The sequence below is a fragment of the Falco rusticolus genome, chromosome 15 (assembly GCF_015220075.1).
Source record: "Falco rusticolus isolate bFalRus1 chromosome 15, bFalRus1.pri, whole genome shotgun sequence".
Taxonomy (NCBI): Eukaryota; Metazoa; Chordata; class Aves; order Falconiformes; family Falconidae; genus Falco; species Falco rusticolus.
In genome coordinates this window covers 13,057,511-13,129,599 of record NC_051201.1, presented here as the reverse complement: position 1 = coordinate 13,129,599, position 72,089 = coordinate 13,057,511, and the positions used below count along the sequence as shown (strand labels likewise).

The following is a 72,089-nucleotide window of genomic DNA, read 5'->3' as shown; positions in this document are numbered from 1 at the left end:
GCTAATGCTAGCTAGTCACAGGAAGGAAACATTAAGTTATTATTTTTAATAATGTTTACAAGTATATCCAGCCATTTCCAGCCAGTGAAAAATGTTAGCCTTGGTAAAATGTGGCAGTGCTACTTTTCACTGGTGATGCTGCTCATCTTCTCTCTGATAGCAATCATTAATTTTATTTTTTAACCCAGTCTTCAAATGAAGACGGATGAGTAGGAGAGTTTTAAATGCAAGCTGCTTATGTTCAGAAAAATGGCTGCTAGATTACAGATCACTGTGCCTGAGCTGAGTCCAGTGACTGTTTGGAAAGGGGGAGAAAATACCCCCGAACAGGCATTAGGTGAGCAGCAAGCAGGCAGGTCTGCGAGGAGGCGCTGAAGGCAGAGCCTGGGTGTGGGTGTGTGTATACAGGGGTGCCTGTCCCTGCATGTGCGTTTTGGGATGCAGAGGGAGGGAAAAGGAGGACCAAGACAACGAGTCCTGCACAATGGTACAGCAATCTGATTCATTTCCTAATTGCTATGGAGACCCGCAGATAGTATTATTGTTAGTTGCTCTTTATAATTTTAATGTTACGTTTTAACGTTTATTTCTTACTAGCACGAAGAGGATTGTTGGAGACCAAAACATGTCATATATCACATGGCTGGTAGCATCATCCTGCAGCCTTTTATTTGTTCTTTTAACATCATCAAGGTTGTCTTTTTAGTCAAGTGTCAATGAGCATAATGTAGATGATTTCTACATCTTTTAAGCTGTGACTTTTGGTACGTGACAGCTCTACCTTGATTGTTTCTTACCACAGACACGCCGGATTCATCCTCACACTCCCAACACTCACAAGGCTGAAGTTTTCAAACTTGGTCCTGCCCACAGCGAGCTCATGACAGATGATTTGGATACACCCTTCCCTGGGTATGATTTCTGCAGTGCTTGGAAGGAAGGGACGTGTTGGGCAGTGCCTTAATAACAGCGAGAGGTACTTACAAGGCTCCTCGTTTAGCAGAGTAGAGAGCTGTTTGCTGGCTGACCTGCAGAGCTGGTCCCACAATGCCAATAATGTGTTGCCCTGGGCAGACCTCCCAAGCATCCTCCTTTCTGCATCCCCACCGGCCAGCAAACCCTCCAGGTAGGAGCTGGGGTGTCCCTCTGCTCCAGTGTTGCTCAGGACAAAAGTCCTCTCTCCCGTTCAAGGGGCATTTTTAAAATTAAAGTCAGGAACTGATTAGAGCAAGTCTGAACTTTGCTGTGAAAGGAGGGAAGGGCAGATCTTGGACCCCTAGCTCTGCTGAGATACAAGAGCCTGGTGCCTGCAGTCAGTAGGAGCAGTCCCTCCAGCTCCTCTAATGTGCAATTTTTGATCAGTTCTCATAAGGAGCTTTGCTGGCTCGGAATCTAAGTAAAGACAGCATCGAACATGCCTCCTCTATACTTCAGGGTTTTCTGCCAGCCCAACTGCTCCTGGGGAGTGACCTTGTCTCTGGGAATTAGGCCTTTCGTTACAGTCCCTTGTAAGGAGTTGAGAGAGGATTAATTGGTTCGCTCACTGCAGTTTCTGGAAGTATCTCACATTTTTCAGTGGAAGATGACTCTGGAAGTACTTTCCTATGGTGAAACAAATCCCTGCCAAAATAAAATGATGAATCCTGAGTATTACTGGCAGCATTTCATGCCAATTTTTGAACAGTTCGTTTCTATCTGCACCTCCATCGCACACGTTCAGCGAGTTTAATGCCCAGCTGTCAGTGTTTTCCTCCTTAGCTGACCATCGGTACAGAAAGCACAGGTGCAAGTGTCCTGAGCAACCCCAGGTCCCACATGGCAGACATGACCCAGGCGCAGCAGAAACCCACTCTGCCATCAGGGCAGATGCACGTCTGGCATTTGAAACCTTAAGACTGAGGATGGCTCCTGTTAAAAAATGCTAATAGGGAAGGTACAGCACAGGTGAAATGTTACTTAAGCCTTTTTTCCTCCATAGCCACAGTACCTCTAACTGGATACCACTAAAAAAAATTATGAAGTGAAAAGATTTTTTTTAACATTCACCAGGATAGCCTTGTCCTTGTGGTGGGATAGCATCCCCATCCGCAGCTAGCAGGGTGCGAGCAGACACCCTGCTGACCCATGTGAGCTTTGGCTGTCTGGGTACCTGAAGTGGAAGATGCTCTGCCCTTGGCAGCGAGGAGGGCACGGCTCAGCTGGCCAGGGAGGTTACTGCCCCTCCTAGGGCCAGCAGCAGCCAGAGGACATTTCTTTGGTGCCTGCCCTTGGAAGGCTGCAACAGCCGAGTGGTGCCTGACAGCTCTCAAAATATGTGTTAGCTATAGGATTGAACTAGAGAACCCATGGATATTTAACTCCCGCTCTAACTCTCTTTCCTCACTTAGCTGAAAGGGGGTTGCTTAGTGCAAAACCAGCCTTTGCAAGGTGAAACCATCTTCTGGATGATGGCAGGTCCTGGGTTGCGGCGGCTCACTTGCATTTCTCAGAAGGTGATTGCAGAGGTAGAGAGAAAGTTGGACAGTGGTGGGAGGGGTGCTGGGAGCTAACGAAGGCCTTCAAAGTAAGAATGATGTTAGAGGGTGTCAGAAGGCAGAAGGTGCCAGCTGCCTGACAAAAGAAATATCATTACTCACTATTAAAGAACACTCCAGATGCTTGATATACTCATGGGTGTTATCCTGAAAATTTTTTTAGCAAAGCTCCTAGCCTGCCTAGAATGTTGTTTTCTGGAGTCAGGGCCAAAATCCATGGGCTTTTGTTCAAGCAAATAAACCATGAATCTCATGAGTAAGAGCCAGTCTTACCCGCTGATGCTGCGGAGTGGTGGTTGCTTCTTCAAAGTACTAAAATCCTCTTCACATTGTCTTATTCCTCCGGGACATCATTACTAGCAGGGACAGATTGTGCAGATACTCTCTCAGCAGTCCAGGGTGGGGTGAACATTTGCTCTAGGCACTCTCCAGTGTTTCTGCATCATAGATCTCTCTCCATCTCCGCTCTCTTCCTTGCCTTTATAATGAGCTAATGGGCGACTCTTACTCATGCCTAGAGATGCATTTTTATCAAGAAAAATGGAAGCATGAAAAAATGAAAAAGTTCATCTGTTAACTTTCATTGGCAGAAATCTTATAGCGAATTGCACTCGGACTGTAGGACTCTCCCTAGATTTTACAAGTGCTGGCGTGATTGAAATAGAATAGCAAAAAAATGGTGTAAAGAGAGCACTGCTGAAATTAAACAGGTTGAAAGTTGTCTGGCAGCTCCAAATACAGCAGAGAAGTATAGCCCTGGAGTGCAGCAAATTTAATCTTTGAACAGGTTTATTGTTTTATCAGGTTTTTGTTTAAGAAGGGTTTCATTATATATAACATTGAGATAAATTTTTACATAGCAGATTTATTCAACAGGTTTATTCTTTTAACAACCCTCATTGTATTTCAGCAGTTGGTGTGTGGGGTCTTATACATCAAGCAAGTTTATTACTTTATCAAGTATGAATTTTAAGAAGTTTTCCTAATAATAGAAGATATGTGGAGATTTATAGGCAGTACATTGTTCTATTCGGTGTTTGAGCCGTTTTACCTAATGTAAGCTACATCGTAACTACATGACAATGCTGCTAGAAATGGTGGTAATTGTGCTGTAACTCATACAATCTTCCCACCACTGTAATAGATCTCACTTTGCTGTCCCAGTGTTTTAAAAACCCTTAAAAGTCCAAGTACAACTGCCCTGACTAAATTGTCTCTGTAAATTAGAAGAACAAAGTGAGGTAAAAAGCAGTATTGACATTAGTAAGTAAATGGACTGTGCAAAGTTGTTTTGATAAAAATTCGGTATTTCTGGACTAGAGGAACTGCACAATCTCCTAGAAGGGGTGGAGAACTTGCTTTGGCATCTACAATAGGGACCTAGCAGTGACTGGTGTCATTGCAAGTGTTTGATCCAAAAGTTTTCTTTCAAAAATATCCATTACTGATTATTCAATCCAGAAATCACTTTTGGAAGTTATACCTTCCAGAGGGAATAGCATGAAAATTCAGGAAACTGTCCCTCATTTGTGGCTTTTGCTAAGGAAAATAATTAAAGAATACTTGGGTTTGAATCTTCCTGCTTCTGCTTGGAAGGAGAAAAGTAATATTAAAACAAACCTTTGAGATGTAAAGTCAGTTCCTATAAATGCTATTATTATTTGTAGTTTTACAGCATGCATTTCAAATCAAGCTGAATCTCGCTGATTTGTTCTAATGACAAAAGAAAGATCTGTTGCAAATTTCTTCATGTTGTGAAGTAGCAATTAATTTGTAGAGCTGCTTTAGTGTTTGCTGATGAAATGTTTTTCATCATAAAATGCTGATTCATCAAAACTAGCCTGTTTATAGATAAAAGTTAATTTAAATTTATTTGTCTCAGAAATGTTAGAGGAAATCTTCTGAAATTTGGTTGAGTGACAACCTATATGTCTGTAGTTTAGGTTAAAAGGATTTCCTTTAGAAGCCTAAGCTAATTAAAACAGAATTTAAGTGCTTCAAAATGAATAGTTCACTTGTTTTCTACTGGGTTATTTCTCCTTTTTTTCTCACTTTTGTTTATGCATAGATTTGGGAGTTCAGGTTTCTATCATGGCTTAGGACAAGGCATTTCCTGCATCTCATGTTTGTACAGATGAGGGGAGTTTTCCTCCTGGCACTACTGAGTCACAAGTATAAAAAGCAAGAGTATTCCACAGCAAAATACACAACAGCAGTTTTGTATTATGATGCATATAATCTGTAACTTTACCTATAACAGCTTCTGTCTTCCTGACATCTTTATTCACATGAGTAGTCCTCGCCCAAGGAAGAGTAAAAGCCATTCGTGGTTAAGGGCTACATGCAGTAAGAAGTGCAAAGTTGAAGCCTTTATCGGCATAGTTACTGTAGTATATATTGTCTTGCTGCTCTCTCATATTAAAACTTTTCTAAGCAGTGGGATGCTGCCGTCTTGAATGTGAAAATGGCTGGATTTGTTTATTTGGGAAGGCAACACTAGCCATGCCCTAGTGTACAGCTGATATTTAGACTCATAAAACCATTATTGTGAACATATGAGTTAATAAAATGTGATAGATATAAAAAAATAGGTGGGCCTCTATGTGCTAACCATATAGCTCCTTTCAGTGGTTCTAGTATAAAAGTTCTTATTTTTTAAAGATTAATTTGATTGACATCTACTTGATATTCTGGGATGACTTTGACAAAAGCCTATTTGGTTGAAGGGTGTGTTGGGTGTACTCTACAGATATAGATAAACTTAAAAATATATATTTTCTAAAGGTAATTGTATGGTTTAGATAAAATCTGTAGTTCCTCCCAACATAACTGTTATATCTGGCAGCTCTCAACTGATGAAATACTCTAGCTTAAGACCACTTTAAAAACCCAGACGCTGACACTTTAGATGAAACAGCAGGTCTGATAAATTCAGCGAGAGTTTTGTCATGGCTTTTAGTGTGACCAGGAGCTGTGGCAGATCTCCCGCTTTGAAGGGACTTGCGTAGACAGGGAACTGACACTTTGCCTTGCTCCTGCTTCCTGAACACAGCCAGGCTGTGCCCTGTGCTTTCCTCTTTCCCCTCCCAACTGAGTGTAGTTCACCTTGACGCCAAATGTTTTTCATTTGATAGTTTGGGTCCCAGTGGGCCAAAACTACCTTTCATTTTTGTTGACTTAATTCCATTAGCTTCACTAAGGTTATTTCTGGCTTCAAACCGATGAGTTGGCACAATAATTAGGTCAATTTTCTGAAGCATTTTTAGTCAGGGGGTGGGATGGAGATGTTAAGTATTTCTTTGTGCTTTTAAAAGGTGAAGCTCTTGAAGCCAGGAGTTTGCTATTTGTCATGAATTTGTTCCATACTTCAAGAAGGGCATTGGTAAGTTCATGTTAAATTGTGGTGGGTTTTTCCTGAATCCATGCTTCTCATTTAACAGGCAGGTTTGAGAACAGCAAGCTCTGTCCTCCAGTTTATAAGACTACTAATAACCCAACACTGTTGAGTTCCAACCACGTTGGTGGTGCCTTTCTGCTCACATTGATGTTTCTTACTAATTCTGTGTTCTGCTCCTTCCTGAATCACGACAGCGATTGGTGCCTTCCTTGAAACTATTGACGCATGTAACTTATGTGTGGATCTAGCACGGTGGCCAGAGTATGTAAGGTGTAGTGGTGGTGGCATGCAATGTTACAGCAGCACTGTCACCAGCCTGGTACTGTCTCTTCTCTGTTGCTGCATAACCTTCCCTCTCCAACACTTCTAAATTGCTCTATGGAGATGATCCATTAAGAATCACAATAAAGCCTGAACGTTTGAATAACCTTTGAAATTATTGACAAATCGACCCCAATGGGCTGCCTAAGAGCCTAATGTAGAACAAGAGATCGATGACAATGCTGCAGAGACAGGATCCAGACTGCAGAAGCAAGGGAATATGTCATATTTTTGCATGCTGCCACTGGAGCACAAATATAACAGGAAAGATGCACAGTTTGAGCCGACCCTGCTTTTCTTCTCATGTTCTTTTGGCCGATTAACTTCACCTGGTGCCTTCTCGCAGCAGGCTTAGGCTCATCATGAAGTTTGGAAGTGACAAGCTGAAGCCACCAAAGGCTCTAACCCAGTGAGGACTTGCTTGAAGTTTGTGTTGCACGAACCTGGAAACTTCAAGCACACCTTGTCATCTCAGTGAATTCACTCCCCACGTAAGGAATTCACTCCAAGTCCTTGTGTAATCCCTGCTGCCATCACATAGGAGCATCTGCAGTCTTAAACATCCATTCAGCCAACAAACTAGCCCCACGCTACTTCCATGTCACAACTGGGGAATAAACACTTTGTTCAGAATCGCAAAAGAAATCTGTTTTAAACCCTGGGTACCCAGCGCTGGAGTGAAGGTCAGCTGTTGTTTTTCTTCCTTCCATTCTTGTGAGATCCGAGGTCCTTGAGCGTAGCCGTTTCCATAGGAGCAGGAGACCCTGGCCATCGGCAGCGGTAGGTACACGGGTCACGTTCACCCTTTCCACTCCCTCGGACTTTTCCAGGACATCCAGAGGGCTGAAGCCAATGTGCACACAGTTAAAAGCTGGGTAACAAAACTGTTAATGGCTGTTGCTCCCCATTCTCCAGGAAAAGGGGTATTTAGCAGTGTTTATTAATAAAGCTTAGAACTTTGGCGGACTAATGCTTCTTTAAGCACCACTCTTTTCTTTTACCAGATAAATGTATCCCACCCAGGTCTGTTTGGCACAACAGTGGCCTCTAAAGGCTCGTTAGATTAATGGTATCTCCAGAGACATACCTGGCTTTAATTCTTATTTAAAGGTAGACGTGAGGCTCTGTATCAGGTATTACCCCCTTCATGCTGAGCACATCTCTAGAAAGGTCAGCTCTTGGAAAGATCTGAAAGCCTGCTCCTTTTCCCTTGTGCTGTATAAAGGCACCTGACCTTTCAGTGATCCTAATTTCTCTTCCTTTCCTCCTCCCTCCACCCTCCCTCTAGCCTATTATTTATTGAAGTGGAATGGACCTTCCTTTTTTTACTTTTTTACTTTTTTTTTTTTTTTTTCTAAAATAGGTGAGCAAAGACAGTGATGACGCAAGTTAAAATCCAGGTTAGTTCGACATTTCACCAGGAACCTCCTCTTTCCAGGGCAATCCCATTGGGGAAAATTTGGAGCTGTGTGTACTGTCATGCTCCAGCTTGCACCAGGAGAAGTCAGCTATCGCAATTCACTGAGTGCACTCCCCAGAGCCCATCAGCAGCGTACCAACTGCTGCAGCTTGTGCCTACCGCAGTGCTGGGATCCAGCGAGGTCCACTCATGTACACAGAAGCTCTGCTTTTCTGCAAGAATTGAGATTCATAAGTAATCTTCATGTTTGTGAAGTGGATCTCCTTGCTACCAGCCAGGATGCAGACTGAGTCCGGAGCCTGCTGCAGCAGAGGCTCTGAGCTCACCCTGCTGCCGGTGGGCTGCTGGGATGATGGTGAACCTGAGTTTTCTCCAGCTCGGCAGCGGGTGAGGGTCTGAGCCTGGCTTCCCAAATCCCCGCAGGAGATGGGCAGTGCCTCCATTGCCATAAGCAAGGTGTTGTGGAGAGACACAGCCCACACCTGCTCAAGGAGACATGGGAAGGGGCAGAGGAGACATGGGTGGGCACAGAGAGAGTGGGTGTGAAACCCCATTTGATCTGCTCCCCACTCTGCTCTCAGAACGAGCTGTGTTTGAGCAGCAGTGTCTCCAGTGTTTCCAGTGACCCAGGAACGGATGGGCCCGAGGTCTTCAAACAGGTCAGTGTGCTGGCAGCATGTCGGAACCCATGGCCACTGGATAGAGATCAAGTGGGCATGCTTCCTACGTGATTTTCAGTACATCAGTACATTCAAATGCAATGTATGTACATTTGTGGTTTTCTGCTTTAATTAAAACCTATTTTTCAGGTATTAATGCCAAGAAATGAGTCTGTTAGAGGTGGTTAAAGATGGGAAGAAAGAATAAAATCCAGAGGAAGAGGGTAAGGGAGGATAATGGGTTAGTGGGGGTTAAAATAACACGGAGTGTAAATACAAATAAAGGGGCAAAGAGAGAAAGGGGACAGTGAAGACCTGGGGGAAATAGGAAAGCCTCAAGTAATTGCAGGGTTTTAGAGAGAGCAGCAATGGGTAGGAGACAAAAGTTGAACCAAACCCTGTGACCCCACCTAGACACCTTAATTACCGCTGCAGCTTCCCAGCTGCGGGTTGTGCACATCTTCTGTTCAATTGACTTGCTGTCCCTTTCCCCAAGCCACTTTACCTCTGTTTCTAAAGGGGAAGGTTTCTAGTTTATCAGTTGTATCCTTTTTAATTGAAAAGTGACATGGTTTTGGCAAACTTGTTTTCTGTCAGTGAGAAGCTGGTTAGCTCTTTGGTTGGTTCCACATCCCTGGGAATTAGCACTAATTGATTTTTTGTTCAAATCACTGCACTCCAGGGGCTTGTCTTTCTTGCTAAAATAAGACTAAACCCAACTGCAGCTGGAGTTGGTATCCCTGCCCAGGTTATTCAGTTCATACACTTCTGTCATTAACATCTTTGCCCTTTTTGCGTGGTCCTGATGACACCCTTTTCTTGACAGTTTTCTTCCCAAAGGGTCATTCCCTCCCACTCATCTTAGCAGAGGATTTGCTGCTTGCTTTTCTATGGAGCTGGGTTCAGCTGGGATTAATAAAAAGGTCTTTTCATTCAGTTTGGCCAACTCAGCCATAGCAAGTTTGAGAGAGGCACATTATAGATAAAATTGTATTTCCAGAATTTTGTTTAGGACCTCACAAGAGCACCCTTTTGCCCAGGTTTGGGAGAAGGACTAGACTCAGAACAATGAGATTCTGCTGGAGATTTATCACGTGCCTGGTGACAAGGAGCTGACGAATTATCTAATATTACTCAAAAAGAGCACACGATGCATACAAAGCTGTTCAGAAACAATATTAGCCAGACTCATTATTAAAAACCTTCTAGAATTCAAAGTGTGACTGCAGACAAAAACCTAGCTGGAGAGGATGGGAAGGAAATGAAACACCCTTTGCTTTAAAGTACCCATGCAAAAATGTTGCAGGAGACAACTAGCTCCAGTTTACAGGAATAAAACCAATGGCTGAGAGGTTGGAGGAAGATGATGCTGTTCAAATTGCTTAGCAAAGCGTGTCTGGGGCTGAGGAGCGGGTTCACCCCCCGGCCACCCTTCCAAAGAGAGCCACAAGCCCCCGAGCACACCGCGGGAGCCCTGTGACGGTGGCAGCCGCGCACATCGCCACATGCAGTGTTGCACGGGGTCTGCGGGCTCCACACCAGAGGCGGGCAGAGGGCAGCCCAGGGTGGGGGCGGTGGGGGTTTTGCCTGCGTAAGGAGTTAGGAGGCATGGGGTTTGCCTCTGTGTGATTAGCACTCCCCGTGACCAGGGGCACTTTGGATGTATCTTGCTGTGTTTATGTTTTTGGTTCTTATAATGAAAATGAGATCCCTCGTGTAGCCCTCTGCCATTTTGCACGTCAAACTGAAAGTATATATGCTCGTTGTGGGTATTAGTGTCTCAGCTTAATGACAGAAGCCTCGGACAAATAAATCCATGTGCCATGGAGGATTTTCCTAATGAAACAGAAGTACAATACTGTTTACATAATGTCCTTTAGACTCTATTCAAAACAGCAAATGCTGGACGTCGCTGTTATCCACCGACACGGGCTAATACGGGCAGAAATGAAAATGTAATGCAAAGTGGCAGCTCCTTTTAACTTTTCGCAAAGTCTCTGTGCAGTGGCTCTGAGCATCCCCTCTGAACTTTTCCCCTCGTGGGTGCTGGGGCTTTTTTTTAATTTTTTTATTTAAATATATTGACATTCCAGCCCTTGGAACAAGGTCTTCGCTCCTTTTCTCATTTCGAGATCTTGTTTTGGGAGAGCTCTAACACCTGTCCACTGATCGCCTGCCAGTCTGCATCTGTGCCCAGCTGACAGGGCTGTCTGCTTTGACTAATGATGTGATTGATGGACAAAATAAGGAAGAACACACAAAAAAACATTTCTGTCTGGTCTGGTGTGTCAGCAAGCCTTCATCAAGTGGCTGCTGAAGGTATATTTTGCTGCATGCCTCATTACACAGTAATGGCATTCCCAGGCAAAGCTGTTTCTTTTCATGACACAAGACAGCAGGCAGCTTTATGGACTCTGGGCCTATCGAGCCTGGAGGAGAGAAGCACTAAAGAGTGGTCATTTCCAAAAGTGCCTCAAGTTGCTTTTTTGTTGTCATGAATTTAATATGAATCAACACGATATGAAATGAGCATGAGGAATTTTAGTGACTAGTCATTTTTTAAGACTGCTGTCTAAACAGCCATCAAGAAAAAAAACATTTTCTTCTACCAAACCTGTTGCAAAAAGAAGTCATCTGTCAATTTTATTACATTAAAAAAGTACACAGAGGCGTATAGTCCAAACAAATGCCTGCTTCAGCGCTAAACATGTGGAAGACGCCACATATCTGAAGCAGAAAAAGGCGAGTAACTGGCAGGCTGAATGCAGTATTTAACAACTAAGATGTAAATGGCTCTTTCTGTAGATCTGCGTGAAGAACGCTCTTGTGCAGTTCATACATTATGTTAGGGGGCTGCCTGCTCCACGGAGCACAATAATTATGTGGTAGCCATTAGGCAATGTGGCACGGGGCTGCAAAAGGCTGGCCATGAAACCCCCAGCACGCTGTTTGCTCGCAGCTAGTGGGGAGGGACGAGCAAGGCGAATCTGCAGAGAGAGGGATGCAGGCAGAGGAGAGGTTGGAGGTTCCTCCCCTGCACGTGGCATCCCACCTCCATTTTCCTCCTCTGCTCCAAGATGTGCCATTCTCACCCATCCTCCATCCTTCCTGCCACTTGTTTTCATGCGGTTTCTCCCCTCCTCTGAAGGCTTGTTACTTCCCATAGAGTTTTTGCATATTGAAATACTTAATTTCATCCAGGAAAAGTGGCAGAGGATGAGTTATGCTTCCTCACTAAAAATCTTTGGATTGTTTTTCTGTTCCTGATACAAAAGGTCTTTTACCATGGGTTATTGGGAATAATTTGAGATTTTAATGAGTTGTGATTAGTTAAGAAATCATTCTTCGTGTAATAAATACTACACAATAAATTAGAAAATGAATACGAGTTCTTTATACCCACTTAAAGAGAGAAAAACATTGATGTAAATTCTTGTTATGACAAATGTAAAAGATAATCTTTTAAAGTGCATTTAATTTACTGTAATAGTAAGAACCACTTTATCGATGCCTAAGAGTACAGAAAAAATGAATACAGGATAATTCAAAGCAAATAAATAGCATGATTAAATTCAGTATGGCACTTACTTACAGACACAATCATGTTACCCTTACATACGAGTTAAAAGAATAATAATAGCAATACCATTTTTGATTCAAGAATAAAAGACTTCTGCATAGATGTGAATAACTAAAGGCTGTTAACCTTCTTTCTTTAGTCTTCATACTAAATAAAGCAATTCCAGGCTCAAGGGAAGAAGAAATTCTGTTGATTGAAAAGTTTAAACAAAGTAATTATTCTATCAAGTGCAGTAGGGGAGCTAAGTACCACAAAATATCAAACACCTGCAGGTTTCCAAGAAGTTCTCCGCTGAAAACCAGAAGCAGCTGGGTGGAGGAGAGGCCATTTTATCAGTAACCAATGGGTTTCTGTGCTCCACTGACCTTGAAGTCAATACCAGTGCCAAGAACTCACTGTCTGCTGTTTCTTCTTGCATTATTGGTTTGAGAACCATAAAAATGTCAGAGATTTACTATAAATCACAATTCAGTGGGGTTTTGTTGTCTGGGTTCTTTTTTTTTTTTTTTTTTTTTTTTTTTTTTTTCTCTTTCTTTAGCTGAGCCGAGCTGTATTCATTTGTGAATTGTGGGCAAGTACTTAGCAGAATGTGTCTCATTACCTTTTCCAGGGAGCTTTGCTATCTCTTTAATTGGGAGCTTGGCATTTGTGTGCTAATTTCGGTGATGCTGGTGGATGGGGTTGGGGTAGCTGGTAGGAGTGTGCTGTGATGCTCCCGTGCGGTAGGCTGTGGTGTACGCCCGGAGGGGAAGGATGGCTGTTTTCTTATCTCCCTCGCTGCTTTTTTTAATCACTCGGATTCAGTTTCTGCTTTGGTAAGGGAGACATTCCATTTTTTTGGCCTCTTTTCCCTGAAGTTGTTGTGTGTGTCAAATTTGTCATGGTTTAATGGCTTACTGTATTTCCCTGCACTGGAACCACTAAACACATTTTCATTTAAGTTGGGATCTTTAAAGAATGATCATCTTATCCATCTGTTCAGAAAGCACAAAGACACAAATCTGGGTCAGAAAAGAGACTTGGAAAAATCCCCTGTACTCAATCAGTTTCTGGCAAGTGAATTTGTCTCATGACTTCAGGAGCTGGTGGAAAAAGAGGGAATTTAGCTGCAAAAATATTCTTTTATCAGTCCTTTGCTTGAAGCCATGGCAAACAGGTTTCCAGTTTTGTAGATGGTAGCAGAGGAACTCAAAAGGATATTTAACCTTAGGTTATTTTCTTTAATCTTAGAAGAACCAGCCACCCGTTAACATGCCTATAAATATATATATTTATATATAGGAGCATACAATCTTTTCTTTCCTAATCAGGTTTGTGTATCTCCCTTGATTGATTTTTCTTTTTGCTAAATCTTTAATAACTTTTCTTCATGGTTTCTGCATCCTGTGCAGCCTTTCCTTTCTGTTCTCTATACATGATGCAGTAGTTAAAGCCTATGGCTCTAGAAGAAATCTGCTTATTTCTTCATTGTTTCTGACAGGAGGTGGTGGGGGCGGGGAAGCATCTGAATATCAGATGGCTTAATTATATGGCCTTTGGACTGGAGGATGGGGGTGTGCATTTGAGGTATTGGAACTGTTTTATAAGAGTGTATTTTTATAAGGATCATCTGTATAGAAAGAAAAGCAGGTTTTGTCCTTGCCTACCTTTTTGAATCCAGGTCCTAGGAATGCAATCCATAGTCCACTAAAGTCAATAGACTTTCATAAACCTTTGAACTACAGATTCAAATTTTTCCAGGATGAGTACTTTCTACTCCACTTTTATAAAAGTTCCTATTGATTGAATTGGGAATTTGACGCATACAAGGCTGTCAGATTGTGTGGTGTTGAACTGTGTTGTGGAGGCTGAGTTGTGCTCCTTGCTCCTGCTGGAATCACCAGGAACCCGTGAAAGCAGCCCCAAAGACCTGCCCCCCTTGGCAAAACAGGGGGTTTTGGTTCTGCAAGGCTGGCACCTGTGTTTGCGATGTCTGTGTCTTTTGAAAGGCTTGTGAGGCCTTCTTAACTGATATTTATTGATATTGATTATTATTAATACTATTTTTTGATATGAATTAGTGGAAAGGAGCAGGACTGAAAGGACAAAGGCGATATGCAATGCCCACTTGGAAAGGAGCAGGATGCTCCTGCAAAACCAGGATGAAGTTGTTCTCTGTCAATAGTAAATAACTCCATTTCTGTTGAAGATGTGACAGGCAAAGTCCTGAGGAAGTGTTTGGCGTAAGTCACATTTTCCCCGCTCATTTCTCCCTCTTAACTTTGGATGTGATCCTGTAGTTAAGCTCTCAGAAATGCAGACCAAAGTCTTCTCTTGAAAGAACAAGCCCTGCCCTTGCCTGGCAAACGTTGGTGGCTGGGATACACAGCGATGGCAAGAATCTTGTTCTGGGCAAAAGCTGCAAAAAATATTCAACAAAGCATGGGTCGCAGCATTAAAATGCTGTAGTCATGTCAAACCTTGGAAGGTTTAATGGAAAATGTTACGTACTTGTTGATTATTAGCATAAGGGCTTTTTTCTGCTTAAAAAGAGGAAAAACTAATTATTAGTTCTTGAGCACTCTGTGACCACTGAACTTTATAGAGTGCTATGATGACTAGAGCTGTGTGAATAACGGATGTTTCCATTCCTTGGCAATGCTAAAAGTAGATAAATAGTTCAGAGTCATTTTTTTTTTCTTTTGCTTCCTTGACTTGATTTTTGTTTCTGTTTTTTTAGCTTTCAAAACAGAATGTAATGACAAAGAAAACTTCAGGTTTGGGTCTTTTTTTAATGTTTCAGTATTCTCAGATTTTAATTTTTTAGTGTTGTTTTTACCAATGCAAATGGTGCAGTCAAGTGGAAGGGAATTTGCAAGCTATTTCCCTGTTTTCATATTTGTATTTTTTTTTAACTGGAACGAAGGCTCTTTGTAGAATAATTTTGCTTAGATCTAGTGACAGTACCTTGCATATGGGAATCATTAAGATGTGAGATTAAGAACCTATCAGCTGAAGGCGATAAAATCAATTTTAAACTTCTGGTGTCCACAAGAGGGGAAAAATCCTGCCGTTTGTTAACATGTCCCTTGGGTTGTAACAGTGGGATGCTTAAGCCTGATATGCAGTTTAAGACCCCCATATGGTGACCTCTCAGACCAAGCCACTGAAGGCTGCTGTATGTACTTGTGAGTGTGGAGAGATCCTAAAGCCACCAGAGAAGTTTCCTCTCCTTCTCCATTTTTGTTGCTTTTTGTCTCCCTGGTGTTTTGGGTGTGGGTTTATACCAGCATCCAAAGCAGAGAGCTCTAGTGCATTTATGACCACACCTTTTCTCCTTCAATGAGCACAGCTGAGGAGCTACCTTGTCTATCAGTTCAAAAAATGCTAGCAGAAAATGTACGGTGTATATACCCACTGTTGTATTAAATGTTATATGCATATGCAATACATTAGGAGAATGCCGTGTATAATGCAGCAACCATATGTCATAAAAATGGAGAGGGTGTATGAGCAAATACTGTACAGCATATGGCAATATGAATATTAACCTCGATCTATAAATAGCTTCTGAAATATCTGTTTTAAAATAAAGAAGGAAACCTAACATAATAGCAATTGAGTAGAAATTGTGCGTCTTTTAAAGTTCTTGATGTCAAGGAGGCAAAATATCATTCCAATACTTAGATTTAATATGTACTTCACACAAAAATAAATCATGTAATATTTTCATGGCAGGCATAGAATTTTATGATTTTTATGACGATCATGGAATTGTGATTCATATTTTATAGACAGCACTAATAGCATAAAAAAAAATGCACCAGAAGAAAGATCTTAAGGAAAGAGGAATGGTGGTGAAGTTGTAAGAAGTAATGGAAAACTTAGTGTAATTAAGCATTTTTGATAGGTTTTGGTTTTGTATTCAGAATAGCTGTTGGTACATTCACAAGGCAAGCACATTGATTTTAAATGTTTAAAATAGAGAACAATAAATTTCCCTGTTTCTGACTGCAATCACAGTAACATTGAACTAATTGCTTTTGGAGGTAATTTAATACGTTTGATCGTAAGGCTGTGTTTGTTCATATATGTTGTTTATATATGTTGACTATTAATTGGTGCCTAATTCTCTTACCACCAAATCTCCAGTTGAGATCTTCTGAAAGATGGGGATAGCATAACGTACTTGGGTCGCGACTGTTTGCTCCTTGCATTCACTATCAGTGAATGTACCAAAACCTCATCTCATGTGGAGAGACTATTACTAACGATGTCTTGACAGCCAGCGTTACCCCAAGGAAAACAATATTTTTTTCTATGTGGGATGCTTTGAAGAGGGGCAGAGAGGAGCAGTAAGAATTTATGCCCTGAGCAAAACTTAAAGATGAACCTTGATTATCTTGAGTTTCCCTGGCATATGGGGCAGTTAGGACAGGATCAGCATCACAAAAGATGATGTTTTTACCAAGCAGTTTAATTGGGGTATTCTGCCAGAAGAATGTGGGGACTTGGATTCGATGCCCAGCTTTGTTTATTAAGGGAATCTTAACTCAGCTTTCCTGCTCCCCAGGCTATGCACCACAGGTTTGGTTACACTGGGGAACCAGAAGGGAAATATTCTACATCTTTCCTATGGAAACTGCTCCAGTTTTCACCAGGTGTAAGTTCCAATCTGTTTCCCATATCTTTCTTTCCTTGAGAGCAACACTACCATGTGAATACAAGTCTGGCTGGCTGGTCTGGGTTCACAAAGGGTGGTTCCAGCCCTCACAGGTTCTTTTCAGCTTAATTACTTCTCATTAGAGTGAAGGATCATGGCTAGATGGAGGAAAAACAGGTTGTAAGGAGAAGGGAAAGTGCTTGGGGAAGAAAGGGAAATCCTTTTCTTGTGTAGGAGATGACACAAGAGGTGCTCAGGAAGGAAGGTCCTAGCTGTGGGAGCTTTCAGCTGCTTCCTTGAAGCAGCCAAGCTGAAGTACCTGCCAAGAAAATGAAAAAGAATATTTTCTTTTACTGACAATTAGCCCAATCTGCGTTTTCATTGCTAAGGGGGCACAGGATAATGCTGCTATCAGCTTTGTTTACTTCATCTCTGGCTCATTCAGCAGCTGCTTCCTTGAATCAACATGTCCCTACCAGATTATGGTAAGGGTTTTTTACTTAATTTCTGAACAAACCAAAAATCTTGTAAGACAAGAAATGGATTGCTAGGTAGTCTGACCCAGTATTTCATATAGTAGAAACCTTGAGGAGATGACCCTTCCACCTCGTCTGGATTTTCTACAGACCATGGTGCATGTGAAGGGCTGTCTGTTTCCTGGTCCATGGATGCAGCATGAAGAGATACAGCGGTGCTATTGATGTTGCAGTTTCTCCTAGAATTCATAAACATTTCTCCTAGAAGACTTCCCAGGTGTCACCTAATGGGAAAAATGTAAAAACCTTGTGCTCAGCAGCAGCAGGAGGCAGAGCCTTGCTGACAGCAGCTCTTCCCCTTCATCTTGATGGCAGACCATCAAAGGCCAGCACCAGGGACACTGGCAGCGATGGGGGAACCTTTCCACTGTAAGTATTTCAATTTCTGCTGCATTATCTCAGATGTCTGGACTGGTGCTTTAGCATTAGGCATGTAAAATGTGCTCCATGAGGGTGACTTACAGCATCACCTGTACACATACCACGTTGCAATTGTGTAGGCAGGAGCAAATGCCAAAGTGCACCTTGTGCTTTGCCACATAGTCCCATGAAGTCTGTGAATGTGCTTTCAGGGTGCCTATCAGTACCTGGGGTTTCTTACCCGTGTGCTAGGATGCTGTGGGTTGGGAAGCAGTTTGGGCTCCTGACCCAGCTCTAGATTTCACTGGGAATTTGAACTGTTGTGTGTGGAGCATGGGAGGCCGAGCGTAGAGGCGAACACTGGTTTTGTCAGAAGTCAGTAGCAGCCCTGTACTAACCTGAGCCACCCACTGCCAGGGGAGAAACCTTTGGAGGAGAAACCCTCTTGCTGTGGTCCACGGCAGGGTGACACTGCAGCTGGCTGCTCACCTGGCAGGAATTACTCCTAAATACCTTGTAATAATCTAGCATTGCCGGTTTTCCATATTTAACATATATTATTAGAACTTGATGGACCCAAAAGGCCATTACAGTCAATATTGTTTGTACGTGTATATATGTTTTAATTCCCTAAGTGCATATTTATCTGCTTGTGCTGGTAAGCAGGCTCTGACAGCGTGTCTGTCACGCTCCTGCTCAGCTACTCCCTTCACTGGGGTTTTCTGGTGGGTTATTTCACTTTGTGTTCTGCAATACCTGTCCTGTAGTGGAAGGAAAGGAAGACTCCACAAAATATCTGAATTTTATCTTTACCTTCTGAATTATTGTGCTTTTTTGGTTCTAAGAGGGATGCTTTGGTCCAGTAACATTTTGCTTTCCACCGGATTAATAACAGTTAGTAGAAATGCTACCGCAGAGCACGCTTCTTATAGCAGTTGTTATTACTAGCAAGCATAGTAAAGAAAAATAATTGACTAGCAAAAGGTTTGATAACTCAGAGTTTTATGTTTCTCAGAAATGACTCATTCCCATATGCATCCTACAAACTGCATTCTGCACGCTGAACTCACTATAACCTGCTCTTAGAGAGGCTCTTGTCTCACATTCCCATTTTGGCATTAGAAACAATAAAAGTAACAGCAGCTTTGAAGAGTATGTAAATGTATAATGGCTTTCCAAAGCGGATTGATAATTACTTATTGCACTAAATAATCCTAGAAGTGTGTTAGAGGAGGAATGCAAGAAGAACGAATGAACTTACATGAGTAGAGAAATCTATGCATCCCTTCTGCTGTCTGATTCATTTAAACAGTCTTATTACAGTATCAGTGTGGAGGGGGAGGTACTGAAGGTTGGTTTATGTTGTTATATCCTTTTTCCAGTTTGTTTTATTTTAAGAAATGCAATGGAAGCTATGGGTGGAGTCAGCAGCTACCAGTGCCACTAAAACATTGCATTTACCTCACTCTATGTAGCATGGGGAACACAGCAAACATGTTAAACACCAGAAGTTAAATTCATGAGCAGTAAATATTTTGTCTGCTCTAAATTGGAGTTTTGTTGTTTTGAAAAACATTTCCTTTATTGGAACTTTTTGTTTTGAAAATAAGCTTTCAGCAGGCACCAACTAAATTGATTTGAACTTCTGAAAGCTAATTTCCAAGAATCACCTCTTTTATACTAAATTATTTTGTAAATAAAAAGGTGTGACACAGGAGCATAGGAAGCAGTTGGGCTTTATTCATCAATGCCTGTTTCTTGAAATCAGTCAGCACACAGGAGTTCAGTACTCCTCTTGGAGGACCGGTAGTAACACATTGCTGATTTTTTTTTTGCTTTCTTTTTTTTTTTTTTTTTCCCTAATACTCTTTAGAGGTTGGCTTTTCAGCAGGTAGCTTTTAATTTAGTGGGTAAGAAACCACACTTGTGCTTTATCCAGTCACAGTAAATACGGGATTCATTTTTGTAGCTATGCTATGAAGGACTTACGTTGGTATCTGCTGCAGGGATACTGGGAAGGTGGAATTTTTACAGGTGCAGAATGACATGCACAGAATGGCAGCTCAGATTGCGGTCCGGCTGAAATTCCAGCCTTCAAATTGATGCAGGTGCAAACCTCCATCTAAACTTTTAACTGAGTTGTCTGTAATTTAAAACTAATTGTTACTTGAGATGTACACAGAGTGGGAATAAGCATGTGTGTGTCCTTCCCTCCCCTTCTGCCATCTGGATCGGAGCTGAATTTCTGTGGTCTCTGCCCTGTGCTGTGCCACTGGGCACCACTGGCCACAGGCGGTGCTGGGGGCACAGGGGGTTCAGCAGCAGCTATTTTTGAAGCAGTTCTGCAGTGGAGAACAAGGCCTGGGTATTTCAGAGGGGGCAAGTGTATGTCTCTTTTTCAGCATAAGTTATTTGTCTTTCTATCTGTGATCACAGTTTTTGCCCTTGGTGAAGTCTTGGGACTGGGAACCTTATCCCCTGCATAGGTGAAAGATGATGCAATGCTGACACGGTTTCTGCCACCTGGCGTTGCCTGTGTCCCACCTTCAACTCTGACGGAGGGGTTACTGTACCGGGCATGTGCAGGCAATGCTGACTTTGTTTAACCACTTAAGGGAGCAGTTGGTTTTTTTAGCTGATTTTTAAAAATCTTACATATCCCATAGTTCTCACCAAAGAGGGTTAAAAGAACTGCTTACTTGTCTTCGAATCCATGGGAAATTCATTGATATTTAATATATTCCAATTAGCAAAATTAACTGAAAACATGTAACATTAATTGGCTCGTGCTTTTGTTGAATGCCTACCTCTCCCTTCTGGAAAAAAGTGTCTGTTCGCTTGTTTTCCCAGTAAAAACCCCACGGAAAATATTTGCAAACATTTTATTTTAGGACTAAAATCCTTGGAAGAAATCAGCTAGAATTACACCTTCTCTGTGAAATAGCAGCAATTAGGACAGACGCTCTCCTCTAACTCTGAGCCAGGCAGCCTGGGTGACAAATATGTCAAATTAATACATCACCAGGTATGAAAGCGCAGTTAGAATTTGACTGAGGTACTTCCAGCCTGAGAAAGGGAACGATTTATCAATGCAAACTTAATAACATCTATTTGAATCTAACTAAAAATCAATATTTCATTACCAAATTGTTAGTGAGAATGAAGAAAAATTGCGGAAGTCGGGCAGTTTGGTGGAAGAGAAGCATCAGGAGTTCAATGTGAAGACGGGATGATTCATGAGGCCAAGCCGGTGGAAGGGTGAAGGAGGACGAATGCAGAAAACTTGGAGGGCCCTCTCTCTGGTGACCTTGGCAGCGAAAGGAAAAAAAATACCAGAAAATGAAAGTGACTGTCAACTCCCAACAGGGATGGATCACACCATAAATCAAGCATAGCCCTGAGAGAGAAGAGAGGGGCTCAGGGTGGGGGGTGAGCACAACGGGGGAAACTGTTGGGTAATTTAACTCTTTGAACCTTGGATGCCTTTTATTCGTACTTTAGTGGAGTTGGTAAAACATCTGAATCCCTTCCCTTTGCAACAGTTTACATAAAAATGTGTCAGGGGTAGATAAATGGTGAAACATTGCTTTCCATTGGCTGGGGTTTAAAGTACAGTACCAATAAGCATTTCCTTCAGCCCAGGAAAAGAGAAAAATGAGACACTGAGGCTCCTGTGACACATAACTAAATCAGTTGGTTGGGAGGCCTAATCTGGGAGAGACTTTTTGGTGATTTGCAGGAAAAAAAATATAGATTTAAAGACATTAGTATTTCTATTACTGAAATAATCTATTGATCCGAACAGCAAGCAAAAAATCACTCCTTTAAACCTAAAATACAAATGAAACTGAAGGGCTCATGAATTTTATTTTTTTTTTTAACTTCTAATATTTGTTTAGTTCTTAAAATCTGTCCTGTGACAGAAGGGAAGTGAAGGAGGTGACTGCCACAGAGGCGTTCGTAACTGTCCTCTGACAGGGCTGAAGGGGATTTGCAGGAGATGTGAGTATTACCTTGCTCAAGCAGAATTAAAACATAGTCTGAGCACTTTATTTGCTAAAGAGAGACACAGAGTATTCCCCCCTGTTTTTTCCAGAGATTGTTTTTTACCTTTGTCCTGATAGACTTACAATTTTTTTTTTCCTTACCCATTGCAGGAAGGGACTTGTGTTTCCCTCTGTGGGCCAAATGGACGTGCATCCATACCATCCATGGAAAATGAGCACCTTTCCTTTTCAGTTGTAAAAAAGCCTTACAACAGAGTATCTGTAATGCTGAGCAGACATCGCAAAAGCTGCTGCGGTGGGAGGCACACCCCGCGTGCGTCCACAGGTTTGCATAAAGGCGCAGTGAAGTATGTTCTGATCCATACTGCCGGGACGGTTCACTACGACAGTTCACTACTTCTGCCGTTCTGAATATTGAAAGGTGGCAGAAATACTAATGCCAGAGGTATTAGAAATGCACCTTGGGAACACCGTGCCGGAGCGCTCCAGTGTCAGGGTTCATACTGCCATCCAGCCGGCTGTACCCCATCTTTGGAAGCTGTGGCAGGGGGTCATTGTTGTGTTTCTACGCCCCTTATAATGGCCTTCACCATGTGTGCGCTGGGTACAGAACAGTTTTCCATCCCCTGCAGACAAGGCAAAGGAGGGAGGTGACTCCCGAGCTCTTAAGGCTCATATAAATACCTATGGCTTGAAAGTGGTGGGAAGATGCAATGAAATGTGAACTGGTGGGTTGAGGGAGAAGGACTTCTATGTTGTGCTAAAAAGCCCCCAGCTAAACAGAGGAGGAAATCCCAGGAACTGTGGCACTGGTCATGTTACTGAACCAGTGAAAGTCAGGTTGGCTTATACCTGGGGCATCCTTTGGTCCACCTTTGTGTGGCTTCAGGGTGAACCTGAAAACTAACATGTTTTCTCTTTCCTAAGTCTTCAGCTGAACCAATTTGCTGGTCTGTCTTGAGGCATTGGCCAGTGTGGTGCTGCCTACAAGAGAGGACAGCACCTGCTGTGTTTGGCACCGTGCAGTGATGAGGGACCAGGCTCGGGCTGTTGCCTCTGCTGGTGCTTCCAAGACGAGGGCTCAGGGCTGCCCAGGCTCTGGATTTGGGGGGTAACCTTAGGCATTGCCTCTGAATTAGCCGGTAAGAAACTGCTTGCTAAGATCAGCTAAAACAGCTGTCCTGCTGACAAGGTACTGTGGTAAATGGAGAGATGCTTCCGAGGATGCAAGCAGCTCCGGGTGGCAGAGACCTCCTGAAGTAGCTCAGAGGGCTCCAGAGCTTTTGTTTTGCAGGTTGTACCCAAGAGGTGACGTGGTAAGTCAGCTGCCAGCAGGAGGGCAAATAACAGGCAATGGTGTAGTTCAGAAAACACGGCAAAGTATCTATGGTTCCCTGCATGCTCGGCAGTTCGCTTGTGGTACAGCTTTTTTTATCTAAATATAGGACTCATCTCAAAGCCTCACATGAGAAGTTGCAGATCTAATCAGGGTCAGAAGAACATTAAAAAAAATTGGAACAGGAAAAGGCCATCAGGACCAATGTTTCTGTTCCTTTTTTCCTCCTGTCTTAGCTCTGGATCTTGGCTCTAATTGCCATTTATTTTTTATTGCTCTCACTATACTTCTCATATAATGTTTATATTAATGGGCAGGGGGAGGGGGGAAGTGAAGAAACACCAGGAAATGGAGTGCAATTGGAGTATGTGAGATGTGGCTTTTGTCTTCTTTATCACTGTTTTCTTGTAGTACTTCCAGCTCAGATATTAATTTATCATTGAGAGTGCTGCAGAAGTGTGGTCCCTTGTATTTTATTGAAGGCTTGATCTAAATTCCAGATGGTCACCATGTGATCAAACCAGCCATGGGCAAATAGGATATTTCTTTGCGTTTATATTTGATTTCTTTGCCAAATTCATACCTATCTAATCTTCTGCCCATGAGCCTGCATTCATTCATTCTTTAAAGAAGTGTGCAACAGCTCCGCCTCCTCATGTGCTAGAGACAATGAGGATGATTGCAAACATTCACCATCTAAATGCAGTTAAAATGTGACACTGTTGCATAAAAATAATAGCTCTCCACATCACAAAAATGTCTATATAAAGTTTACAGAATAACTCCTCTCCTCAAGGAATGAAAGGTTCTCAGAGAATATGTGACGGGGGACATGGGTTTATTGACACAACACTGCTTCAAGTAAGTGTTTTGATTTCGGGAACGCAAAGAATGGTGAAATATTACTCTTGAAAATCCATGGAGCCCTTCTGCATGTGGAGCCCCTGTTTTAGTGCAGGAGTTTAATGTATGTGAATGATAGACTATCTATTCCAAGTAAGATCATTTAAAAAAAAAAAAAAAAAAAAAAGGAAAGAAAAAAGAAAAAGCAAATTTTGGCTTATAACAAAGTTCTATACACTTCAGAACATAGAAGTAACAATATAAAAACCTTCTTAATCATGATATGATTAAAGGATTTTTAAAAGCTGCCTTGTAGTCACATTTCCATTTCCTGATAAATTCCGTACTTTCTTTCAAATCACTTCTCATCATAATAATACGAACTGTAAAAAAAATCCTTCCATTTCTGCAACGTGCTATGAAAAAAATGGGGGTGGAAAGGAAAGAATTAAGAAGGCTCCAAGTTTTATCATTCTGTTCATAAAGCGGCACAGCAACCATAACTGCAGCGCAGAAAAGAAACAGATACTGTACTGTCTGAGGTATTCTGTGCCATAAACTCCCATAATAGAAACAGATGGCAAAAACGCCTTGGAAGTAAGGGAAGTACTGTACACGCAGCTCTACCCTAACATATGAAGAGATTCAGGCCTGACACATAAAGGAATACGCCTGGAGCGTTGCCAGCGCTACTGTGTAGTGCAGCAGTTGGTGCTGGAGATGAGAGAACCCGCAATTTTGGGTTTGGGGCTTCGGAGCGGCTCGACAGCAGGATCTTTTCCTGCGCTTTAGCAGGTGTATTGTTCTGGCTGGGATAACAGGGATGGATGGAAAACCTTCCGGGGCGTCACTGGGAGCTTCCTCCCAAAGCCCCTTGGCTCTGTCGCAGCACGGGCAGGCTGCAAAGCGCTGCGTGTGCCAGGGTGGGCTCTGCCTCGCCTTTCTCTCCCTGCCTCTCCTAAGCAGGGATCTTAATAGCTAATCTGAGCTAAGCAAAGTGGTGTGGCCGGTATCATGCATCCAGCGAAAATGGCAAAACTATTTTATTCATCTCTGGTATCTAGCTAAGGAAATGTCACTTATTTCATCTGGCGTTGTTTCACTGGTCCTGCTATGAGTGAAAGGAAATATAATGTGTGCATTGCACTGGAGGGGGAGCTGAAGGTCAGGAGTGAAATATGGCTTTCTGCTGCACTTGGTCTCAGTCTGAATGTTACCTACATTATCATCAGAGCTCACTGTCATAATGGGGAGACCTTGTCACAGGAGGGAGGTCACCTAGAAACGGGAAGAAAAATTGGGGGAAAAATACTAAATAAGGTAAACTAAAAAGAAGACCAGTAGGATCCCAAAACTTCCTTTGTGTATGTTTGAGCACAGTAAATTATCTGCAAAAGACACACTTGTCTTCCAGCACCTGAAATCCCACTGTTGCCTTGGGCCTGAGGTGCTGCTCGCCCAACTACCTGTAATTTTGTTATCATTATCTTTTTCTACCAGTGTGTCTGGCTTTGACCTTTGTGCTTTTGTGATGGCCTGGATTTATAAACTCCAATTGCGTTTTGGGGCAGTAGCCTTTCAGTTATGCTTGGGAGAGGGGGATATATTGGGCTGTGTTCATTAGAAAACAGATCATGACAAGGAAAATTCACTGTCCTCTCTGCCCGGGACGCTCCATTCTGGACTACTGAAACACACTTCTCATGCCGGTGTGGTGCTGCAGGGAGGCCTGGCGGAGTGGCTGGCATGTGTTTCTGTGAGCTCTTCCTCACTGCCACGGGTAAATTTTGCTTGCAAGTTTTTGGAGGTCAGACCTGTCTTCCCACTGCATGGCTGAAACTTTGCTTAATTGCAGGGCAGAAGAGATTTTTAAACATTAGTGTGAAGAACTAAGTATTGCCCTGGGTCTGCGCTGTTTGCATACCCTCCAGCCACCCAATTAACAGCCTAATATTTGTGCACATCCTCTTTCATCTAAAGATGTCAAAGAGCTTTGCAAACATTAATTCATATTAATATGTTGCTAAAAACAAACAAACAAATGTTTCCTTGGTGCTCCCAGGCCTCTCCTCCCCCTGACATGGATTCAAGCCGGCGATCTCCATGGTGGTGTTGGATGGTGCTCTGGGAAGGAGGCTACCACCTTGGCACGTTGGCGGTGGAGGTCTGCTCTGTTCAAAGACCACCAGCAAACTTCCTGGCTGCAGCTCAGCAAGGTACAGGGGTCACCTTCCCCTTGATGTGCCATGGTAAATGCTTATGTGTTTTCTCCTTGGTCATGTCAAAATAATCTAAATTAGCAGCTGCTGTTACTACCAGCATAGGAGTTAATCCAGAGAGCTTCGCCAGGGCAAAGGCAGGGGCAATGCCAACATGGTTCGGTAGGGCTAGAAAAGTATAGCAGTAAATATCCAGAAATTCAAATCGCTGATCTTGTGACATCTCTCTGATTTGCAATAAATCCATTGGGGACTCACCAGAATTCAAGGTTTAAAAGCGAATGCTTAGACATAAAGATTTTAGTTTTCAGTCCGCTGGAAGAAGGTCCAGTTCAAAGAAGACTTTTCACACAAAATAAGCCTATGTTTGTCTTTAAAAAACAGAAGGGGGAAAAAAAAAAAGAAAAAAAAAAAACAACTAAAAAACCCAACCCACCAAACAAAAAACCCGCAAAAACACCAACCTACCCAAAACCACTACCAAAACCACGATGAGAACAAAATGAGTTTCAGGATTTCTAGTGATAGTTTGTACAACTCTAAACTATTCTGATGGGTTTTTACTCATGTCCTATGTTGTGGGATCGCTAACAGACATTTGGAGGTGGGAAAGCAGCTGCCTTACCGCAGTCACCAGGAGCTGGCTGAGGGGATCTTTACAGATCTTTCTTTGGAAGGATGGTATTCAGCCACTGAAATACAAAGCCAGGTACCAATACGAGCATTAACTCACATAAAATGCACTCTTTCACCCCAGTTTAGTTGTTACTCTGACAGTTTAAGCTTTTCAAATATATCTCTTTTTAATGAAGAAATTGCACACTCTCATACTGAAATAGTGTATTTACAGCATAGAGCACCTATTGATATATTTTGATCATTTTTTCTGAATTTGGAAGTCTTCATAAAGTGAGAAATACAACATTTCATTATACAATTACAGCTAATTATTTTAGAAATACAGTTTAAATGCAAGTTATCTTAAATTTATTGCTTATCTGACTGGAAAGATCTAAGCAAAACCTGAAAATCATAAACCCTTCCAGAACATTATATTTTATGCAGTCCAAAATGTGACACATGGGGTCTTTAATAATTCACTGCTTGTTAACATTAAACAACTGTTAACATGCTCAAATAATTAGTTATGCTTGCTTGACATGTTTGCATCTTTAATAATTGATGCATTTATCTTAATTACTAACAGTATTATGGTCGTAATATGCATCTTTTCTCTATCTTAAAATTTTAACAAAAACTGACTTTTTGCCAAAAATGATTATCCTCTAAGTTTTAATTACTCATTGTAATTAAATTGCAAGCTGCAGTATTTTATTAAAAATATCTTTCACAAAAAATATTTAATGGAAAAGGGTTGATTTGTTGTTTATGCATCACACTTAGTAAATATTTCATAAGTTTCATATTACCCTTTCAAAGCGGATATAAAAAACATAACATTCTTAATATAAGAGTCAATTTAAAAGCTGCTATAGTAGTCTTCATTTCTCCTCCCAAAGGTTTGCAGGAGTCAGTGAATAAAGGAAGACAAAAAAACCAAACAAAAAATGTGGTGGTGATTGTAAATCAGATGCCCATAGTGACAGGAACCAAGGCTGGAGACGTTGTGCTGGTGAGTATGTAACGTTCTCCAGTGGAATTAGTCTGACTTGAAATAGAATGAACTTTACAAGTATTTTCATTCTTCAGTGTTCTTCTGATTCAACTTTCACTTGCAGGCTGCTAATAACAATAGTGGCAGTACTTTGACTGTAATCATTTATTTATTGCAATGCTGATAGAGATAGGGGTGAGCTTTGTGTCAGCCAATTTTAAAAGACCGTGTTTTCAAGGCCTTCCCATTGGTAAGACAGGCTGTTTTAGATTAAGATGGCTGTTTCTGGTCCCGAAATGTTGTGGAGGCAATTACTACTCCTGTGGAATGACAAAACTCGTTAATGGTGTCAAAAGATTCAGCTGCATCCATGTTCTGGTGCACAGTTGTGTTCCTTCCCAAGTGACCTACGAAGATGCTTGAAAAGGCACCAGCATATTATTGGCAGGGAAAAGTACACTTGAGAGGCAAAAATGTTGTCCAAAGTTTTAGAAATAAAACCCCAAACCTGTGAGATGCTGTCTCACAGTGCTACAGACTGAATGTCAGGGCTTCGTTTAGCAAGTGACTAATGAGGGCCCAGCTTCTCTCTGCGGTATGTGGCTTCCGAGGAGCTAATACTTGAACCATAAGGCAAAGTCAGCCAAAACACTCCATTTTTAATGACAAAATGTGGCTGGGAATGGATCTACTACAGCGCTGTTTTTAAGGTGAGTCAGTAGACCTAAGGTGCAGAAATGTCCCACGTGCCAGACGGAGCGGGCAGGGAGATCGTGACCTGATCCAAAGTGCCTCCTCCGAGCCCTCAGCCTAGAAGTCTCTGTTCAGAGGGATTCACCCCAGATGTGACCCTTTGCCAGAAAAAGCAGCTTGAGATTAGGCACAGAATCATGCTGCACTCTGGCGCTGAGCTCTGTGCAGAGTATACAGGCTGCTTTCTCCAGTATCTGGGGGCTTTCGTGCCCACACTAAAGGAAACTCACATGTTTAGTCCTCAGCTGCCAGCAGAGCCTCTGGCCCTTCAGCTTCTGCACAGCCACTACGGTGCAGTGAAGGTCTGAACCTACTGAGAGAATGAGATAGACAGAAAAGCCATATGATATTTAGTCCCTAGGAATCACTTAAACCACACCGTGAGAGTGGGAGGTCCATGGTGTCCAGCGCTGGGTGGCACCATCTACCCTGCGCGGGTGGGAAGCCACCCTCCCGGCGAGGAGATGGCCACCCTCCCAACTGCTGCACCAGGATTCATTGTGCACTTTTAATCTACCCTGCCTATTCTGACAGATTTAGAAGACTCTTGCTATTACAAAGTCCTCATGTCCTTGACGTGGCGTTCTTCAAAAACACGATTTTTAGTGTGATTTTAGAGTTAAATAAAAATTTACACATCACAGATCTATTAATCATTTTTTCCCTTCTGTGGGTGTATCTTCAGATTTCAGTGATTGATTTATGTGGCCAGATGGGTGCATTTGTTTCCTGCTGTCTTTCAGTCCAGCAGAATCCATGCATGCTGTGCAGTACCGTGGGCTTGAACTTTCACTTAAAATGCATTACTGTACATAAATTCTGAGTATCATTCTCTCTTTGGAACGAATGGGAATCAGATGTGAATCTTTTGGATGTGGCACAAGTTGAGTTTTTATCTCTCAATTAGTAAAGAAGCCGTTCCTTTCAGCCTTAATAGGAAAACTTCAGTATCGCAGAAGGAGGTCTTCTCCATGTCCTCCAGGTTTTTGCTCCAAAGGCCTTTGCATTTCCTGTTACCACATAATGTGTGGAAGCTCATTAGCTGAAGCCAGAAATAAAGGGTTGTCATAGAAGTTTACTGTGGGGAAAGCAATCTGTAGTCTACACTTGCATTTACACTGACATATGCTAACATTGTAAAAATTATTTGCATAGAGGACTGTAGGGTCTGTGTTCCCACATCCGGGAACCGTGAGAACAAAGACCATGAAGACCTAGGAAGGGTTCTGTGGAAAGAGCCAGAAGCGGAACAGAGTGGAGGTAGTAGGTTGATTCTCAACAGTACTGTAGCCAAGGGCATGCAGAAGCGCACGGCGTCTCCCTCGTCTCCAGTAGCTGAACGTCAGTCTTTGTCCAGATGATGGAAACACCTGTGATGATGAGTCCGTTTCTGGCAGGCTAGTGGATTTCTCTGAAGCAGCAGGTTCCTGAAGGCCATGTGAAGGTAAGCGAGTGGCAAGAGACAGAAATCCAAATGAATGCCCCTATTGAGGGACCTGCTTCGGAGAATCCATGTGGGAGTGAGGTCTCCCAACAGCCCAGGTGGGAGCTCGCACTTCATTAGGCACCAGGAAATCTCACCGTGATGTGCAGTCACAAGAAATTAGCTTCAGAAGTTTGCCCAGTATGGGAGTTATTTTGCATGTAAGGTGTCTGTATTTCTGTATGAAATGGAATGTTTTTTTCTTTCTGCAATTAAAAAATAACCTTTTCTGATTCATAGTTCACAGCTACTTTTCAAGCCCTGGTGGTGCATTAGGGAGACGCCTGTAGCCTTGCACCAGTTTAAAGACCACGGCCAAGCGATAGCAGACGTTTGGGTGAGGATCGCTGTGGTGTGACGGTGGTTTATGTTTCTGATGAAAGATGATGCAATGCAGAAACAGTGTTTTGAGAGGTCTGATTTGCTTCTGCCATCCATTTCTGTTGGGCTTCTGTCTTCATTGAATGTTAATTTTTAGTTTTCTCAATTTCTAAGTCTTGACATAGTCTGCAACTCTAACCCATATTTGCTAAAAGCACAAAAAAGCCTGTCCTGAGTGCTGCCATCAAAGCAGGAGTCACACTTGCAGACTGCTGTCCCCTGGCACTTTGTTACAGAGCAGAAATCTCTGTTAGAAATCAATGAGTAGTGCTGTTAGCTGGCCTCTGCCACAGGCACCCCTCAGCCCTTCTGAGTTTAATTTCCTTTTTTTAAAAGGAACATCTTTGTTTAAAAAAACATCTCAATATTAGGAAGAGTTTGTCTACAGCTGTAACGAACCCAAGCATCTGTTTTATTTGGTACCTCCACGAATGGCTTCCCATGACCTGTAAGAGCTGGCAGGGGATGCGCTGACCCTCCTGTGGGTCCCCCCAGAGCACACGTCCCCTTGGCACCGGCCACCCATGCTGATCGAGGCCAGAAACAGTTTGGCCAAAATTCCTGCTGATGCCCATGTTCAGTGATGCTGGTGAGGAAGGGAACAAACTGTTTGAGTTTCACACAGACATCCAAAAGCATGAGTGTGGAGAACAGGAGGTGGAGGAGTGGCTGGCGATGATGACAGGCACCAATGTGCTTATAGATATATTTCCAGAAGGGGGCTTGGCTTTCAAAAAAGATTGCCCACAGAAATATGGATACTTCCCTAAAAATTCTATGATTTGCAAAATATACATATGAGTTTTACAGTATTTTCAATATGAACATGTTCATGTTTATGACCCAGAATATTTCAACTGTGAGCCAAATTCTTTCTAGCTCACTCAGGGTTTTGACATTTGTACGTCTTTGCTCAATCTAGGACTATCTTTAATGGCTTATATTAATTCAAGGTGTCCCTTTATGCACTTAAAATAATAAAAAAAAATCCTTCCTTTTAATGACATTTCCATTTATTCAGAATTATTATTTAAAATCCTAAATTAGCATTCTGCACTTCAGTTCTGACAGAGCCATTATATTTTATACTAAAAGAGTTTAGTTAATTTTAAATTATTAAACCCCATCGGCTGCATGAAGTGAGCATCTTTAAAGCAAGTTTCTGCAGTTCGGGTGCATTCCACTTCAATTGCAAACTTAGTTCAAAATGTTTTGCCTATGTTGCTTTTTCTCTGTATATGTGGCAGCTATTACTCTGGGTTTCACTCTCCAGTCTGAGAAGTTAATTAGCAGCTGAACACACTAACAGCAGTATGACCGCACTCTGGCCTGGACAACACAGCTCTTCACACTGAAAGCGGAAGAAAACATAGAAATAATAGTAAGTTTTTTTTCTGGAAGAAAAAATGTAAAGTCCGTGATATAAACTTGCTTATATATGAAACTAATTTATTTGTAAAAAATGTTTATTTTGCATTTTTAGAAGTTTTATGTAAATTAATATTTTTCATGGTATAAAATGATTTTATTTGGATTTTCAAAGACATTTGCTTCCTTTCAGTTGTTACCTGGCATGACTTAGGTAAAATTCTAACTTTTGCATGTAGTAGAGATGCTAATTTCTTCAGCCATTTAGCTGGAGAACAAATTGCAAAGCTACTTATCTTATCTAGTAGATGAGAATGTCTTTACATAGGTGAGATCTAATACACAGTCCTAAGGAAACAGTTAAGAAGACTTTTTGACCATAAAGGAGCATAGTGGAGATGAAAATAATCCTTGCAAAATGGGAAAGAATATAATGGAAAGTATAGTTACTTTTCTCTTAAACACATCAAGGGCATTATGCATATCTAGTAATAAGCAGCATCTTAAAGCACTTCAATTGCTGTGACTTCAGGTGAAATTTGCTGCAAGCTATAGCTATATTTTAATTATTTTTCTGAGTCTGCAAACTGTGATCATTTACATGCATTACTAATTCACTTGTCTCCTAAAACTTGAGCTGCGCAGTTTGGGTTTTACAGATTTATCAAGTGAAACAATTGGGCTAATATCACATTAATTTAATTAACTTTAATTTTAAATGACTTGCTAGAGCACCTAACAAATGTAACATCTCCAAGACATTTTAGCAGATAGCTGCGGCTTTGTTGTACACTCTTGTCTTCATAGTGAGAAAACATCTTGTTAGCATGAAAGGCCCCTTACTACTTTAAAAGGGAGTATCTTGTTTATACGCTAACATCTGCCTTGATTGTCTGACTGTCATTTCAGAGGTGAAAGAAAACAGCAGAACTGCTGATTTGGGGGGCTGATATAATTTTAACGTCCGCACTATTTTGCAAAGATTTCATTCAAGTGCAAGCAGCATGGATAGTTTATCATCTGTTTAGGGTATCCGCAGGGAATTGCCCACAGCCCAGGACCGGGAGCGCGTGCCCAGCCCCTGGCCAGCAGTGGCTTCAGGAGAGCTGGAGCAGGGTAAGGACCTGCGTTACTGGTGAAATAAGCACCAGGCTGGTATTCGAGTCTGGTCCCAGAAAGGAGGGCAAATGTGGCACTTACTCTTCCATCACAATTTTTTTTTTTTGAAGATAAAAATAATCTAAGGAAAATTCTGACTATCCAAAATCAGTCATCAGGTCTTCTGCTCTCCCATTATTGGTTCAAATTTTAATGGCAACTACTAAATAAAGAGCAAATTTTTATATGTATATGAACACACATATCCAATACGCATCTAATGTCTAAAGAGGTGCGTTGTTCTGTCTGACAAGAAGGTACATGCACTAAATCTTTGAGTATAGCCTGTTCCAGCCATTGTTCAATTTGCAGAGGTAAGCTGGAAAAAATACCAGAGATAAGGCCAGAGTCCATGTGTGGACACAGCCAGGAAGATAAAGGCAGGGAGGTTGTATAAGAACGGCAGTTTATTCGCATTTGCTTTGCATCATACATCTATATTAAATATTAATAGCGCTGTATGAATATTCATCTACGTTTAATATTCATTTATACACGGAAGTTTACAGACAATCCCTTCAACTTTTCGTGCCAAAACCAGTGTTCAAAGGGTTATGCTGCCATTGTTTCTGCAAAACGTTTACATTTATCTGCTGTAAAATAGGTTGAATGGCACCGAAGAGTGTCGTGTTTAGTTTTAAAATGCCACAAATAACGGATTTATAGATTTTTCTAAATACATTATTTTAGCTTGACAGCATTAATCATTCATGCTTCCTTCTTTCATTTTTCTACCTGCAATGGATTATTGAAACAGAAAATAACAACGGGAAAGGCTACAAGCAGTATCAAAATGTCAAGTTTGTACTTACAGTTGTATGTGCGTAGACAGGGTCAAGAGCCTCAATTATTTGTATATGTACACAGTGGTACTACATGAAAGGTTATGTCACCTGCAGCTATTTTCTTGCAGATTTAAATAGGACTGATATTCAACTCCACAGTCAGCCACTGACATGGAACATAGAATTGTAAAATACTATGAACTCTTATGTCAGGACCTAAAATATGAACTGGGTGATTGCAAGGTGTAGCTGTGGGCAATCCTATGTATTGCAGCGTAAGTCCTTTAAATTACTTTGTGTTATCCCTGACCCGTTCTTTTCATTTAAGCATAAGCCAGAAACAACATGGAAATACTTTCCAGGGAGAAGAAAACCCCTTGATATTGCCTATTTTTGCAGTAGCATTTACTCGGGTTTTGAGGGGGGCTTGGTTTCGCTTTTTGGGTTTTTTTTGTTTTCTTGTTTTGTTTTGGTTTTTTGGGGGGTGTGTGTGGTTTTTTTTAATGCTTCATATTTCCATGAACCAACCCAGGTATGATAATTTTAAAAAATCCAAGAGCATGGCTTGCATTTTAATGAAGTGCAAGTCTTATATCAAAACTGACAGCAGCGTTATTTGGAGTAGGATGTGTGGTGGAGCTAATCAGTGTATTCCATGGTGGAGGGAGGAGGAGAGAAGCTAATCAGTAGATTTTTGCTGGTGATTTCCTTATTTAAGTTATAGTTTAAAATAATAAGAACAGAAAGCATTAGTATGTAGTTTTCTTGACCAAGCTCCTTATGGGTAATAGTCACTATTTCAAAAGGTCAGCACAAGACCTACTGCTCAGAAAGTCTTATTTTTGAAGAAGTGATTTATATAAAGGTACTCTATATCTTTAAAGCAGCCTACTAATAATCATATATTATAATCACATAATATATCATGTGATATCATAATCACAAATAAAGCAGCAGTAATAATCATATATATCAAAAGACTTGTACATCAGTGATGCATGACAGCATGAGGGACAAAGTTAAGGTTGTAAATTCTACTTCAGCATTTACATTTACAAATTCTTGATATTAACTTACTACTTCCATATCTTCAGACCTTAATGATAGAAAAAAAATTCTTTACTGAAAGGCCCAGTAGTCCAATGTACTGTTAGCCTTGTTTTGATTTAAATTATTTATAGGTAATGATATAATTAGCACTAGGCACAAACTATCTTATCAGACAAGAACATTTCAAAGAATAAATACATAAATGGACAGGGATAACATCAACCCTTCTATTTCTGGTCAGGTAGCACAAACCACATATGTATGCTGAATTAATAAAATTATCATTGGAAACTTATTTTGAGACAGGCCGTTGACTTAGGGATCGTGCTAATGCATCTTGCAAATTTTTCCAGTACAGTCACTAGTAAATTCTGTTCATTTTAGCTTTTTATCAAATCTTAAAGTACAGATTTCACTGTCTTAAAGTACATTGAAAGTAAATTAAGGCATTAAGTATTGTTGAATGAATACGTTTTCCAGAACTTATTACTAAATGTTGTTACAGATCCAAAAGTTTGGTCTCTGCTTTCTGGGAGGACGAACATGGCCATTACTGCCTCTGGAGCAGGGCAGTGCCATTGCATAACACTCTCCTCTATAGTTTTCATTTTTGTCATTTTAGATTGTTTCCCCTGTTATTTAATCTCTAGAGTTATCTCATTCAATTATAAGAGAAAATTGATTTTAATAAGTGCTAATTGTTTGCATAAATTCTTCATATGCATACATATCCTTATATCCACACACAGAGGCATTCACACTACAGAATTTAACATCAATTCCAGGGAATTAACTTTGAGATGCTTAACTGAAATAGCAATCATATGAAAATCCTGAGGGCCCCTGCTTACAAATATAGCAGTGGACATAACATATACAAGTCAGGGTCACTAATCCACAGGTGAAGTTTTAGTTTTAGGACCATAGGTAGGTATATCTGGTGAGTAACATACCAGGGAAGGAGAATAGATGGGCAGAGGGAGAACCAAAATATGGAGTGGTGGGCGCCCATAGTCTGTCTTCCCAAGAGAGACAACTTCAAAATGTGATGTGCTCTAGCAAAACTGCCTCCCAGGGAAAGGTTCCTCCGTGGTCCACCAGAGCAAGCCCTGGGACACGGTGGCATGTGGGGCTGGGACGGCCGGAGCAGAGGAGCACACCTGCATGGCGCTTACCCCCATAGGTCCTGCAGCCAGTGCTCTCTGGTGGGTAATTTGGCTCCACATTGACTCTATGGAGATGGATTATAGTGGGCTTTTTTTCCCCATGCTTTCTTTCCTTTTCTTTCACTTTTTCTGCAACAGCAGGTTCCATGAGTTGCATTAAAAATATTTTAATACCAGAGCAATATTGATTGACCATGAAGAAACCTACTTGTGATAGTCAGTATACTCCAAGTAATAATATAAGTGAATAATGTTTTACAGTCACTTTGCATCAGTCTCTTTTTTCCAGGTCCAATCCATCCATATCCAGTTAGAAAAGAGTCCTCCAAGGCAAGTGATTCATGGGTTCATCCCAGTTCCCCTCTTTAGATCCCATAAACAAATCCAATCACTGGCTGTTTAACATTTTTATTACATAAATTCCAACATGAAATAGAACATTACTGGGTACTGCTAATAGCAATGAGCATTTCAGATGTGTTCTCTTTTTGTCAGAAAACCCCTTAAACCATATTCTAATAACTGTGTATAAGAGATAATTGGTAAGAAGCATCACATTCAACGACCAAGAGGAATATCTCTGTAGTGCTTTTTGTTGCTCCTGTTTTCATCTAAAGTAACCACCAGACATTTCAGTTCCTTCAAGGAAAAACAACCCATGTCTCCTGTGATAACCCAAACATGCAGACACACTGATAAATAAGATACATTTACAATTCTTTTATTACTGTTTTCTATGACAAGATAAAATAAACATTATTTTGCAGAACATTACGGCTTATAACAAAGCTAAGCTACTGTCCAAAGATGCTGAAAAATTCCTGTATAAACACACTTTATTTTCAGCTGGCTCATGGATGATTAGGGCATCCCAACACTTTGACAATTTTCATATAATACTATGAAGAATTTCATGATTTCCCTTCATCTCTCTGCTGCTGCCAGCTCAATACATCTTTTTCTAGTAAAAATTATACAAATCTATGGTTTTTACCCTTCTCATACCCCATAAATCCTAGAGGTAGTTTCATACACATTAACTACAATCTTTCTTCCCCGCCCCCCCCTCCCTGGAGTTCAACCAGCAAAACCTCAGATATATTGCACAGAAGAGAAGTGGAACATAAGGAAACATCACTTTGGTGAGATTTGAGTAATTTCTATTTATAAATATCTACCTGTATTTCTTTTACATAAACAATAGTGAAAGACCGGGAAAAGGTTGGGTCATCAACTGGCATCTGTTTCTCTGCATGAGATGTCCCAAGAGAATAATATTTACTGAGCAAACATGAGTTACATGATGGACCACAATGTAGAGTTTTCAAATTGTCTTGGCAGCTGTTCACCTGTTGAATAGCTCTGTGACTTTTTGAGGAATTATTTGCTTGATCCTGTCAAGGCGAAAGCAAGAATTTTGATATATACAAAAAGCCATCTATGCTTTTCTCTTTAATAATCTCCCTTCACAATATACTTATTTATGAAGCCTGACTTCACTGATGAGAAGGGACAGGCAGATCTTTGGCCTTAAGAGTTTGTCTCTGCCTTTGATTCAGAGGACTTTCTTTGGGTTAGATCTCTGATTTTTCCTGCTCTGCTTATCCTCAAGACATTGCCATTGCTCCCCGGGCCTCCCGGCAGCCCGGCTGCTGTAAGTTCATCGTTCCTCCCATTAGAGGCACAAGAATTAACACCAAACCCCACGTGCTGTGTCCATCCCTTCCTGGGTCGCTTCCCGCTGACCAGCTCCCCAGGAGCGACCGCTGGGGGCTTGCCCATGGGGGCTCACCCCCAGCCTCCATCCAAAGCAGGGGTGGTGGGAGAGCATCCTGGGGTCCCTGCCTGGCCCAGTGAGGCACTGGGGAGGAAAATCCAAATACAACTTAAATGTTCTCGAAAAGCTGGAAATCCCACCCGAGCTCATTTCTTCGCTGTTCTTTTCTGCTCTGTTCCCTTATAATTTTACCACCTGTAGTGTAAATTTTTATGAGGAACAGCTAGCAAAAGAAGTAAATACATTTTTTTAGTGTGCCACTGCCTGCCTTTGCCTCTGTTTTGCTATTACACTATTACACATAGGAGTTTATTCTTATTTAAAAAGTCTATTTACTGCTCTCTTATGCTTCCTTTATCTCTGAATTTACTTCTTTAGGTACTCTGATTATTTGACCAATAAAGCTTTCTTTGTATGGGTCAGGGTTTTTTGGCATAAAGAGAACAAATGTAGTTCCTTGTAGCTGATTCCAGTAAGAAGGTTTTGCATGCAAGGAATAGTTACTATGCTTTGAAAAACAAGCAAGTAAAACCAAAAAAAAACCAAACCCGAAACCCCACAGTTAGAGAGCATATTCCCTCAACCAGTGTGCCTGTTTCAGGGTTAAGGGCTGGCTGTGTCATGCACTCAATTTACAGTAACTTCCAGAGGCATTCAGAACACAAAGTATATTTTACTGGTTTGCACTTTAAAAATTAAATCCAGATTAAATCCAGAAAATTGAATCAAAGGTCCCACTGCAGAGAGATTTGTATTTTCAATCCGTAGTCTTGAAGCTGAGCTGTGTAAAGTCCTCAGAGATGGTAGTAAGAGTCCAAAAAGCTTATAGATGTCATTTTGCAGGACCATGACCCTGAGAGCAAGCCTGAGATACTGCAAAGAACTTTTTGAAATGCACCAAAAAGCCCTTCTTCCATCCCTAAATTGTGTTGTGGATCCAAACTGGTTCATAAATCAGGTATGTGCATCTGATGACTTAAAACATGCAATCTGCATGTGGAAGAGTCTAAAAAATTATGTTTATAATTTTGACAAATAGTTATGTTTTGTTCTCTCTGCCATGAGGTAGAGCACACTATCGTTCTTTGTTTCAAGCAAGTAACTGAAGTATTAGTAAGATTTTCTTTCCATTTTCTTAGAACTCCCCAAGGTCTATAGTTTTCTTTGCGGAAACCGTTGCCATTAAATATGCTGTATGTCAATGCAGCAGTGAGGTGGTTAATTTTGACTGAATATTATGCTATATAACCACTTGGCATTTAACTTGAAAAATGACTTTCTGCTTCACCTGTCAGCAGCCCAGTTCTCATCAAATAAGTGAGTGAGAAAAATTTTTAAATTTCAATTTCCTGATGCTATTAGACACTACTTCTTCCATACTTAAACAGTTTAGCAGTGCATGTACATGTTTTGGTATTCATGCCATGCATCACACTACATGCTATTACAATAGCTTTTTTGTTTAAAGGGTAAAGAGATGCATGGATCTTTATCTTGGGGTTAGGAAAATGTATTGCAGGAACATGGCCAATCAGGTTTCTGAATAACTTTGTAACATAGTACCATAACCCTGATGCGGTGCGAGGAATTTAAAATACTAGGTGCCTACGACTCCACGGAAAGAAAGCATTCTAGATGGAGGCAGCACGCACAGTGATCTGGCACTATACTTTCCCAGGAAACCGGTGCCTCATGGAGTACTTGTCGATGTTGGCTATATCCTATATCCTTTTGGCTGCCAGACACACAATTCTGGTGGATTGTGCAAAATATTTTTTTTTTCTATTTTCAGTATATTTTAGAGATTAAAACCACTGTCATTTTACATTAATGGTAAGTTTCCTTTATTTCTATTTCAAATACAAGATCAGTTTTCACTGATGACTAATACATCCCCGAACAGTAAGAAAACTTCATTGATAGAGGGAAGGCACAAATGAGATTTCCCCATTTCATTTTCATTTCTTATGTTACTTTACACACTTTTCACTTTAGCATTTGCAAGTCTGGAGACTTTTTACTCAGGTGGAAAAATGCATCATCTCTGCTGTATTTCCCTTTATTCTTTGACATTAGTTTTTATTGCATGTTACAATACGTATAAATCCATAGTCGTATAGTAGCAAACATCAAACATCATTTGAAATAATAGTTCAGTGTAAATATGAGCTAGTATCACTAAGGTTGTTATTATTTGTTCATTTATTTGGTTACTCTTGACAATTGGCTCAGTACTGTGTGTTTGAGAACATGTACGGACAGTTTCAGTCTGTAGCGTTTACTGTCTTAAAAATACATACAGAGAAGACAGGTAGTACTCTAGGGATCCAGGGGTGAAAATTACATACTGGTTTTTTAAGTCATACTTATAGTAAAAATAAATAAATAAATAAAACAATAAATAAAAGGCAGCAGTGTGGGGGCAAATGCTGCTACTTTTAAGAAGAGTTATTGATTGGATTAATCTGTCTAGTATTCCCGTTTTATTGTAGTATGACTTTACTAAAATGAAGAAAATTTCATCAGCTTGAACGAGGCATAAACCCCAACTATGAATCAGACCCAACACTTAAAACGCTGCGGCTGCAGAGCTGTCAGGTGTTTTTTAAGTGTCTCTATTCCTGGTAACACTCTTCAGGGGGTTTACTGTTTCCAAAACTGCGTGTTTTCCCAGCTGGCAGCAGGGTCTCCCAAAGCCGTGGAGGAGAGCAGCCCCCGTGCGTGTCCCTGCTTGAAACACCGTGGGACCCTCCTGCCTTGGTGCAGGTCTTCAGGTACAAAATCATGCCTAGGAGGCAGCAAGATCTCCTTAACTTTTGTTATAAATCCATCAGAAGGTAAAGTTGCATATAAGTGAGTAAATCAAATATACCTTGTACCACACAGGAATAAGTATGGTGGTTTAGTGACAGTGACAATAGAAACACCATGCCCTTAGGGTTGATTACAGTTATGCTTTCAAATTTACAAGAATTACTATTTAATGAAACAGCAGTAGACACTTCTAACCTGTGGGTAAATGAGTATACTGCTTGCATAATTTTTGGTGGTTATTAACTTGATGGCATTGCCCTGGATTTATTCTGTGGTCGTCGCAAAGACTTTGCCCTTCTTCTCTATCCCTGACAGCATGGAGGTGGAGTGCAGGACATTCACTTTGCTGACCTGTTTTTTTTTGCTGGCCCACAGAAACATCTGCTTTCCTGAACTGAGAAACATGGAACCTCATTAGTAGCTGTGGCATCCTCTGTAAAAAGATGGGTGTGTTTTACTGTGCTGGTAGAAATGAGATTTTTTTTCTCTTCCACATATGAATATGCAGAAAATTAGGATTATATTTTATAGGGTCTGCACATGAGCATAGTGTGGGATTTGCAGGAGTGCTCCACACCCTACGGACAGTTACCTCTGCTGCTGACTGTGGTTGGATGTCATGTCCATGAGGTGGCTGGTGCTCCTAAATGCTCAAGGAAAGAGTATGAGCTCCACAACCAGCCCCCTCAGAAGATCGTCTGCCATAAAACAGTGAATAGGTTGAAAATTGCATCTTCAGCTGTCAGCTGGGTGTCTCGAGGTTGATAGGTGTATTAGGTTGGTGAAGCTGTTTGGTAGTGGCTTGTGGAGTCCTTGTCCAGCCTCTGCATAGGCAAGGGACTATGAGAGCAGGACACTGCCTGTTTTCCAAGAGCTTGTAGCAGCCCATTTGGCAGTGATCACTGGGGGGAGCAAAAGCAAGGAGGAGGGATGTATTGGTGGTCTTCAGATCAGCACCGGGGTTAGGGCAGAATAGGACTGTATAGGCAGAACAACAAGAGAAAAATGTTGAAGAGGCAAGTTACAAAATTCATTGAGCTATCCTAGGTGACATCTTTGGCCATGGAGAAGTGTCAGTATGGTGTTGCACCCATGCCAAGCAGCTCTTCTGGGAGGCCACTTCATTAGCACTGGCTTTGCGCTGCCCGAGGCACGGCCGGGGGCTGCCGCCTTGCACGGACACTGCCCGCCCTTCCCAGGGGCTGTGGGGCTCACCAAAATAGCGTTGCATGTGCAAACATGTCCTGCAGAGGCCTGTGGAGGGATGTTAATGGCTGTAAGACTTGTCAAAGTCTAATTAGTTGCTCACAGAAGAGAGATTTCAGGGTTTTGGCTGAATCTTTTTGGTTGGAAAGATCCCAAACCCCTGCTTCCCGGGAGCCTGCCTTAGCTGCTAAACCCACAAAGGGCTGCTGCATGGGATGACAGATTTTATTTTAAAAATTTGTAAATAATATTCTGCTTTACAATGGGATTTTTTTTTCAAGGTTAAATAAATGATAATTAGAGTTGTGGATGTTCTAACCCAATCAGGTGTATGGGATGTTTCCTTGCTGACCTCCCTCCTGGCAGCACCAAGGGGAGTGAGTTCATATATCACTGCAGAAAGCTTACGAGTCCCCTTGAAAGTGTTATGAAAATTGCTGTGCACAGCTATTTTGTTTCTGAAAGACAAATTCTGTGCAAAAGGTAAGAAACAACAGGTGAGGGGGTTGCTGTCCAGACGTGGCAGTGCAGGTCTGTACAGCAGTACCTGCGCGCTTGGTGAGAACATCAGGCAAGTGTTAACCCATCCTGCCCCCCCTGCCCTGTGGCCACAGGTAAAGACATTTAGATCCAAACGTGGACAAATATCCTTATGCAAAATCCTAGGTACAACGGGCTGGTATTGAGATTCGTTAGTCCCACATGCTCATATCCATTGAAACCACAAGACTAGGACTTCTGATATTTTCACCCCAATGCCTATTGATGGCTGAAGTCTCAGAGCCTCACCGGGTGACTGTGACCTACCTCGGGGTCGAGCCCTCCAGATCAGCTCATGTGGGACCTGTGGCAAGACTGCCCTGCAGGGTTCATGATCCGAAGCTGGGTGGTCGGGCCTCACTGACTTTCAGCTGGAAGGAAAACGGTTACATTGCTCTGATTCCCTCTCAGTGCAATAAAATAAGGAGAAAGACCGTATTCCTAATTCTGTTGTCATTCGTTAACATCTCATCTTTCACATATTCCTTTAATCATTGGAGGGTATTTGCAAATATTTAAAAATGCTTTCTCTTCCTTCAGGAATTTTTATATTGGGTTTTATAGAAGGTTTATAATAGAGCAAATAACAGTTTGGATGAAATTCTGGGAATTCTTCTGTAGTGTGCTTCTGCATGATAATCATTATGAGATTGCTTCCCCACTGCTTGCTTAATGCAGCTGTCCAAGTTTTGTGTTTACTGGGAATCCAATTTGTCTTAAGAAATTAACAAAACAAATACTTAAGTACTGTGCTGAACCTATCATAAAGTTTTTATTCATTTTGGTGAGAAGGAAAAAAGCATTATCGTGCTCATGGAACAGCCTTTGAAGCCACATTTATGAAATTGAATCCCTACCAAAATAATTTGCTCATGTTAATACAGATGCCGTATGGCATTGCAGCAATTATTCTATCAGTTTTGTCTCCAAACTGTGTTGAACTTTGCTGTGGCAGTGGTCTAGTATCTGCTCAGCGAGGCAGGCTGACTGCTGATTATAGCAATGATGCCCCTGATCTGCAGAGATGCTGGTGGAAACTGTGTGGTCCTCAGATATGGTCACAATATTTATGCTCCTCCAAGGCAGGAACACCCTGGCACAGGCAGACAGGGCTGCTGAGTCCTCCGGTCCTTTTCTGGAGCCCAGCACATGAGATAATTTCTGTGCTCTTGGGGCAGGCACCATCGATCCCTGTGATCTCAGTCCCTGTGGCATTGCTCCTCTGAATGTCCTTTGCCTAAAAGCACAGGGGAAAAAACAGGTTGTCCATATGTCTGGTCACAGACGCACTGTGCATCTTGTACTGGGATTTCCAGCTCATTTCTCTCTCAGTGCAGCATGTAGAAAACTTCCTTCCTCCAGCTTAGTTGTGACTAAGTGGAATAAGCGTGAATAGCGGAGATTTAGATCTTTTGCTCATGTGCACTTGCAGGATCAGCTTCCTCCTAGAATGCACTGTCCATCACTGCCAAATTCCAAGCTTTTTCCACAAGATAGCTAGCGTGGTCGGCCACTGCTATTTCCTTAGTTATCCACTAGCATTTTTAAAAATTGCACCTGTAGTTGTTCTCCTGCCAGTATGACTAATGGGCACTGAATGTGAAATACAGGCACGACTATGAAGTTTGTTGATTGTTGCTGTTTGGTGTTTGGGGTTTTTTGTTTGTTTGTTTGTTTGTTTTTTCCTTAAAGAGAACAAAAACTTGTTAATTCCAAAAATTCAGAGTTAAAAGGTAATACCTCATACCAACTTTCTCCAAGTTTTGTTTAGGATAGGCAGAACGTCCTGGATCTGGCAGCCCTCCACACCACTGGATGAGCCTGCTGAACTGGCCAGTGCCGAGCTCATTCCCAACAGGTTACATTTTTCTGTGCTTGACAGCCCATGTTTTTGTTTCACTTTTCAGTCTTTATTTAAAAAAGAAACCCACACCAAACCTCAATATTTTGCCTAGTGTATGATCTTAAGCTTTGTATCCTTGCTTCCTTATGGGTATCCCTGCACTTGGCCAGGCAACCAAAGCAGTAATCACCTGCACATTAGACTGTTTGTAAGAGTGCAAATGATAACCTATGGGGCAGGCACGGGCACATGGTGTTTCAGAAGAGTCCTTTAATTCTCCCTGAATTCCTCTCAGACAGCAGCAAGGCTGTGGCCTCAGAACACGAGCCCTGTGCCAGGGAAATTAGCCGGGCATGTCCACAGAGCCCTTATCGCACCCTACAGTAGGCACAGGCAGGCAGGGGGCTCGCGGAGGGAGGCCGTTGAAGCACAAAGCCTTGGGCACCAGCTGTTTAAATGTGATGGCAACAGGTGATATTTTCTTAGGGGAAGTGATAGGGACAAATGAAAGACGTGCGACTGTTGGTCTGGCTTTGCCTTTTGGGGAGGAGGAGGCTGGGGGCTTCTCTCTGCGCAGGGCAAGGGAGCACGTCGTGCCCCTGGGGCCAACCAGCCCCCCAACTTCCCCAGCAATGTGGTAGGGCTGCATTTCTGGCAGGATTATTATTCTTTTGCCCTTTTTTGGGGGGGGCGCTTGTCTTTGTCCCCCCACAGTGATGCAACCGCATTGGGTTTTCCAGCTGCTTGTTCTCTTACAGCTAGCAAATATTCAACGGGCAGTGCAAGGGCAAACCTGATGTTTCAGCAATGAGATGTCTAGCTGGTTTTCTGAAATGGGGGCTTTAAAATCTTTCTTAATCTGGTGCATGTGTTTGATTCAGAATAGTGATTTTCAGATAATTTCCCTGCCTGACCATTAACCGCTCCGAGTGAAAGAGCTGAACAGACTTTGCTTTAAAACTGAGCCACAGCACAGCTTGCCTTACTGCAAACTAGTGTCAGCGGTGGGGACTGTGACTGTAGCATCGTGCGGTCACAAATACCTGTGACTTCAAGTTCAATCAAGTTGCTTATACGTTTGTTCACACCAAATGGCTTGTGTGTGTCAGCCATGGAAGGTTTTGCAGAGTTTTCCCCATCTCGTTGGAGAAACTGGCAGTGTGAGTTTCCTCCCTGTCGCTGGCAGTGATGCAATCCTCTCCTCGACAGGGCTGCTTAATAAGTGTCTTGCTGCACTGTGCATTGGATGCTAACGGCAGCAAGTATTATTTTAAAAGATTTAAATTAACAGATTTTATTTACCACACTAGTATTCTCACGAGGCACCTCACTTCTAGCTAAAAGAGTTTTAAATTATCAGCTTTTATTTATCACAATGGTATGCTCCTGATTTATCGCACTTTCCTGTATGTTATTTACTCAGACCAATATGGCATAAAAATAGCTGTGTAATATAGAGAACTCAGAAACACTCATGTGAATTTTCCAAGAGCAGAAGGAAAATTGAAAACAGTTGAAAATATCAAAGCAACATTAGCTGATAGAACTTTTGAGTCTACTTTTGACTGTATATGCTATTGTAAGTAATCAGAGCAAGAGGACCTAATTTACCAGCTTTTCCAGTGCTCAGGAAAGCAGGTTTTTAATTCAACTCTAAAATTTAAGGCTACTGCTGCTGTCTTTAAGCTAAAGCTATACCGGTTGCAAGACAAACCGGTAGGAGCTTTTGGTCTTTGTGTCTTTCAGTAAACTGTTGTCTAGTTTTAGATGTCATTTCAGTTAAACCCCTGCATAAAAAACATTTCAGGGTATCTCATTTTAGTTTTTTTTCATCTCTGTAGCTGCTTCACTTTTTTCTATTTACAGAAACATCAAAAGGAATTCAGGCTCACATGGTCATAGTCTGGACATCACGTTTTTACAAGAACAAAGAAAGATGTGGTGTGCCCTTCACACATGCTCATATTAAAAAATTATTAGGTAAGTTTCAAAATCTTTCAATTAATAGGCAGATTTTAAGGCTCTTGTAAGTAGTACAGTAGTAGTAACTGCCAGCTGATATTTTACAAAAATACTCCAAATAAGAACACTGTTTGATTGCAAGGGGAAACAGAACCTCCAGGAACATATCTTCATTTTTGGTAGTTTAGTCCACAGTAACAAAACCCACATTGTACCAATCAGATATTTAATGAGCCTCTAACTCCATTTCTACCTTATCCCAAAGGTATAGCAAATAGTGCTGCTTTTTTAAAATATCAAGAAAACATCATTTGCTCTAAAATGTCCCTAAAAGCAGGTCTAAATTGCCAATAAAGGCTAGGTAATTGTATCAGCATGGATCAGAAAGCATTTCTCAGAACTGATGAAATAGTTTGCAGTATTGCAGAACCTGAATGATGCTCTCTGTACATTACACTGGAAATATCAGAGACTGGTCTCAGTTTAATTTGCTCACTACTGTGTATTTTGGATTCTCAGGAAATATTTCTCACTAATGTCATTCTGGTTTTCTTTAAATGTAATTTGTTTGGGGAAAGTCAGACAATTTCTGCAATCTAGGGCTCACTTAGAAGAACTTTTTGTTTGTTTGTCAATTATAGAATACTATTTTTCCAAGCAAATTGCATATTTGAAATTACTCAAATCCTGTATTCCTTATAGTAGTCAAGATTTTAAACATTTCAAATCTGAAAAATAAGAATTCAAAAGATTGTTGCCCAGCTTGTCAGTTCTACCTCAGTAGTTATACAATCATTTGACAACCAAACACACATACAGTATAAATATTTAAGAAAAAGTAAATTCCATTAAGCTGCAGTGTGATAGATGCAGTAGTAGGTACTTATCTTTGAAATATTAAACTCTAGACATTTATATCCATACAAAAAAGAGTTTCCTGCCATTTGATGAGAATTATGTGCCTGGCACTAATAAAATATTAAACTCCAATTTAAAAGATAAGTATCTTACCCACTTTTTTCATAATAAAACATTTTACAGTGCATATGAGAGCTAATATGCATCAGAATTTCCATACAATACTGTATTTACAAACTTTTATGAAAGTTTTGTGTCTGCATTTATTAGTTGCTAACTCTATTTAAGCACTTATTATTTCATATAATGACATTGTGTGTTTCAATAATGCATGATAGAAGGTGTACAAACAGGCTTTATATTTTGTAACGGAGTTTTCTTTTGTTACAGGGGACTGCTGCTAGTTAATTAAATGTAGATAGCCCCTGAAAATTGCATTATCCTTTTCTATCCCTATTATATAAATTAACGTCAAACTGATGCAATGTTTCATGTTTAAAATAATAGATACATGTGTTAAAAATTATAGCCTGCAATTTTCTTGTTTGACAATGCATTATTTTCAACTGGAAATGTCAGTTCCTAACCTTCTGTCAAGAATGTTTTGTAAAGGGCAGTAAGTAATAAGTGTTAGTTATCAAATATAGTGTCTTTTGAAATTTGAACAATCCTATATGTGGAGGAAAAGTCATAATCTATAGCATTTCTATTTCAAAAATAGTCTCATAAAATGAAATGATCAACAGATGGTTACAACTAAAAGCAAAAGTTCCTTTGAATGAAGAAATGTCACCTTTTTCAGCAGATGGATTTCAGAATGTTGCCCGCTCCCTTTTCAGCAAGTGGCTCATTTTGCCTTTTCCAACTCTTTATATAAAAAGGTGACTGTTTAAAAAGAAATTGAGTTTATCTCGGGTATCATCCCATGAAGTCATTTTGAAAGCTGGAAAAGCATTAATACGTTTGTCAGTGTCTTATCAAACTTCATGATCTCAGCTTTGCTTCACTACATTAATTGAACGATATATTGATTCATTAAAGGAAACTATAGAGGTTTGTTTGGGGTTTTTTTTCTGTTCCCATAATTATCCTTTTTTACAATTTACAAAAATATTTCATTAGACTCTTTCTACTGCGAGTTTTTGTACTGTGATCAATGTCAGTAGACAACTCTGCCTTTTTTAATTACCGAACTGGGTGATTAGAGTTAATAAGCTATGAGATGTAAATACTGCCATTTCAAATAAACAAGAAAGCACTTAGAGACCAAAACAAAGCCTTTCACTGAACTCAGGCACAACATACTCTGAGAGGTATGTGGTACAAATGATTTAGTGTATCTCTTGCTGTAAAGAAGAACGCACCTTCTTACTTTAAGCAGCAAGTTACAGCAGAAGGTTTTCAGGATTTGAGATATTCTTTTAAAAGGTGCAGCTTAAAAACTACCATATTTTCAGATCACAAAGGTCTTGTATTTATATTTTCCACTTTCCAACTGAAGAGACAGTTGTGCTCTCATAAAAATAGTTTATGAATGGGCAGTGTTGGTTTTCACTTTTCTTCTGTAAAGGATACCGTCCCTGCCCAGAAAGGCAGCAGGTTTACACAAAGCCATCAGCTGCTTCTGAAAATGGTGTTACAAAGCAGAAAACCTTTCTTTGTATATGTAGTCTATAACATTTAAGATATGTCATATAAACTTGGGTTTTGGTTTAGGATCTAAGAAATACCGTTTTTTAGAACAGCAGATACATAATGGTATAACAAGGAAATTTCCTTCCACCTTACAGCTCCTTGTACTTCTACCTGCAAAATTTGTCCATATGGATGGCAAGGTGCATACATATACGCACTTGTGCATCAGTTGTGACTTCGCTGGCTTGTTTTTAAATTGGCTATATATGTTATTTTGAGTAAGAGTTAGTTGCTTGTGAGAGGGATGTTTATGGGTGTGGTTTTTTTAATTTCAGTGGAACTTTTTGTTAATATCCTTACAGGTCTATTTTTACCCTTTTAAGAAGGTGTCTATTAATGTTACGGTGATTTTGCAAACTCTTTCAGATAATAATAAACCTCCCCCTGTTATGATCACAAAGCCAGAAGAGTGATGCCTAATTTTGGCCAGGAATAAACTGCACTTAATATCTATCTATTGTCAACAAAACACCTTGCCAGGTGATATCTTTAAATCCTTTCCTTAAAATGCTGTTTGCACAAATTATTGTAAATGGTTATATGTAAGAGTCCATTCAAAAGAGTTGATGGGTTTGCCTTTACAAAAATTAAAAATATTTTTTTTAAAAAAACACAAACAATTAGAGAGCTAAATCCATGTTACCGGGATCAGGATTTATTTGATTAGAGCACTAAATCCATGTTACCAGGATCAGGATTTATTTGTGGTTGGTTTTTTTTTTTTCACGGAGGTCTCCTTGATCACTTTTCCAGCAGTCCCTAGCAGCACAATATTTTGAAAGCAGCGTGTGCTGGTCGTCTGCATTATTTTATTAGTGCTGCTGCCCAGCGCTCTTACAAGGTTACGTGGCTGCTGCCCCCAGGCCCTGCTCAGGGCAGCCTGCCCTTCCTGGGGTCCCTCCACGGACCCTGTACTTCAGATCTCAAGGGCGGCTCTTCAGTCTTGCAACTGGGACGTTTTCTTCTCTACCCATCTTAAATCTTTTTGCAGTGAGAGATTTCAAGTCAAATCTGTTTCCGCACACTTTTCCTGAGAAAGCAGATTTACATATGCATTAGGTTCATTTTATCAGAATACACACGCAGCAATGACACATCTCATTGACAATGTGCTGTCTGATGGATAACTCCATACAAAACACATATTTGAAAGGAAAATAGGAGGAGGAATAGGATTAAGAGTCTGTACATAAGTGACATCATGTTTTGTGAAGATGAACTGCGGAAATGTCTTGCCCTACTCCATGTTTTTGGATTATTCAATGATCCAACAAGTGTTTTGCAAGTGTAAGGAATTCATTCCTGTACAGCACCATTATACAGAAGCTACTAGGGCCAGGTCTGTCTGCACCTGAAATTATTATATGCTTTATTTAATGATGAAAAGATAATGAAAAAAAAAATTACTTGGATTTTGCCTGCTCCTGCAAACTGGTTTTCAGTGCCGCACGTCCACATTGGATAAATTCCACGTCCAGGCAGTGCCAGTGTGGTGGTTTTGCCTTTCACAGGTGAGTAGCAGTGTTTAAATATTATGGTTCTAATTGTGTCCTGAGACACGGGGGAACAACTGCCTTGTATTTCCCTGAGGAAGGGCTGCCATGGTGTGTCTGTGTCTCTCCTGCCAGGCTGCTTGGCTGGAGGGAAGCGGGAGGGAGCCGTGCAGCTTTGGTCACAGTGGCCACTTGTCAGCTTTATGGGGTGTCAGTGACTAAGAGGTGTAGAAGATTTTAGATGCTGAAATGTATGTATTCCTGTGAGAGGAATGTATGTATACTGCTGGCCATCCTTCTTACTGCACTGCACAGGTTTCTTCCTCCCTTTCTTCTTTTCTTCATTTCTGTTTCCTGATTACGAGTGTTGTCGATAATTTAAAATACATGCTGCTCTGACCCAAGTGACATAGTTTCTTCTGTAGGTTCATGGAAAAAAGAATTTTTAATTAAAAAGGAATAGTATAAATATAATGTTGTGGTATTTCTAGAATATGTGCTGCTTCTGGGATTTACTGCCATCACCAAGGATGGATAGGGGCAGAAACACCTCCAAAGCAAAGAGCTGCAACCCAGAAAAGTTCTGCCCTCAAGTTCAGTTCCCTTTCCAGGTTTGTCTCTATATCTGACCAGGGTGACGTTCATAACAGTCGAGTGTGCAGGTTTTTTGCTGAAGGGAGATGCTACCCAAGACTGTGCCAAGTCTACAAAATGGAAATATCTGACTAATTTCATGTAGACCCCTGATCTCTGCTTTGTTGTAATGCTTTTAGTTTTCTGTGGAGATAATATTGGTCAAATTCAGGTGTGTGACTTCACCCACTGCAGATGACCTGAGCTACGCCTTTGCTCTTCGTTTCTGCTGGCCATAAGTGAAAGCCTGCACAGAAATGCACTCCCATGCAGTTTTACCTTGGGAGTGAAAAATGCTTGGAGTCTGTCTTGGCTTGTTCATTTAATGTCTCGGTGAGATAGTACATATCTTTAAATTCCTACCTCAGGTTTCCCCTCTATAAAATGGGACAATAATACTGTCTTTGTGCCTTTCAAGGAGAGCCTTCTAAGAATCTGTTAATAAATGTCAGTGATGTACTTTAGAGATCCTCCGAGGAGTACCCTGTGGAACGATACTATGAATTATTGACTCTTTTCCTGGCCCACTCTCTAGCACACATCTACACTTCTGAAATCTCTTGGAAATAAGGTGCTGGCACCATAATTTTACATTACGCTGGCACTGTTTATGCAAATCTAAGCACTTAGACACACGGCTACCAATACATATATATATATATATATACATATATATATGTGAGGGGTGATCTGGGTTTCATGGGAAAGTTAGCTGGTTAGGTACTAAGCAGGCAGATTTTGGCAATTCGTAAACCCACCTTTTACAGATGGGCAGAAATAGGGACCTGCCCTTCCCTGCCTCCACCCCCCACCCTCCCTCCCTCCCAAAAAAAGAAAAAAAAAACCGTTAAAATGAAGATGGAGCATTGGCTGTGATTTGAAATATGTCAAATTCCTGGATGCTGTGCAGAGCCCTGTTAGCCCACTAGGGATCTGAGGGACTTCCAAGACTAGGAAGGACCATGGCAGTAAAATGCATGCTCCACACACTTCATCCCCTGGGGAAGTAGAGGAGAGAAAACAGAGGTGAGATGTTGCTCATGTCAACCAGTGTATACAGGAGGGGGCCATGGCCCCATCGCTATGACCATCTAAAGAACTACTTTGAGTAGGACTTCTTGTTTCTGATTTAGGGGTGGGCAATAGCACAGCAGACACCTCCAAGGCCAGCTTCAGGATGCGACCCAGCATTGTCATCAGCCTGTCTCCAAAGCTGAGGTCTTCTTTCATATTTGTCACCAACAGCTGTTTAGCACCTTTCCAGATCAGCTGTGTAAGTGTCTATGTGTTGGTTTACAAGAAGAACTGAGCAAAAATTTTCATTTGAATCCTTTTTTACATTTGTGTTTGTGAAAAACAGTGAATCAGCAATGCTAAAACATTGTTAAATTGTTCTTGGCTGAACGAAGTTGCTCACACAGAGAAAGAAAGGTAACAAAAACATCCAGAAACTTCCTGAGTGTTTTACCCCCATGTTTTCCAAGGATGTCATTTCACTGTCTTTATTCCGTGTTTCATCCTGATGTTTTCAGAGCAGAAAATGTTGATTTTACTTGACTTTGTTCTTGGTTTTCCTTATTTTTTTGTTGTTTACTTTTTTTTTTTTTCATTTACTTTTAATCTAAATGAAAATATGGTTTGAAACAAATACAACATCCTCCTCCTCGAAGGATTTCTTATCTAATCTTCCATCTTATCAACAGGTTTTGGGGAAAAAACATATTGGCTTCCTTCAACTGCAGTTTATTTTATTGTGCTTGACCTGTCGTGGAGCAAAAAACCTCATTTACAAGCACAGTTCAGTACAGACCTGACCGCTCCAGGCTTCTCAGCCACATTTGCAAAAATTAAATGTTGCTGGGCAAGGATGCCAGCTCAGGGCTAAGCCTGGGTCAAACCACTCCTGCAGAAGGGAGGGAATAGGCAAGAGCTGACAATGGGATGAAGAGGCAGGAGAGCTCCCTGAAGAGGGAGGCCAGCGGCATGAGCTGCCCTGCCAGCATCTGGGCATGGGAAAGGTAAGTCTGATGGTGGGACCCTCGTAAATGCTATTGCCATAAAACCTGGGGTGCCACTGTATGGGGTGCTGTAACCAGTGCCGGTGCTCGTGGACGTGCGTACTTCTGTGCTAAATTTTGGGGGTGGAGAAAACAAAATTATCTCCGTGCCTCTTGTAATATACAGCCTTGATTTATAGGTGGTGTTATTATCTATCTTCCTTTATTATACATTTTTAAAAGCCTGCATATGACTTCACCTTGGTCTCTCTGCTGCTTGTAGGCAGTACTCAAAGGGAAAGCTTCCTTCTCCTTACTGTATGAGTTCATTTTGGAAAACAGAAACAGGACATGGGAGGAATCAAAATTTCACCAGCTAAAGGGGGGTTTAAGGGTCGATATTTAGGTTTTGATTGTTTGAGATACTTGCACGTGACAGGTTGGCCTTGCTGGCCTGGCTTGTACAGGAAATCAGTTAGGCATTTATGGGTGCTCTTGCCTTGGAGAAGATGTCAAAATGATTGTAGCCCATTAAAGACAGTCTAATATACCTTGAGGTTAACTTACACACTGGTGATGAGTATGAGGATTTCCATAATTGTTTGGCAAGTATCCTTTCTATTTGTGTAGCCAACTATTGATATTCATAGCATAAAAACTGGTTATTCAGCTAAAACCCCTGTGCAATAAATCAGTGATAGTCTATCAAATGTCTCAGTCAGCCTGTAGTCATTACTATCTCCCCCCCCACCCTCCCACCCCCCCCACCCCAGTTTGGAGACATTTGGAATGACTCAATTTCTCTAATCTTGTAGCATTCCTTCTGTCTTTAGAGGGGAATTTGTAATTGTTGAATTATTCTTGGCCATCCTTCATTCGGAATTTATGTTGTAATTTCAGCAAAAGCCAGACCTTGTACGGCAGTTTTCATCTTTTTCAAGGCTGCTTCTATTTCTTGAAATGCTGGAGGGTTTCCAATTATTCCTTCTGGTCGCTTTGGATGTGAATTGTAACAGATCATCCCAGAGTCGTGGTTCAACATTGTTAAGCTTATCAATATAAATATAATGTTAAACCCTTTTTAGATAATTGGGGCTAGGTGTGAAAATGTGACCAATTTATGCATAAATTGGTCCTACACTTCTCCTTTTTCCCTTATCAGAAAGAATCTCATCATGAACGGGTTTCAGACTGTTCCTTGTCAGGGCTTCTTCTATACCTGTTAACGGTTGATTAGGTTGTTATATCACATTTCAATACCTGCTTAACCTGATGCCAGTCAATTATGCAAACAAAATTCATTAAGGCAAACAGAAGTCTCTGAGCTGGAATTGTAAGGCAAAAAAAAAAAAAGGTTTGATGCATCAGCTCCTACTGTATGAAACAATGAAGCCTTATAAATCTGTATATTGGACGAGCACTTGATCATAAGTAGAACTGAAAATGAGGGGTGAAGTAACAAGAAGAAGAGCCTTTATACCCACCCTTTCATGCCTGTTTGTGTGAGGATTTCCTTGCCAGCCACATGTGCACGGCAGAGGGCAGTTGCAGGAGCAGCTGAATATGGGGCCTTACTGGTTTATGTCCCATTTCCAGTTGGTGTTTGCCGTAGCATTTCTTAAAGCAGTTTATCTTTTCCACGGTGCTTATTATGTTCATAGGAGGCAGGTTGTGTAGCCTATCATTATGATGAAGTGAAGTTTAAAATTACATCGGGAGCCTGCTTAAGGACCACCGTATAGGTCCAGGGAGAGGGCTTGTCCAGCCTGCTCAGTCCTGACTCAGCCCAGGTGCTCCGTTATTCATGCTGACGAAAGCAGGGCATCAGGAGAGCTTGCATGGGCACAGGGCAGCGCTGTGCTGGGGAGGGGGCAGCAGCCAGGGATGCTGCCTGGCTGCTGGTGAGCTGGGCTCCAGCGCTTTGGGAAGGGGCACAAAAAACACCAGACACAATGGCGAGGGAGGAGTGAGAGAAGGATTTATCTGGTAAATTATGCTTTCAGAAAAATTGAGAGGGTTAGAGCAGGAGAAATTTTGCATTCAAACACATTATTTCTGGATTTCTTTAGTAAGCATACTTAGAGCAAGGCAAGTGCATTGGAAAACGTCTTTTCCTACTCATCCAGTGCCTGCTTTGGATTTATGATTTCAGGCTTGTGAATACCTTTTTTTTAAAAAAAAAAAAAAAAAAGCAGCATTTTATTTTGGTAATGACTAGTCTTTTGATTTAGTATATAAAAAGAATGCCATCTTAGTATTAACTATAACAGATAAAAACAGGACTGTGAAAGAGAGGGTGTCCCTACTTACTAAATATGTAAGTCCGCATGTAAAGACCAGAAATACCACCTCTTACAACAGAATCACAACAGTAATCTGTCCCTTGTTAGAATACATCTGTTTTACTCCCTCCATTTCTACTTTTAGAGAAGAGGGAACTGGGATTGAATTTGTCTTGATTCTAAAACATCTATACAAAAATATCAAATAAACCGTATTCTCAAACTGTTCATGTTCTTTAATTTTTTTCTGTTAAGACCTTACCATGTTTTAATGCATTGTTCTAAAGGGCATCATTACCCACTCCCTAATATTACTCCTTTTTGGCCAAGAAAGAGGATTGTTTGGAGATACAGCCACTAACTTGGTGGCTATGGTAAAACTCAAGAGCAGAACATTTCTTTGCATACCTTTATTTATATAAATGACCCCATGCCTAAGCAATTTCAGCATCACCAGTGTGCACACATACACACCTAAGCCCAGGGGCACAGTTTCAAAGTTGGGATTTCATACTGCGTTGGATATTTGGCCCACGTAGTTTAAGAAAACAGAGAATCTGGCGATATGCATTTAATAGCAATATAAAAATAAAACCCAATAAAAATAATGAGAATTATATTTCTATTGGGAGAACATTAAAGTCATAATGGTGCAAATGGGCTTTGGATAATTGATAATACTGATGCAGAAAATTATTTTCACTTCCCCCTCCTTTGCAGTAAAATACAGCTTCATTTAAAGAGGAAAAAGATTTTTTTAAATGTTTTTTTTAGTTGTTCTGTTGACGAACAATAACAGGGCTTTGACAGGCATCACTTGGTAAACCTCAAATCCACATTGAAAATGAACATACGAGTTTGCTGTGTTGGCATCTAGAGCAGCAGCATGACTGGTTCCACCCTGGGAACCGTGGGATGGTGAAAGTATGTCACATCTTGGCTTCAACCTTGCTGATCACTGCAAACCCGAGTAAAGGATAATCATTCTTAATCTGTGGTTTTACTGAACCAGTGTCTTGCTGCTGCTGCTGCAGTTCTGCTGCAGCTGTGGAGCAGGAGACGGCTCCCTCAGCTGATTTGCATTGAGTCTTACTGCAGTTATCTTCCTTTGGCAACACATGGCCCAGAGCCCCTGGGGAAGAGGAAAATGAGGCTGTCCCATTTCTCTCCTGCCACCACCATAGGTAATGGGGCTTCATCTATTTAGTGCTGGGACAGCAACTTGTAAGGGTGCTGTGGGAGGGTGGAGTAAAGGATGCTCTGGTCCTCTGCATTTTTTGACATCACTGGTTTTACTCCATCACTTATTAACCTGTCTGCATCCAAATGCCACCACAAATTAATGAGGATTTGTCAGGTATGGCATCTCAAGGCATCTTTATTTACAAAGTGAAAACCTTCTATTTGGGCTCAGGGGTGGTGAGGTAGATATGCATGGTTTTGTCCTAGTTAGACTTCTGTGAGACCCATCTTATTAGCACGTTCCCTGCAGTCTGTCTTCATCGTAAAGCACCAAAACGCAAAGTAGACAATTTTGACTAATGAAAGAATGTTTCAAAGTCTGTTGTATGAGAAGAGAATATTTTTGCGGTTTCAGGGTAAGTGTAGACTGAAGTGGGCAAGCGCTTACACAGCCATGGAGTAATGGAAAACAAGAGCAGGTGGCAGAAGTGCCAAAGCAAAATATATCCTACAAACAAAATGATCAAGAAAGAAATTTCATCCAGGCCAGCTGGACTGGCCAGCTAGTCCGTCTGGAAGGGACAATGTTCTTCTGCTCAAGAGCTCACCAGACTATATTTAATGTGGTTGATTCTTAGATTAAGTCTCTAAATATTCTGTTTTCTCCAACAAAGCAAAAGGAAGCAGTAGTCAGCATAGCTGAAATTTAAAACATAGACTTGGACAAAAAAAAAAATATTTCTCTGTTTGTTTCTAGTGTTGGAACAGAAATCTTGTAATTTCTTTAGATACTTTAGTCTTTCTGTGCTTTGATTTCCTCAGCTTAAAAAGGGATACCTCTATTTAGTTGCTTGGATTGTTGCACAAATGATCGTTGCACTGAAACTAAGATAATGTAATATTTATAAAGTATTTTCAGACTATTGAGTAGTAGACAATTTGGAAACTTCTTCTGCTGTTCTGAATCTTAACCAGATCTTTAGTTTCTGTCAAGGAATGTCTCTTCCTATTTTAAACAAGGAAGTGTTTGTGGGGTTATGCTTATGAATCAGTCTGTATTATGTTGGTTTTATAATTGAACAAGTTAAAGAAAAGATTGGAAATGTGTTACTGAGGCAAAACCACCAATCATAAAATAGGATAACCAGTGGTGTCACTAGAAGTGTCACTGTCACGAAGACTCATGGCATTCTACTGGGGTTTTGTTGTTGATTTTAACAATGTAGTTGGGTGTAGATTAAATGTTCTACCTGTTTGGGGTTTTCTTAGCTATAATATAATGTGCTAATCATTTCAGCCATGCTTTAACAGAAGATCAACGTGGTTCTTTAAAAGTATAAAGAAGATCGGCTATGCATTACAGCACGCCAAGTCACCAGTGTATGGCCCTTTCATGGGATTTAGTTGATACTAGTAAAGGAATACCAGTAGATAAGATAAAGTACCTTTGTTTTTAAAATGCATATCCTTTGATAGCAAGCTTCTGCTCGCTTTGGGTATGTTATCAGTCATACTGCTGAGGGAGGGGGGATGTGTGTGTGTGTGTTTCCATGTCTACTGCTATTGCCTTTGTTATTGCTGCATTACTGTTATTGCTGTTATTACCCTTTGTGGATAAAACTGAAAAATATACGCTATGAAAATAACAGTACATACATGGCAGCTTTTCATCCTGGAGTGCATATAAAGTAATGGTTCAGACCAAGCAATAAAGGGTAAAAAGAAAAGAACAGGTACCTCGTGCAAATATCCTGTCGTTTGCTGGCAACAGAAAGTGAGATCTGGTTTCCCCTTAGAGCTTCTGGTCAAGCTGCTTAAGGATAACTTACTCGGTGCTGTTGGAATTGCTATTAGTAACTGCCCATGAAATGTGATATAAGCTATATAGAGCAACGACATTCTGAAAGGTGAGTATTGCAATATCTCACCAGGTCCCTGCTGTGTCCAGTGCCACTGCTGCAGGCTCTGGTGCCACGTTATGGACTCACGAGTGATGGCAAGTGTGGACTGACAGATAAAGCATGGAATTTAGCACAAGGAGAAATCTATGCTCGAATCTTATTGCAGCGTGTTATCCGACTCCATTGACTGCAGCATGTGACTGAATTAAAGTGAATGATGAAATTATGTACAGTCGTTTTCATAAGCAGAAGTCAGTTACAAAGTGCTTCCAGATGTATGTTTAATGTATTTCTGTTTTATTATGGTGTCTATTTGATGTACGTGGTACTGACTAAATGGTTAAAAACACTGCAATGTGTACAGAAGTATATTGTACTCAATTTTTTCCAAAAGTGTCAGTGTTGATAACTAAAAGCTGAAATACTGCAATCTAATCAACAGTGCTTTTATGGGCCTATGAGCATAGGCTTTTAACATTTGGGTAACTCTACTGTTTGTAGACATAAAAATAAATGGCCCTAAAATTATTTTAGGATTGTAGGTTTAATATAGGGAACTAGATAAAGCTACAAAAATAAATCAGAGTAGAATTATTTCTGGCATCACATCTGCCAGGCCCATCAAGAAACAGATATTTTACATGCCTACTTCATGAGATGCAGGAAACCAGCACTCTGCTCAGCTGGATTGGTCAGGTGGACTCACAAAATTTATCTCCTTGGCTCTCTGTTTTCTGATATCTTATTTTATGGCCTATAGCCATACTCTTCTGGTTTAAGATCCTATCAGATGTCACAAACCACACTGTATCCAGAACAGCCAATACTTAAACCCTTCAAGTCCAAGCGCAGGAAATATTGCAAGAGAATAGGTGGGTATCACTCTTCTTTCAGAGTCTGTAATGGGCAAACGCTCCATCACACTGGTATCAGGCACTGTATGTTCTAGGCACTTGGTTATGGTTAATATGTAAAACGGGAGTTTTGACTCCTAAAGATACATAACCCGTTTTCTAAAGGAAGAAGGCTAATCTAAAAGTCTTAGCTTCACCGAAATTTCAGTATTGGGGTGCGTTGTTTTCTTTTCCTACCTCACATTTCAACATTAATGCAGTTGAATATGGTGCACTTTCTGTGCTCAGCACAGTAGGGTCATGCTGAAAGTTCCTTGGCTCAGTGTCGCAGTCCTCTGGAGTCCACAGCAGTGGACTCTGTGGTTGTCAGCGGAGCCAAATTTATCACGCGCAGGGAGCCGGATTCTGGTACCAGAGGCTGAGCGTGGTCCAGGCATTATGTACTCTCTGCCATTGATGATAGTAAGAAGTTCTCAAAAAGATGCAAGCTCAAAGCATATGGTTTTAGGCAGTGACTAAACTTCTGGTCATTAACATTATTTATTCCTGGAGTGTGTGATCATTACATCTCTTATCACTCTGTGGGATAATATTGCATAATGTTTGTCTGCTGGTTTGGTATTTAAATTTTCTTTTTTTCTGGTGCCTTTTTTTTTTTTTTTTCTTTCTTTTTCCCCTCTACATTTCCCTCAGGGACCAAATTCTGATTCCTCCCAGGAGAACCAGCTTTCCACTTCTCCTTCTCGTCTGCTAAGATTATTAGCAATTTAGTAGGTAATGTTAACATGTACAGAGTGTAACTGACCCTAATTAGATGAAGGAGGCTACAGCAAGGGTGAAAAATTCAGTTTCTCACAGGTGGTGTTGTACAAATTTGGGTTTGTAGGCAAAAAATCTCAACAAATAACCATTTATAGCAAGTTGATGTATAGAAATTTCTCTGCCACATGAGTGAGAACTTAGACTTTTTTAAATTAAGAAAAAATCAATTTCTAAGGAGTCTGAAATGTGACTACGTTGGATGGGCTTATTTTGCTCCAATGGCATAATGCTTTAGGTTGCTGCTACATATAGATTAAGGTATATTTAAAATGCATCTGTTTTAAATTAGCCATGCAAATAATAATTTCTGAGCTCAGGAGTGATCATCATGAAATGGACAATTGGGCTATTTACTCTGATGTAATAACCCTTGTAGTGAATGGTGCCTAATTCTTCAGTCTGTAAAAGATCCCAAAGTTTGCAATGGTGTATGAAGCCATACGTAATGGCATGTTTGAGGAGCACACACAGCAGTGTGCATGATGATTCTGTTCCTCACACTGAATAAGCCCCATGCCCCATGGTTCTCATCAACTTTCTTTTCTCTCTTTTCTCTCTTTTCTCTCTTTTCTCTCTTTTCTCTCTTTTCTCTCTTTTCTCTCTTTTCTCTCTTTTCTCTCTTTTCTCTCTTTTCTCTCTTTTCTCTCTTTTCTCTATTTTTCTTCCTCAGAGGAGCTCACAAGTTCAGTGTCTGGTAATTTGCTTGAGAAATTTAATTCATTTTTACCAGGATGTTATTCCTAGTACATTAGCTTCCCCTCTACTGTGCAATTCACCAGATGCATTCAGTTGTTTGTGGTTGGGGTTTTTCTGCTGACTTTTGAGAACAGGGAGGAGGGAGTGAGCGGGGCAGCTGGAGGTGATCATCCCCTCGGGTAACTCACAGCTGGAGATGGGCCACCAGAGCAATGGACTGAGCCTCTGAGCTGGGAAGGAGAATCTGCTTGCTGAGCCCTGTTTGGTCCTTAAAATCCCTGAAGCTGACAGCCTGAGAGTGAGGTGGGAACCTCTGTCCCAGGGGAGACCAGCTGGGCCACTGGGGTTTGGTCCATTGCCCCTTCATGGTGTGGAAAGCCTGCAGGAGCACCTGGGTGAATTGGGTTGGGATGAATGAGGAGGTCAGCCTGTGAATGTTGTGGCACTAAACCCTATGCCGCTGTGTGTTGTAGATCCATCTGTTGAACCCCTCTGCCTTGCCAGAGGCTTTTCTTCCCTACTTGAGAGGGCCAGAGCTTAGTCCCCATGAACTCAGTGGATGACCGGATGAGCAAAGTGAATCAATACAAAATGCAGTATGAATTTAATATATGTAAGCCACACTACATTTTTAAGCAGCTATATATTTATTGTAGTGAAGAGTAACAAATTACAGTACCACTAGAACACAAAAGCTTATGGCATTCCATTATTCTTAATTAATAGGTAAGTGCAAGCCTTTTTTATTTATACTGGAGGAGATCTTATTACTAATTTGGTTGCAAATGTATCTGTAAAAAGGGAAAAAATGTATATCTATTTATTTTGCTAGTTTAATAATAGAGCACTCATTCTTTCCTTTTAGTTTTTTGATCGTTGCTTGGTTTGCAATCAAATATTAGCATGCTGGTTTTGCATACATTTAAAAGTTGTCCACTCTTCAATAATGAAAACAAACGTGTTTGTAACAAACAGAAAAAGAACAACCCAACAATCAAAACCCAACAAATAAAAAATACTTGGAATCTAAAATGAACACTAGAAACAATAATGTAAGCACAGGTTCCCTGGGTTCTTTTACCTCGGGTCTGGTTCACAAATCTATCATAGGAATGATCAGTAGATCGTAATGGAGAGAAGCATACGTATAGATAACATATGCTGTCGACTCATTCAGTGGTCTTCCCTCCCTTCCATGTAGGTAAGCAGATAGACACAGGTCTCCACAAAGCCTACAAGTCTTCACTTGGAGCTTCATTTTTAATTCTGCAGAGGTGAAACCAACTGTGTCAAGTAATTTTTATCCTTTAACAGAATTCAACTATTTCATAATTAGCAATTACTGTCTTTGCATACTTTCCATATTAAGATCCCAAAGCTCTTGGGAAAATTTAAACTGTCTTAAAAACCAAAAATTTATATTTAATATCTTGATTTTTGGTTCAGCTTCCTAAACAGAAAGAGCTGTTCCCATGTGGTATCAGTTGGAACTGGGGAAGCTCGCTTCTGAGTATTAACTTACTTTGCTAGATGTTGTATGATTTGGAAGGTGGTCTTCAAGATTCTATTGAAAAAAGGAAATAAATATGAAAGAGTTAAGATATTTAGTTAAGAAATAAATAGCATTCTCTTAATATTTAATTTTAATTTTATTTGATACAGGCAGCATAACAGATTTTGACAAATACCATGAGAATATGCTGTGATGGACCTCATGTGCTAACAGAAAATGGCAGGAGATACCAGATCTTCTGAAGGTAGGCAGTGGAATCATTTTAATTCTCAGAGCAACCAAATAAGAAGTTTTACTCAGAGGTAATTGTATGTACACCATTTTTCTGAATCACTTTACCAAATCTCTTTTTAAATGGGTATGCTGGTATGGAGGTGGGGGACTAACTTAGGTTACTAATATACGAAAACTTGTGCCAAAATCTGTGCTTGTCATGTGACCTGGAAATTGTATGCTAATACCACTGACTACAACTTAGATGTAGATCTTAAAATTCTTGTAGTCTCCATCTTTGAAGCATTTGGATATTTATGCACTGAGCTATGATGATTTTGTGTAGGATGCTGCTGTCGGTGGCCTATGTTGTGGTAGCTATCCAAAATAGCCCATGTCCTCCTAACTGGCCTCAAAACCCGCAAATTTTTTGAGGCCATTTTTATGGGCTGCTTAGAGAAAGGATGTATGGCCAGAGATGCTTGGAGAAGGTCGGGGTTTTATGGCTAAGGAAGTGTGAGGCACTTACTAATTTTAAAAGTAGTCCTTTGGTATCTTAATCTGTCCTCCTCTGCGAGGAATAGGTGGCTGAAGGACTACAGTCCCAGTGGCTTGTAGCACCACTGTTTGGTTAGAAAAGGCCTGATAAGCCATTTTTGTCTGTGTGGTGATGGGGAAACTGCTTAAAGTAACATCACATACAGCAAACAAAACACGCAGCCCTCTCCCACGGAGCTTTCCAGGACTTACTGCTGGGACTAAACATTAGAAAAAAAAACCTGTAAAACTTTATCAAGAGCTGATAATTGAAAAGATGACACAACCTAATTTGAGAAGGGTTATATCTTCACGTGCCCCACACCTGTGTAGTTCAAAATAGTATACAACTTGTCCCTTTAACTTCAGGTGTATGTGTCTTGTCTGGTTGTTGGAAGTGACTGTGTACAGGCAGAGCATAATTGGCAGCCTGTGACATCCCTGTCTGCAAGTGTCTCTCTAAATGCAGTGTATTTCAGCCTTTATCTAGTGATGGCTGTTACCTGAGAGAAGCCCAGGGCCATCTCAAAGGGCTTGTAGCGGCTAATTGTGCCTGTTAGGACTAGCAATTAGCTGGGGATCTCTCCACTAGGCAGCTCCGACACCCACTAGCTTTCAGCTTTTTTCAGTTCCTTTCAGTTAACTAGCTGTGCCGCGCAGAGGAGACAGGGACAGGTAGGCAAGTGTGCCGTCATGCTCAGGAGGGAAGGGGAAGAATGTGTGCAGGACTGCTGGGGAAAAAATAGACACTGGATTATAATAATACACCAAAACATGACCTGATTATTACAGAAACAAAGCAGCAAGAGACCTGTCCCTCACTTATAGGTATAGGAAGCTATAGCTGGACCGCTTGCACAGGCTACACTTCAACTTTAAGAAAACAATAAAATCTAATTACGTATAGGTCATAAAAAAGATCGCATACATATGGTGGTTGCTGGTTACCATGGTGCAAACAATGGTTTCAATGGAAACATGAAGCAGAACATCGGAGAATTAAGATAATAAATCAGTTTCATTGAATAATAAAGCTTTGCACTTACCCATTAATTAAGGATAATCGTATGCCATAAGCTTTTGTGTGCTAGAAGTAATGTGTTACACTTTACCATAAATATATAGATGATTAAAAATTCAATACACCTTACAGGTAGCAAATTAATACCATCTTTCGTATATATTGCTAAAGAAAGACGTAAGCATTCTTTTTGCACATTATTTGTTTGATTGGGATAGAGCGCTTCAATTATCCAGCGGAATTTGGGGTTTTGATAGCAATTGGAAGACTTGAGAAAGTCTGCTTCTTGAAATCTTTGTAAAAATCTTTAAAAATTGATGGGATAATTCAAAGATATCTACGAATGTTCAAAAAATAGGCTGGGCTGGTCTGCCACATCTGGTTTCCAATAGTGAATTGAGACATGCCGCATAATACAGCACACCGTAACACAATACACCCTGATCTTGTATTGACCCTTCCACTTGATACATCTTTAGGTGCTTTATAATCCCTAACAAATGTACCTTAAAATCCTATTGAACTGTGTAGGCAATTGAGAACAAATGTCTTCAGACCAGAAATAGCATCTGATTCTTGGACCAAACAAGAGAGACCATGCCAGACCCGCAGTGTGCAGACTAAAGGATGTGAAGGTTTCTGACTACTCCTGTGAATCAAGGGCAGAGAAAATCTTGGGAGGGAGTGCAGGGCATCAGACCTGTGGAGTTTACTCCCTTTCTCAAATGAAAATGAAATATATGAAACATTTGTAAAATTACATCGTTAAAACCCTGCTCCTCTCAGGACGACTTCTTCCCTTTATCTCTAAAGTGGTGTTTGCAAGGTGAGTTTTCAGGTAGGGAAAACAGAGTCTCAGGCTGAACGGGTGGCCAGCACAGGGCGCGCGGACCCCAAATCCTGCTCCCTGGGCTCTTGCCCAGTGCTCTGTGGAGCAGCCCAATTCCTTGGCATAGAAATAAAGGTTCAGCAACATGCACAGGCCATTTTTCTTACTGTTAGAAAGGAAACAATGAAGGTCTTGGCTTTTTTTCCCCCTCCATGTGGAAAGTTATGTATTTGCCTTTATTTCCCTGTCTGTCTTTCTCAAATTATGCCTCACCATCTCTCATCATCAGATCCTTTCAGCTTAAAAAGATGCATTTTTAAAAATTATATTTTAGGAAAAATACTGAATAAATGGAGGCCTACAATGCATCAATGGTCAAACCATCCCAGGCTGCCCACTGTAAAATGCACAAAGCTGGCAAACAGATGGGCTGACCAGCTCACTGGGCAGAGCACTGGCATTTCAGCTCCGGGATCACAGTTTGAGCCCAACTTGAAGGAATAAGAAAAATTAATCTGGTGATCTGAGTTCAGCTCCTCCTGCACAAAACCATCACACACAATTCAGTAGAATTTTGACTAGTCACTCGAACAACCTCTGCTTAGAAGTGTGGCTTGGTTTACATGCAGCTTGAATTAGTCACTCGAACAACCTCTGCTTAGAAGTGTGGCTTGGTTTACATGCAGCTTGAATTTTCTGGTAGATCTGATGAAGGGAATTCCTGTACACTGCAAACTGGTTGTACAGTAAGGGCAGTGTGAAAGGAGCATGTGCTGCTAACAGCACGTCAAACCTTGCCAGAAGGCACAGAAACAGCAATGCTTTAATGCTTATCAATACATGAATGGATATTTCCCCGAGTATTAACCCAAACTGTGGAGATGTATGCTGAAGTGTGTAAAACATGCGCAATGCAAAGAGCGAGTGAAAGCCTTTTGTCAATTTTCAAAGGAGAGGTGAGAGGGGAAAAAGAAAAATATGAAGAGAAACAAATCCAAATCCTTCCAAACTGAACTTAAGTGTTAAACATGACCTTTGGATTTAAGAACCACAAATTTTCACAGGAAGTTGAAAACACACTGGATGGGGGAACTAAAGAACAGCAGGAACAGATGCCATTATTTGGCACACAGTAGGGAGAGAAGCGCAGAAAAGGCAGTCTCTGCAGAAGACGTTTTCCTTTAACTCTCTTTGTTTTCTCTTGGGGAGATAAGGGTAGGCACCGCATGAGATTTTCTCCTTACATCAAAAGGCTTGTGGAAGGGGAGGAAGGGGAAGTTTAAAAATGTTTTAAGAACCTGGTCATAAAAATTTTCAGTTATCTGTTTTACAGCAGAGGATGGTTTGGTTTGTGAAGAGGGGAAAACACTGAGCAGAAAGCCTGGGAGGAATTTTTTTAGATTAACTGCAACAGCCACTTGCTATCAGGGGAGGAAGGACCTGGGGAAGGGAACTAACAGTCTGCAGTCTTTGTTAATTAGAGGTATATATTCATAAAGAAAGCACATGTGAAGTTCATGGCATTGCCAGCTTATGGGACGGGGGGACGAGCTTGGCTCCCAGTGGGTGAGCTCACCCTGTCCACGGCTGCTGGGGCTGCGGGGAACTGCTGCAGAGGGGAGACAGAAGCAAATGCCATTTACTCACCCAACTGGAAGGCAGTCTTGAAGGCATATAGATGAATCACCCAATGTAGTTTCATTCAGCTTCTGCATTGTTAGGAGCATGAGGTGAAAACGAAAACCACACCTCTCACTTTCCTGGGACTGTCACATCCTTTGAACCATGGGAGTGTGTCCTGAAGTGCTGCTTCGGCCGCTGGGAATGGAGCAAGCTCATTGCACCACCAGGTACCCACGGAATCCGAAGGTTTATTGATTGGGTTTTAGTTCTGATTCTGATCTGATGGAGAGTAGTGGACCAAATTACACTAAATGTAGTAAGTAGTAGAGGACGGATACCCCAGATGGGTAGAGCAACCATTCAAAGACATTATTGAACAAAATCACCGTTCACAATATTTTGTAAAACCTAGTCCACTTTGTGACCCTTGGTTTACATGTCAGAGGTTGAATACTTCTGCCAGGGATCTGATGACATTTCTTGTAGTAGTCTTTGTTCAGAGGCTGTGGGATCAAAGAGTCACTAATTAGTGGGATCTCTCTGGGGGGAAGGAGGGAGAGATTATTACTCTGCTTCCACTTTTGAAGATAACACTTAGGTATAGTGGTAGCCTATCTTTACCAACACTTTCAGTATACAAATTTAAGTTTTAATGACCCTATAAGCATACCTAGTTCAAAACAAAGCACTGGCAAGCAAAGATAAGTTGCAGGGGATAAGAACAAGAAAAAAAAATAAAAAAGAGGATTATTGTGAAAGTCAAAAAAGCATCAATCAGACTGTGTATCAGGTTGTTCTTAAGACTGCTTATTTTTTAAATTCCTGAAGCTTCAGAGGGGAGACCAGTGGCCTTACTGACAAGGACTAAAATGTTTAACATTGGGGTCCCTGTTTTTGTAGCACCCACAAGTTACAAATTGGCACAGGTTGTTCTGAATGTCATGGTGGAATGAGACAATAGGACAAATCTATACCACAGAGAAGGATCAGGCCAACCATTCATTAGCAAAGAGCAAGCAAAGAGCCTCATCATTTTCTGAGTGCACTTCCTTTATCATATTTGGCTGAGATAAAACTCTTTACTAAAATTGTATGTTGCATTTTCCTAAGTTTTGCTCTGAACAAAACTGTCTTCCATGGGTGCAGGTGCAAAGATGTATGTCTCAGATCAGCCTGCCAAAGGTGCACACACAAAACAGCTTTGAGTATGTAAATGAGGTAAACACATGTTTCCCCATCCCTTTATGGAGCTAATTGGCAAATGCAAGTACGTGATTCGTGCTTTGAAGCTGTAAAATTCTTAAGTGTTTATATTTAGGCACATGCAGCCCTATTGAAATTTATGGTGTTACTCACTTGCTTAAAGTTTTAAAACGTCACTAATGTGATCTGGAAAACACAGGATGCAAAGAAGCTATACATAGTCTTTGTGCAGTCAGCCTCACAGCACTGGTTTCCCTCCTCATAAGGTGTTAAATCCTATAAATATTTGTTCATACATAGCTACTTTTTACATGGCATTTCAAATGCAGCTCAGTTTTTACTACCTGTTTAGTGGGTTTTAAGGCTTCAAACTTAAGAACAGGTCAGTTGTGGTAGCAGCCCAGGCGGTGTGTATCTCTAGGGAACAATGCTTATATGAGATGCCTAAGGTTAGGTAAAATAGGTATAATCTGTACCTAAAGCTTTTAAATTAATTTTTACATGTCCTCTTACTTTAAGTATATGCATAGTCTGTTGGATGTGATTTGCATGACAGCCTTTTTACATCTTTGCCAATGTGAAGAAGTGCTAATATGTGCTTTAATGCCACAGACCAGGAAGTTTAAAGTTGCTTTAAATGTAAATAAGAATTAGCCCTTTAAAATGCATTGGTGTAGTGGTATATAACACAGAGATAAGCAAAAATGCAGAGTGAGTAAGAGGACTCATACGCCTAACAATTTGCAGAAGAGGACCTTGAGCGAGCATGTTTCTCTTTTGCAGGCAAAACTTAATCCACAATTGAAAATGGAAGTGAAACAAGGTAAGCCATTTTGTTCCATGTAAAAATATTGGTTTTGCAGTAGTTTGTCATTTCCTAGATTTGCTCCAAGTCAAAACTGTTAGAGAATCAGAAATATTGGAGGCTTCTTGTATTTAATATGGCCTGGTGCCTTTTGTCATTTGAGGGCGAAAAAAACCAAAATGGCAATGGAAGCTATTTTGCTAATGTTTTTATCTATTCTGTGACTGACATCAATAATACATAACAGTTCCATTGACATTGCATCCTGTCCAATGGGCCCACTGACCTGATTCAATGTCAGACGAAATGCCTCGTACATCATAAACATACATGAATTCTCGCAGATCCATTATCCTCCCGCCCGGTCCAGGAGTGCCAGGGATCAATACGAAGCCAACAGGAGTTTGATTTCTTTTTCTTCAGTTTGTGTTTTCTTTTGCACTATGAAGAAGCAACTCCAGACTTTGCAGAATGTAACTGGGAGACCCCTACACATTTTATGAATACATGAATGATAATGATGTCAATAGTCGTTCAGATACTAGGCTGATAAGAGTGTGCTATACATACCCAGATAAATACCTCATACCTTGTCAGGAGAGCCTGCAAACCTGATATGTCATTCTGTCTTATTGTGCAAGAATATATGAATCACAATATTCCTATTAACATTGCACAAAGTCTGCAGTAGTTGCAGACTGCACCCAATGACAGTGCAACTTTTTAAAAATATGGATATTTAGCATGTGCCCCTGCTGTGATTTCATTGTCACTGAAAGCAAAGGGAATGTGAATGAAAAGTATTCCAAGGTTTTCAGTTGGTCCCCCTGAAGAGTGTACTGCAACGGTATATATTTGTTTTACTACTGAGCCTGTTTAGCAGTCAAACTGTAGGAAATTGAATATACACTTACTGTATAAAAATGATATGCTTGGTTAGTGATACTTTAGAAGAAATAAGTGCATCAATCATAGAATAGCAGGTTGTCAAGGCTTTATACTTAGGAAAAAACACAGAACAAAGAATGTAATGCATGTTGGGCACCTTTTTACAAAAGTTTCATGCTAAAGTTGATTTACAATAAACTCGTCCCTCCCTCTCTCCTCCCAAATTCTTCTAAAGAAATGTTCAAAGAAATCTGAGCAAACTATCATGCTCTCTGTTCTGACGTGTGTGTAATTACAAGATCATCCTCATTGTGAATTTTCTGTTTGGTTGATTTAAGAAAAAAAAAAAGGTGCGTACTCTTACTGCTGTTCTGTCATTCAAACTCAGAAGGGTAATTTTCCTCACAAGTTAACGGGAAAAAGAAGAAGAAGACAACTTAATAATTAGCATGGTTTAGACAGGGCCGGATCCTTGACAAGGAGCAGTGCCTGCACCCAGAGCTTGCTTTGGATGCTGAGCAGTTCCCAAGGCAAGCCTGCCTGCAGAGTTTCATTGTAAGTACTCTACCCCAAAAGGAGGGCTCCGAGAAGTGCACTGAAGCTGTCCCGGGCACCATTTTTGTCCGGTGGTTCTCCTGGATGCCTTGGTCATGCTCAATTTCCCGCCAGAGCCCTCTGAGATGTGCAGACCTGACACACAATCTGTACAATGCACAGGCTTTCTTGACAACATGTGAAAACCTACAGATTAAAACTGCCACGAAGTAGCCTACTGCTATGGCCCGTTGCATCCCTCTGCCTGATCCGGACCTGAAAGCGTGACACCGAGCCTGCTTCTGCCGAAATGCAAACTCAGATTCTCTGTTATGAAACAGCATAATGCTTCAGCTGGTAAAAAGATTCCTGGATTTCCATTTCAGCAGCTCTTCTCTCGCTCTCCATTTCTTCTTCAGGGCATCCATTCACCCGCCTATGTACGTGGCTCCCTTCATTATATGGATTTATGCTACAGCCATATGGCTCTAGTTAATCTGACAAGAGCTTTTGCTCCCTTCTAAGAGATCTGTTACGGAGAGGTAACCATACATTGTAATGAAATATAACACAAAGACAGGAAAGACCCTTTTATTTCAGCAACAGACAAAGACATCTTTTGAAGTTCACCTTAAATATCCTTAGTACCAATACAACCATCCTAAATATCAAGACAATTGCAGTTCATTTCAGTTGTTGGCCAATATAAAGTCGCAGTTCTTCAAACTTCTATGTCTAAATCCTTATTTAAGTGTTTCATTGGCCTGCCCATGTAATCGGTGCTTGCTGCTAGGGGGAACCAAAGCAAAGAAGCATTGATTAGGCTATCTCAAAGTTACTGAAATGCATACAGGACCACTAATGTCTCCTCATCCTTCTAGTTACTATGTGCAAAACTCCCTGTTTGGATTGTTGTTTGTCAGTAGTGGCATAAGAGCTTGAAAAGTTCAATGTTTCTTTCCCTTTCCAAGAGTAGAATGAGGAAAAGGGCAGACTCGACCAATTTCTTCTGCTAGGAAAAGAACAAAACCCTGTGAATTTTATCCATAGGTTTCCTGAGGAGAGGGGGCAATCTGGATGTGATTGCAAACACCCCTGCAGTCCCTGGGATCCATGAGCAAGGACCATGTGTGGAGAAGCAATAGTCCATTTATCATCTCAGTGCCACTCCAGCTTTTGGTACTTCTCACTTATGACTTCAACCAGAGCTGTTCCTGGGGAAGTGCCAAGACAGTGCTTCAAGGACAACTGTCTCCTCCAAAGCCCTCATTGCTGGGGAGACTCAGGTATGAGTCACAGTGATGACATCCTCATGGCATGTTTTTATTCCCCCACCTTAATCCATCTGGCTACGTGCGTAGAATGGAGTGAAGGCACAGTAAAAGTGCTTTATTGGTTTGACTTCCTAGCATTAAGCGGTTTAGTATGATGAAGGTTTACAAAATCTTTGTTATTTAATTTATCATTGTCTGGAAAAAATAATATTCTTAACTGAAACATATGGACATATTTGTGTGTCTTTTGGCATAGTAATTTCAGACTGGTCTTCATATTAATCACATTCTTGTTCATTTCAATCTTATCACAGGCCTTTAATTTCCCTTGAAACTAAAGAAACAAAACCCCAAAATCATTTTTTTCCAGGACCAAGCAGGTACATGTACAGGTATAGACAAGCTCATGTTGCACAAGAACGTAATGAAGACATCAGTAAAAGCAGAAAGCATCAGTTCTGTGTGCAACTGGGAAATGAACTTTGCATCTGGAAGGTATTCCTTTATCTCAGATTTCAGGGTCCAAGTAAGAGGAATTGAGAGGTCTTCTGCAGCAGACTTTTTAAGTGGAGCTTTCATGTAGTTTCAAAATAAATTGATTCAATGATATACCCGTTGGCTATCCTCTTCCCCCTCGCTCTTAGAAGGTCTAGGGTTTTGTGGTTTCATCCTTCTTATGGATTTCCTTTAGAGTCATTGCATAACAAATGATCCAGAACACCTTGCAAGGCGATGCAGAAGAGGGTGTGTGTGTGTACATATATATACATATAGCCCTTTGACACTGTCTTGGACTCTAATCTGGCTGAGGACTTTCGTGACCCAAACCCCTCATTTATATCCACCGTGAAAGGGAATTACAACTTTATAACTCTGCTAAAACTATGTCTAGATGAAGACCTTCACATTTTTACAGTGAGGTTAATACTGCCACTAAATTCTCTAATACTGTACAGACTAGTCATAGCCTGGTGTGATCTCCCAGTGAGCGTTATGTTATGTTGTAAACAGATTTTGCAAAGCTGCAAAACCTTGTGCACTCAAAAATTTCTGGATACCAGCCAGATTCTTTTCAATAATCCTAGCTGAGGCACCATGAGCTGAAGACCTTGGAGCTTGTTAGCCTTTTATGAAAATCTTGATAGCCTGGGAAATGAGTCTATGTACAGTTGATGAGTTCTTTCTGATGTTGTAGATGTTATGAATATACATCACAGATGTATCTACCATCAAACCTCGTTGGAAGGCTCCACTGAAGAGCAGCCGTGGACAGAGGAAAAAACCCAGCGCCAAGCCGGTGCGCAAGCAACACAGTGATCATTTGTTGAAGCTCACCAGGACAGTCAAAGCCTAAAGGTAAGAGCTCTGCATTTCCATCATTGAGAACCATGCTCCATCCAAACATAGGAGGGTTGTATGAGGAATTGCCTAAGGAAGATGCATGGAAATCAGACTTTTAAAGTGTGCTATGAAGCATGTAC

General features: G+C 40.9%; 1 long non-coding RNA gene across 1 annotated transcript; it reads left to right on the top strand.

Moving 5' to 3' along the window:
- The first annotated feature begins 29,386 nt into the window (after positions 1-29,386).
- On the top strand, positions 29,387-71,266 carry LOC119158068. Its single transcript, XR_005107750.1, has 12 exons — positions 29,387-29,666; positions 31,334-31,467; positions 38,234-38,348; positions 40,065-40,164; positions 45,660-45,773; positions 47,416-47,494; positions 51,568-51,707; positions 52,138-52,452; positions 61,831-61,925; positions 67,891-67,930; positions 70,385-70,620; positions 70,979-71,266. It is a non-coding gene; the product is annotated as an uncharacterized LOC119158068 (long non-coding RNA).
- The last annotated feature ends 823 nt before the right edge of the window (positions 71,267-72,089 follow it).